General features: G+C 27.1%; 5 protein-coding genes across 7 annotated transcripts; 4 read left to right on the top strand and 1 right to left on the bottom strand.

The window, feature by feature from the left end:
- Positions 1–8438: 8438 nt before the first annotated feature.
- LOC127258678 (transcription factor bHLH80-like) lies at positions 8439–11392 on the top strand. 3 transcript variants are annotated; one of them, XM_051285618.1, is made up of 7 exons: positions 8439–8679; positions 8943–9513; positions 9693–9937; positions 10009–10179; positions 10272–10337; positions 10815–10883; positions 11100–11392. In XM_051285618.1, the coding sequence occupies exons 2-7, from the start codon at positions 9021–9023 to the stop codon at positions 11148–11150; spliced, it is 1095 nt and encodes a 364-aa protein (XP_051141575.1). In that variant the 5' UTR covers positions 8439–8679; positions 8943–9020; the 3' UTR covers positions 11151–11392. The 3 variants fall into 3 exon arrangements, with proteins under 3 accessions (XP_051141575.1, XP_051141574.1, XP_051141573.1); XM_051285617.1 differs by having other exon boundaries at positions 8908–9513; XM_051285616.1 differs by having other exon boundaries at positions 8443–8679; positions 8963–9513.
- Positions 11393–12912: 1520 nt separating this feature from the next.
- Positions 12913–15404, top strand: LOC127258989 (uncharacterized). The gene is made up of 6 exons (XM_051286099.1): positions 12913–13335; positions 13816–13965; positions 14056–14193; positions 14265–14384; positions 14735–14821; positions 14897–15404. The coding sequence occupies exons 1-6, from the start codon at positions 12976–12978 to the stop codon at positions 15266–15268; spliced, it is 1227 nt and encodes a 408-aa protein (XP_051142056.1). The 5' UTR covers positions 12913–12975; the 3' UTR covers positions 15269–15404.
- Positions 15405–17588: 2184 nt separating this feature from the next.
- On the top strand, positions 17589–18356 carry LOC127259145 (histone H3.2). Its single transcript, XM_051286288.1, has one exon. The coding sequence runs from the start codon at positions 17719–17721 to the stop codon at positions 18127–18129; it is 411 nt and encodes a 136-aa protein (XP_051142245.1). The 5' UTR covers positions 17589–17718; the 3' UTR covers positions 18130–18356.
- Positions 18357–19143: 787 nt separating this feature from the next.
- Positions 19144–20320, bottom strand: LOC127259141 (LOB domain-containing protein 4-like). Its single transcript, XM_051286287.1, has 2 exons — positions 20097–20320; positions 19144–19680 (listed from the first exon to the last, which is right to left on the bottom strand). Exons 1-2 carry the CDS (start codon positions 20277–20279, stop codon positions 19363–19365), a joined length of 501 nt encoding a protein of 166 aa, XP_051142244.1. The 5' UTR covers positions 20280–20320; the 3' UTR covers positions 19144–19362.
- Positions 20321–26115: 5795 nt separating this feature from the next.
- Positions 26116–28110, top strand: LOC127258719 (IRK-interacting protein-like). Its single transcript, XM_051285671.1, has 2 exons — positions 26116–26548; positions 26721–28110. The coding sequence occupies exons 1-2, from the start codon at positions 26123–26125 to the stop codon at positions 28062–28064; spliced, it is 1770 nt and encodes a 589-aa protein (XP_051141628.1). The 5' UTR covers positions 26116–26122; the 3' UTR covers positions 28065–28110.
- The last annotated feature ends 32838 nt before the right edge of the window (positions 28111–60948 follow it).

The raw sequence follows: 60948 nt of genomic DNA, 5'->3' as shown, positions 1-60948 counted from the left end.
CATTATAAAACTAACCTTACTTTTTCACTATTATTACACAATCGTCACTAGTTTTTACACTGATATACTTACAAGGACAAAAAAGTCTTTTACTCATACTTTTTATCTACTGTCAATATAATGTCAATATTTCTTAAATCTGGTGTCGAACATAACCCAAATTATAGTTTTGGGACGGATGAAGTATATAATTGTAATTTAAGGTTTGTTTGGTTTGTCTTGATTTGGATTTGTTATTTAAATAATATTTAACAAATTATTCATTTTTTCATTTTAATCCGTCTCATAACAAAATATCCATTTTTTTAGTAATTGTACTATCTATCTAACATCACAAATACCCTTACAACTTACAATATATTACACAAATATCATTATATTTATATCACACAATACTAATAAAGTTATTTTAGTCATTTTTACTTTATTCCTATTAATACAAATATTTCTAAAATTTCATTAAAAAAGCAAACAGATACGTAGATATGAGACGAATAGAGTATATATTTGATCGAAACTTCTAAAAGTTATTCACTAAAAAGTTAAAGGTGCATTTAGTTGGCTTTTCAACTGAATTTGGCATTATGCTCTTATTTTTCCTAAAAAATAAATGATATTTTCGTCCGACTCTAAGTGTTTCATTTATTTTTTTTTTGTGTTGATCTTTAAATATTAATTATTATATGAAACATAGTACAAATTGAAAAAATATATATATATATTTCTATTAATGTCTTATAATACTATTACAATGACATTTGTGCATAAAATTATATAAATATAAAGATATTTTTAATATTAAGTACAATGACGCAAGAAGTAAATAAGACTTTTAGAGCAGACGAGTATTACATTCTATTGGAAATTCATTTAAAATCTATTTAAAATATTTTATTTTTATCTATTATCAATAAACAAATATATTTATATATATTCAAAAGTTTCTATTTATTTACAAAATTAGTCTGTGTTAATTATGAATATTTTTTTATTTTTTTTATTTCTTTGTATATATAAAATTTTATTCTTTATATGTATAAAAATAATTTTGATATTTTTTTATTGTATGTTTAAAAAATCATATATTTTTGTAAAAAAATTAAATATATTTTGGATATATATATTAGTTATTTTCAAATTATTAGAAAATAAATATTTTTTTAATGAAACAAATAAAAATAATAAAAATATTTTATTAAATTGAGATTGAGGAAAATATTTTTATAATAATATTATAAAAAATGCAATATATATGTACACAATATATAATATAAATATATATCCTACTTACTAACAAGAAAGACAATAATTTAATATTATAAATTTTATCGTTTACATTATTGACATACTCGAATAAATTATATTCATCGTAATACTTTTTTCATTCGAGATAATTATGTTATTTTATTTTTTAACGTAATACTATCCGTTATATTTATGTAATCTATTTGTAGTAAATAATTTTATTATACTCACAAGTTCATTATTTTACTTTAATGAATAATAATTAAATTGTCATTAATTTTTTTATTTACTCTATTATTTTTTATTAATTATTAATAAAAAATTCATAATAATCCACTTTATTTTTTATCTACTACTCCCTCCGTCCCATGTATTATGGGCTTATTACCGTAGATACAGGAATTTAGGTAAAGTGTGATTAGTAAGTAATTAAGAAATGTATTAGTAAAAATAATTATCGTATAATAAAAATAATTGTGGATTAAGATTAAATAACTAAATAGTTTAATTAAGATTAAAAAAATTATAAAATTTAAAAATAAATGAGATTAAAGTGTATAATTATATTTCCAAAAAATGAATAAACAAATTATGTAGGACGGACGAAAATAGAAAATAGAGACAAATTATGTGGGACGGAGAGAATATATCTTTACATTAAAATATTATATTATTTCTTAATTTTTGTGGTGAAATATTATGGCACAAATAGTCTAGAATGAAAGGAGTACATCAAAATAAATAAATAATAACGGCTTGTTTACTTGACTTATATATTTTTTTTTTCAAAATTTTTATTTTAAATTTTACAGTCTTTTTAATAAATTATATTATTAACTTAAAAATATATATATATATATATCAAAATTACTATTTAAATAAATAAATAATAAGAATATCCAACCAAACATATTGGGTTTGTTTAGTTTTAATTTAAATTTCAATTTTTTAAAAATTATAAGTTAATGTAATATTTTATAATAAAAATATATTTTTATTAAAAATCAATGTAAAATTTATATGATTTTATTTTATTTATGCATCCCAGATAATGGAAGACAGGCTGGACAACAACGTTTTTAATTAAATAATAAGAAATGGAATTGAATTTTAAAAATCTGCTGTGCAATAATTATTGACTTAATATGATTTTGCCCAATTAATTAGGAAACTAAGCTTATTATAATACGACACGTCAGTGATGTCTGATGCTTACAGCCAAACCTAAGTTGTAATTATCTATCCCCACACATTTTATTTATTTATTTATATATTTTTTTTTATGTGAATTGAATTTAATGCAATGTTAGGTGGAGTTTGACCCATTAAATACTCGTGCTATGTCCACGTTGTCGTTTCTGTCTGTTTCACATTCTATGTCACCTTTTTTTTTGGAAAATGATTACACACATTAATTTCATTTTAAATTTTTTAATTTATTTTTTTTAATTTTAATTAAACTAATTAGTTATCTTAGTCTTAATTTATAATTATTTATATTATAAAATAATTATTTTTACTAATATATTTTTAATTATCTACTAATTACACCCCTCCTAAAATACCGTGTCTACGGTGTAGCAGACACGGTATATGAGACGGAGGGAGTAACACAAATATTGTAGTTCGTTGTTCCATAATTAAATATTCATTTGCTTTTTGCATATAATTTTAGAAATATTTGTATTATATTTGAATGTAGTAGGAATAAAGTAGAAACGACTAAAATAATCTTATTAGTATGTGCGGTATAAAGGTAATGACATTTGTGTAGTATATTGTAAGTTGTAAAGGTATTTGTAATGTTAGATAGATAGTACAGTTACTAAAAAAAATGAATACTTTGTCATGAAACGGACTAAAATGAAAAAATGGATACTTTGTTATGCAACGGAGAAAGTATTTATATATAAATATATATTATGATATATTTTAATACAATATATTCTCTCCATCTACTAAAATTAGCACATTTGAGTCCGACACATAAATTAAAAAAAAAAAAATATTTTATTAAAAATGTGGTAGTTAGTTAAGGATATTTTTAAAAATTTAATTAGAAACTAAAGTAAATGAAAAGATATTATATTTATTGTAAATAAGTGTTGAATAAAGGATAATAATTAACAGTAAGATAAATTTAGCGGACAATTTTTTTTAAAAAAAAATAAAAATAAATTTGGTGAGACGAATGGAATATATATTAATATAATATAAATATATAATATGAATTAAAATTATATGTATATAAAAAATTAATACAAATACATGCTACAATTAATTTTATTATTAAATTGGATTAAATAAAATGGTGATAATTGATCTTACTTATATTTATTACTATCGGTTTGTTTGGACCAACGTTAGATGTTTTTTTTTTAATGTTTTTAAAAATAAAAATGAATATCTATTTTGATATATTTCAATATATAATGTAATAATTTTCTCTTTTTAATCTAGTCTATTATTTTTATTAATTTTGTGTTTGTCCACTTAAAAGTATCAAATTTATATTATAACAAAAATAATTTATATTTATATATATCGAAATAATTTTAATTTTTTTATTAAAATAAATTGTTTTCAATTATAGTAAAGTAATCGCATATAAATATTAAAATATTTTTAATTTTTACAAAAATATTTATACCTTTTATAATTTCAAAAGCAAAATTTTTAAAATAATCTTTTATTGGGACGAAAGAAGTAGTACTCCCTATGTTCGGCTGCAAGGTTGTCTTTGGCTTTTTGCATATTGATTTTTGAATATTAATTATTATATCAAGATCTAGTACAAATCGGAAAAAAAAAACAAGAATATATTTATTAGTCTCTGATAATACCAATACAATGATATTTTTAGAGTAAATTATTCAAATATAAAGATATTTTTAATGTCAAGTGTAATGACGCAAAAATCAAATGACAACCTTACTGCGGACAAAGGAAATAAATAGATTTATATATTACTTTCAAATACAAAAATTATTATTTCTTCATTTTCAACTAAAAGTATTTGTTTATCATTTTTTTTTTCATTCAAAAATATATATTTTAACTTTTTATACAATTACAATTAATTTATATATAAAGTATAAAAAATAAAAATATCAAAATTATTATGCACACCATCAGCAATCAATAAAATATTAATATTATTTATTTATCTACTAGAAAACTCCAAAATACTATTTTTAAGTTGAGACGGGGACTAGTTCATAATAGTAGAGAGGGGATCCTCGGCCCCCTTGCGGCCGAACTCCCGATGCCCCCTCTAATAAAATTGTGTATATATATATATATATATGTGCAGTATTTATATAGGATACTATTTTGGTTCATTGTACTTATCATTAAGAATATATTTATATGTGTATAATTTACTTCAAAAATATTATTGTATTTATATTATAAGAGATTAATAGATGTATTTTTATTTTTTTCTTTTTATTTATACTATATTTTGATATAATAATTAATATTAAAAAATCAACAAATAATAATATATATATTTTGAAGGAAGCCAGGCAGCAAGGGTTGCTCATCCTTTCAGTCTTGGGTCAGATGACTCATTTTGTAGGGATACGGTATTTTAGGTAATATAGATTAATAAATTATGATATTATTTTATTATTTTTTATATGAATATAGTTGTTGATTTTTTAATAATTTTAGCATATATCTCAATAAAATATATATAATATGTATATCATTGTGCACATAATAAATATTTATTTATTTATAATTAGTTTATAAAAAATAAAGAGTTGTAAATATAATTAATGATATTTAGTTATTAGACAGAGAAAAATATAAAAGTTTTAAATAGTTACTGTATGTAAAATATTATAAATTTAATTAAATTTATTTATATTTATTAATTATGTGTAATTATTTTTCCACGCTTTAAAATGAACGGCTTAAAAGAAGTCAACGGAAATCCAAAATGCAGAAAAATGGGGCTAACTGTCAATTTGTTGCATTATTTAATTTAGAGAGAGAGAGAGAGAGAGAGAGAGAGAGATAGAGAGAGAGAGGCCCTTTGCATCAACTTATTAATCAACTCTATTCCTAATTTGTTAGTCATTATGTCCATTTCATTGTCATTTTAAAAATAAAATAAAATACTCCCGTAGTCTCAGAACTATAGTCTTAATTATGTTGAGTATGATATTTAAAAAATATTGATATTATATTAATAGTTGGTAACAAAATATAAATAAAAAACTTTTTTTGCCCTTGTGAGTGTATTAGTGTAAAAAGTAGTGGCAATTGTGTAATAAAAATGAAAAAATAGGGATAGTTTTATGGTGATATGATTGTTTATGGAAATAAGACTATTGTTTTGAGACGGACAAATAAAATAAACAAGACTATTGTATTGGGACAGAGAGAGTATATAAACCATCAATACAATATATATTAATATAGATGATTTTGGTTTTTTATTTTTATGTCTGTTCAGTTATTTCGTTTAGTTAACGTTATATCAAAGTTATAGGTCTCGAGTTCGATTCTCATCGACCCTATTTGATATATTTATGTACAAATTCTGTATATCTCTACTTGCACCTAAGAAGACATATTGGGGACTTCCGTATGTTAGAGAAAAATAAATCATGACGCATATTCCTAATAGCTTAAACTTTTAGGTGGAACGATCATTATGCTCATTTAACACGAGAAAAGATGATCCGTTTTATGTTTGATAAATTTATCAATCTTAACACACTAAACACATAATTTAAATTTATTTTAATCATATATAATACTCAATCCGTACGGCTCTAAGTGTCTCATTTACCTTTTGCACAATTGTAATTAATGTTAAAAAATATTTTTATATTTGTATAATATTTTGTACAAATGTCCTTCTATTAGTATTATAAAACACTAATAGAAGTATTTTTTTTTAATTTATACTACGTTTTGATATAATAATTAATATTCAAACATCAACACGCAAAAAATAAATGAAACCCTTAGTGTCGGACAGAGGTAGTATAATTCTATTACACACAATCATTAAATAACTAATTCATACTATCTAAAAATTTAATCTATAATACTTACATTCTCATACCTAAACAAAAAGTGTCATTTTTAGCGGGATGGAAAAAAATATAATTAATCCTCCCTCCGTTCTGACACAATAGTTTTATTTACCATTTTTGTCTGTCGTAAAACAATAGTCTTATTTCCATAAATAACCATATCACCATAAAACTACCTCCACTTTTTCATTTTTATTACACAATTGCCACAACTTTTTACACTAATACACTCACAATGGCAAAAAAGTATTTTTTACCAACTATTAATATAATATCAATATTCTTTAAATCTCGTGTCTAACCGAATTAAGCCTATAGCTCTGAGACGGAGGAAATATAATTATATGTAATTATTTTCAAAGCATAAGTAATGAATAAAATAAAATATAATAAAAAGCAACACTCTAACTCATTTCATTAATATAATACTATGAATAAATACATAAATTAATAACAAAAGAGAAAAACTTATACATAATATACTACAATTAATTTTGATATATAGGATAAATTAACACATCACATTATAAAATAAAACAGACATCATATATTGCTAATTAATTCAAGCCATATGTTGAGAGGTCATATTTTATCTATTGATTAGTACTAATAAGCACCCCAACTATTCATCCTATTTTTTTTCCTCAAAAATATCAAATCAAACACCTATTTTTTATTTTTTATATTATACTCCCTCCGTCTCGATACAATAGTCTTGTTTACCATTTTTCTCTATCCCAAAACAATAATCTCATTTCCATAAATAATCATATCAGTATAAAACTCCCCTTACTTTTTCATTATTATTACACAATTGTCACTACTTTTTACACGAATACACTCACAAAGGCAAAAAAGTCTTTTACTCGTACTTTTTACATACTACAAATATAATATCAATATTCCTTAAATCTCGTGTCAAATACAACTCAAACTATAGTTTTGAGACGGAGGAAGTATTAAATATATTAGTATTTTTATAGATTTGTAGTATAATAGGGTAGTGTAAATCTACTTTACCCTCGACATTATGTGAAATTTTAAAAATAAAGACAATAAAAAAGAGATATTTAACTAAGATATATTTTTACTTCAAAAAAAAAAAAGAAGGAAACAAATAAATTTGATTAAGACAAACGAAAATGACAAAAATAGATAACCTTGATTCATACGAAAATATTATTGATTAATCGAAGTGTAGAAGATGACTTTTTATTTTTTCCATTTGTCCTTTATGTTAATATTTCATTGTATTTAAATAAAGATAAAAAAATATTTTAGTATTAATTTATAATTATTTTTACTATAAGAAAAAATTAATACTTTTAAGTAAATATACAAAAATAATAAAAATTGTACTAATATAATTAATTTTCTAAGATAAAATGTATACTTGGGGTGTGCTTGTTTGGGGGTTTGGATTTTGAGTTGGGATTTGAATAGTAAAAATTTTGAATTTGGATAGCTGTATGATGTGATATAAATAGACGTTGATGTGATATTTTGAATGTAAAATTGATTTTTAATACTAGTTATTTGTCTTCATAGCATTTTATTATTTATTTAAAATTATTTTATTTGTACTAGTTATTAATTATAAATGTTAATTTTAATATATGTAATTTTTAAACAAAATATAAATTATATGTTTATGGATTATAATGTAAAAATAATTAAAGTTGAGATATAATTTATAAATATAAAAAGTTATATAAAATAATATAAAAAATATATATAGAAAATATACCTTTTGAAGTAAAAATTAAAGTTTATATAGTTGAAATAAAAGTATTATAAATCAACTGTAGCAATTGCAAAAATGGAACGACGGATTAGATATTGACTGAAAAAGTCCCCTCAAAATAAAATTTGACTGTGAGTTACTCAAAACACAGTCCAAAGGTTTCCACGTCATAAATAATAATAATAATAATAATAATAATAATAATAATAATAATAGTCGTGTGGTTGTGTGGAAAAGCAACAACACAGATTCAAAAGCTGATTTATGCACCAGTGTAAATTGAACTTCATCTGTCCCGAACAAACTCATCCCCCAGCAGCTCCCAGGATCTCAAATCCAGAAAACACTACAACCGCAAGCAGTAGAACAAAACATTCCAGATTTCCAACATAGTCCAACTCCGGGACCTTCCACAAATATTCCCCAAAGATAGCCAAGATCCCGGGCAACCCTGAGTTCCTATTGGCTGCCCCATTTCCACCACCACCACCTCTCTCTCTCTCCTACACTTTCTCACTCTAAACCAACCCTCCACAGCCCTCCACCACCACCACCACCACTTCGAACTCAATTCTTGAACACCCTTTTCACCTTTAAGGATAGAGAAACAATGATAAAGTTATTGCACGCAAAAAGGTAACTCTCCTCATATCATATGATCCACTAAAATCTACACTCTTCATTGCACTTTTTCTTCATCTTTCTCCCTGTCCTTAATCGGGTACTTATCTGTACTCCCTTCAATATTCTTGTTTTTTCTTTTTTTTCTTTTTTTAAAAGGGTCTTATCTTATCTTCATCGAACCACTATTAGTGTGTGTGTGTGTGTTTGATTGGTTGATCCATGTGTCTTTTCTTGATTTAGGGTTCTTTTAAAATTAGATTTCTGAAACAATCCAGAATCCAATTTCTGTTCTCAGATCTGAAATTCTGAGAAAGCCCAGAACCCCTTGATATTCGGGCCGGGTTTTGAGTTTGATGAATAACAGCAGCGGCCGTGAAGAAGACCGGAAACAAACGCAGCAGAATATGCAGACCGGGTCCGGTCTGACCCGGTACCGGTCCGCCCCGAGCTCCTACTTCTCCGAGCTGTTGAACAGCCCCGCCGGCGGATTCGGAGCCGACGACTTCGCGCAGCTTTTTAATCCACGCGCCTCCAGCCCCGAGACTCAGAGAATCTTCTCCAGATTCATGAATGGCTCCGACGACGCCGACGACAACAATTTCCCCCCCAATACGACGTCGTCCTCCCAATTCCTCTCGCCGGCCAAGCCCGAGCTCGATCACGCGCCGCCACCGCCGCCGCCGCAGAGTAACGACTATTCTTATCAAACCAAGCCCTGGCCGAGCTCGTTTACCCAATCGCGCGTAGGCCAGATCAAATTAGAAGCCGCCGCCGCCGCCGGCGGCGGCCTGATTCGGCATAGCAGCTTGCCCGTTGGATTCTTGGCCAACGTAAACGTCGAATCTGGTATTTCCTTTTTCGGAGTGCACGATTTTGTTCACGTGTCGATTCTGTTTATAGAAATTTTTATCCTTTTTTTGGTAGTTTGAGAAATTGTAATAATCCGACATTGATTTGCATTCGCCGGAAATAGAAAAACAGGCCATAGCAGCTGTCGTTAAAATTAATTGTTTTGCTCTTCACAGAGTTTGAAACGACGAGAGAAGCATCGTTTTCCACCGCCGCCAGATTCAATTCCCAAATCGACTTCTCCTCTTCTTCCGGCGGCGGCGGCGGCGGCGACAATCCTCGCCCCGACGACGACGGAAGTCGCGGCAACGAGGACAGCTACATTGCGGATTACATCAATTTTTGGGAAGATTCGGACAATTTCCTCGAAACAATTGTCGATACTAAGGAAATTAAACCGTGTCCGAGCTCGAATGATCAGGTCGATTTCTCGATTGTTATGGTGATAACGAAGTTTACGATTCATGGGATTGATCGAATGCGATTAAACAGGGCAATGAAGGTCCGAGGAATCACTCCGGGACGATGTTGTCTCATCATCTAAGCCTCCCTAAAAGGGCATCGGCTGAGCTATCGATGGAAAAGTTTCTTCAGGACAGCGTCCCATGTAAGATTAGGGCAAAACGTGGCTGCGCTACGCATCCACGAAGCATAGCCGAAAGGGTAATAAATCGTCGTTGATTTTAAGATACATCACATGTTATGTCTACGACATTCGGATTGAGTTTTTGTCTCTGTCGCGATTGTTTTTTCAGGTGAGGAGAACAAAAATCAGCGAGCGAATCCGGAAGCTGCAAGAACTCGTGCCTAATATGGAGAAGGCGAGTTTCTAAAGCTCTGATTACTTAAATAATATTTGAATGTGATATTTTATTACATAAAGGCAAAATTGTCCATAACTTTGTTATGGTTTCGAAACTCACGGTGATCTTCGTTTACTTTAAAAATTGGATAGTACTCCCTTATACTTTAAAAAGTATTGAACGAAACACTTCTATGGTTTTGAAACTCAACGTAAATCCCCACTTTACTTTAAAAAATTGTATGATGCCCATTATATTTTAAAAAATATTACATGAAACTCCCGCCGCAATGCAGAACATATAGATAAGAATTATCTTGTTATCACACAAGAGAAGTTACATGGTGGTGGGGTTTCACGCAACGTTTTTTAAAATATAAGGAGATATTACGCTGAATTTCGAAACCACATGAGAGTTATAAGCAATTTGACCTGAAACAAAACAAATCATTTGATCCGATCATTCTAATCCTATGTTGTTGTCACAACTTTGCAGCAAACGAGTACTTCGGATATGCTCGATTTAGCCGTCGACTACATTAAGGATCTGCAGAAACAAGTGAAGGTACGTATATCTTTTGTTGGTTGACTCCTGTATAAATAAAAATAAATAGATAATATATATATTTTAAATTTAAATTTTTAGGTGAAACGAGTAATTAAAATTCTTCAATGGAAGTCTGTTTTGAATTTTTTTTTTCTTTAATTCAAAGTTTATCGAAAGATTTGTCCAAGGGTACACAAACATAATTGTAATCATTTTATTGATTGGATATTTCAGACACTTTCGGACAGCAAAGACAAGTGTTCCTGCCCTGCTAAACACGCATAAGGTTTTTATCTGTAAGTAAGTTACACTAGGCAAATTCTGTATATGATATATTCTATTGAAGGTGGATCGATTGGACATAATTTCACCTTTGACATCAACTTTCTCTATCTTAGTGTGCACTGTCGGGTAGCAGCTGCGAATTCTCATGTTATTAAAAAATTAAAGAAAAAAAATGATTTGATTTGATTTAATGATGTTAACAACCATGGAAATGGAGACAAATTTTTATTGATTATTGGTAATTGGTTTATTGTGGAAAATTAAGGGTTCTTAGAGTTGCTCTTGTTCTACATATATTAATCTAAATATATATTTATGTGGCCTATTTATTCTTTGTGATTGGGAGATTTTTGTGCATTTATTTCTTTTATTATTAAAATGTATGTACGTATTTTAATGAAAATGTTAGTAATTTAATTTTTTATTTTTATAATAAAAAATACTAAAAAAAAATTATGTTTTTGCTAATAAGAGAAACTAAAATATATATTTAGGAGAATTCAAAAAGAAAAATATTCATAAATTTAGAGGGAGTATTTTTTTTCCCAATATTATTAAATTAAATTATTTAATAGTACTACATATTATATTATATTATTATAATATTTCAAATTAAAATAATACTCCGTATATCTTAAATTTAATATTTATAATAAATAATTAAATATATATTCTTTTAAATAAACAACTTTAATGGAACAAATAAATAATTATTTATGAATTTATTGAAGTTGCCTTTTCAGCAAATTAGGAAATAAATTGGTGACTACCTTTTTGAAATATAAAATTGAACGTGAACCGACAGTGCATAATATATACGAGTAAAAACAGATATTATATTTTATGAAGATAAACAAACAAGTCAACAAAAAATATATATATATATATATAAATTATATTAATATTATTTAAATACAATACACGAAAATTAATTACATTTAAATTATATTAATATACCTAAATATTAATATTAACTTTTTTGTTAGTGTTAAACCAAGAAAATAAAAATCTTATTTACATATAAGTAATTTATTAATAATAAATTATGATATCTGTACTTTATTAGTATTTTAAAAATATAAATTAGCATATATGATTCAAAATTTTAAAAAATATACATTTAAATATTTTCACCATTATAACTGAATAAAATATATATTTATCTATTTATAATTCATTTAAATTGATTTTATAAGAAAATACTCCATTTGTCCGATAAGTAAGTATCCATTTGCTTTTTCATGTAGTTTTAGAAACATTAATATTATATTGAGATATAGTAGGAATAAAGTAGAAATGACTAAAATAACGTGTGATATAAATGTAATAACATTTGTGTAATATATTGTAAGTCGTAAAGATATTTGTAATGTTAAACAATTACTAAAAAAATAAAATTGATAATTTGTTATGAGACGGATTAAAATGGAAGAATGAATACTTTGTTTGAGGACGGAAGGAATAAAAAAATTTAAATATCTATAAAAATATTTGTTTACTTAAAAAATAATAGAAATAAAAAGATTTTGAATAAATTATATTTAAGTTATAAATTTAGTTAAATTTATTTATATTTGTTAAATAAATGTATAAATTTATTTGAAATAGGAAAAAAAAAATCATTTATTATGAAATAAAAAAAATAAATAAATAAAAGTTAGGAAGAAGAAACCTATTTTCCAAAAATAAAATACTCCTATAGTAATTAAAGTATTACACATTTTTTCCCTCCCATATATTAAATTTTGAAATTCAATTATGTCTCCCTTTCCAATACAAACATCGCAATACACAAAGTGAACCTTTCTCCCAAAATTCCTCCGCCATGGATTCCGACGGCGACGAATCCGCCTTTCTACCGTCGGCGCTTGTCTCCCTAACGTCAATGGTGTCTCCGTCTCTGCGCCGCCTATCCAGCTGTTTCACACCGCCGAAGAAGCCGACCGTGAGAGCCAAGCCGCAGCTGGCCTGGGTGTCGCTCCAGGGACGGCTGATCGGAGCCGAGGAGGCGACGGCGGTGTCGAGCATTGACGCCAATGGCGTGCTCAGTACGGAGGCGGCGGCGGCGTGGGAGCTGTTTACCCCTATTCAACGCGTCCTGATTGTGGCCGTTGTCGCGGCGGCGGCGGCGAATTCGAAGAAGAATAAACAGATTTTTCAGCTGCAGAAATCTGTAGAAGTTAGGGTTAGTAATTCCTCTTTCGATTTCTGATTTTTTAGCGCAATTTCTTCATTTAATTCTTCTGTTTGCGACATTTTTTTTGCTACACTATCGGAATTAGGGCTTAATTTATGAGACATGAAATTTATATCTACTGCCTGATTTCTGCCATTGATGAACTGTCCAGTGTATTAAATTCGTCGATAATCTTCCATTTCTCTCGAATTCAAAATTTAAATACCAAATCCAACAAAAATCATAAATCAATTTGTTGGAGATTCCAGGCTTGAACACGATCTTCCTATTTTATTGCATACCTAAATTCTTCTGAATATTGTAGCAGTTCATTTCTTAAAAAATTGATGCAATCATGCCAAGACTTCAGTGTTCATTCCAATTAAATAGTTGTTGAATGTAATCTTTTATTCGTTCATCGATTTATTTTTAAAAAATTTGTTGTTTGAAGAACACAGAATCGAAACTAAGATGGCTACTCTGTTTTAGGATCAAGTGCTGTTAGAAATGCAACAAAAATTGGACACCATATGTGATCAGTTGAATCATTCCCGGGATCAACCAGAAGCCGTGCTTCCAAATTTCGAACACGATTGTAAGCCCGGTGTAAATCATCACTTGCAGACTAATGATTTCATGGTAACATACGATTGATTGATCTGATTTTTTTATCCCGGTACAATTGTTCCAAATTTTATTGCATCAACAAATATCTTCGTGTGCATATAGGCGACAAAAGGATCAAACTACGACGAATGCTTAAAGTACAAAACGCCGTCAATCGCCAACGAAGCTGAACCAGAGGAGCGCCGGATGTCTGATTTATCCGATTGGGCGCCGAGCATTGCTTCTTCAATTGACATTCAGGTTTGTCTCTACGACTTCGATCTCTTCCGTAGTTGAATCTTAGGTTACAAAGACTTGTAAGCTTCTTGCAGATGGATAATTCGGTAAACGAGCACGAATACAATGCCCTGATAAAGGAAAACCTCGACAAGGACGTCGCCATTAAAACACTTTCTTCGTATATCCAATCTTCGGATGCTTTAGCTTCTAAGGTAACAATCTTTTTCTAGCTTGTTTTGCTCCGTTTACACTTTGTTTAGCTTTCTTTAGTTTTCGTTTCCACATTATTGAGATATTTTAAATATTTAATTTATGATTTAAATTGGCGAAATTGCCCATAACTCTGCTGTAGTTTCTAGACTCAACGTTTTCTGTACTTTAAAAATTGTATGGCGCTATACTTTAATAAGCTTATTTTTTTTTATGTGACAAGATGATTTTCTGTATTATTTGCATGAAGTAAAGCGAAGGATGATTTACGCTGAATTTCAAAATTATAGGAAAATTATGGTCAATTTTGCCAATTAAATTTCTATTATCTAAGTCGTTATTATTAACACAGAGGATAGTCGAATTGGAAGATCTCATACGGCGCAAGAATATGATCATCAACAAACTACGAAAGGATGCAATAATTCTCGAACAAAAGGTATCGTAAAATTACCGAGCTTTCGAAACAAGTTTCAACTTTTCTATTCTTCGGTGTAACGTAAAACACAATCAGGTGATGAATTTGATGAGACTCCGGCGAAAATCATTCATGGCGTCGAGTTCTAAGTCGCCGCACGTTCCCATGCTAACAGACAACGTTCTATTCGACATGGACAGCACCACCGGCCCTTCGTCTTCCGACTCCGACGACTCCTCCAATAGAAGACAGGCTCTGTCTTCGAATCGAATGATCGAAGAAGGTTTGATAAATGGCCTCGACTTGAGTCGAGTTACGAGCTCTACTTCGATGGATCGGAATCGAAGTTCGACTACAGGTTCTAGAACAAGTCGAGCGACGACAATGTTGGGCGGAAGAGAAAGTTGGAGCGAGAGACGATTTCTGGAGAAGTCGAAGGAAGTGGTTGTGCATAAGAGGTGGGTTTGATTCGATCGTAATCGAAGAATTTGAATTCGGTATTTATCCAAAGAAGAATGTTTCATTTGGCAAGTTTTATGTTTCATCAATTTAATGTTTTGGATATAACCTTGGACAAAATTGAATATGTTAATTTATACTAATCATCGAACTTTTATCCTTAGGCTTTTTTTTTTCCTAATATTTTCTCTATACATATTTAATTCTGTTTTGAGTTTGTTTGATTATGATTTAAAATAAAAATATTGATTTGATTTTTAATTTAAATAGTATTTTAATTTGATATTTTTGTAAAAATATGTATATTATTGAAACCTGTGAAAAAAAAAATAATTAAAATATTAAGATAAAAAACTTAATTGTAGTTAAAAATTATTGAGACTTTTGTTAAATCCATATTGTGAGTTTTGCTATTGAAGTAACTCAATTGGTTGTATACATTCATAACGTGTGTACTTTATATATATATATATATATATATTCTGATTTTGCTATGGGATCAGATTTGTAGTATCAAAAGACTCTCACGTCATTTCGCCTAGTGTGATTTTTTCATCGGACCAGATTTATAAGGTATTAGGTTCGATTGGAGATTTATCGAGTGTACACTTTCGGGTAACAGTTGCGAATTTCTACGTCTAAAAAAAAAAAAAAAACTTTAAATGATACAGAATAAATAGGTGTGAAAGTTGCTGATCAAATATCGATTAGGTTAACATTATCATCAAAATGCTTTCAGTCTCATCTACATCATCACTTATTGAGCGTATAAGTATACAAGCGTGTATTTTATACATACATATGTGTATTTGTATACACACACTATACGACGATATAGATGAAGTGTGTGAGTTTGATTGTATATGTGTATTTGTATATACACAGATGAAGCGTGTGGGTTGGGTCGTTGATATGATCTCGCTTTGGAATCAGATCAACTGAATCAAAACACTTTAGGTCTCATTGGCATAATTACCTATTGGATGTATACAAACACACAAGTGTATGTATACACCCAATATATGATTATGAGGATGGTGTGAGGCTGTTGATCATATCTTGCTTTGGGATCAGATTAACAATATCAAAAGACTCATGGCTTAGTATGCATTATCACCCATTGGATTTATACATATACACATGTGTATGTACAAAATTACTTTATAAAATCATATGGGTGTACTTTTTATATATATATATATATACACAATAAATAATGATGTTGATGGAGCTAGATTCACACGTATGTATGTATATATATACTCAATAAATGATGATATAGATAGGCTAGCATGGAGGTCGGGATGCCGATTTGAGACCAGAGCAGGATAATATTAGTAACATCTAAAGGCTTCCACCTCATCTGCATCATCATCCATTGAATGTATACATCCGAGATCAGATGAACAGAATCAAAAAACTTCAACTCCACTTGCATCATCATATATTGAGTGTATACATACACATGTGTAAGTATACATTCAATAGGTGATGATGCGGATGGGGCTGCATGGGGTGGACCCGATGATTTTATTCTAAAATGGGGTAATTTTTAGAAATTTAATTAAAAATTAAAAAGAATGGAGATATAATATAATAAAATCGAGTAATATTTATTGTAAATAAATGTTGAATGAAAAATAATAATTAAATGAGAAAAAATTAATTTTAGTCCAAATATAATCAAAATTTTGGTTTTAATATAAAAGATTCATCAATCACATAATAAACAATTTCCATCAATTTTTGGTCCAATTATATACCATTTCAATCAATTTTGGTCCAATTATAAAAAAAATTGATTGAAATTCTTTATAATTAGACTAAAATTGAAGAATTTTTTTATATTGTCACGAAAATTGATAAATTTTAGTTATATCGAAACAAAAAATAATTTTTTCCTATTAAATATTATTATTTTTTTACTTTTTCAAATATATTAATTGTGTAAAAATAATATTTTTATTAAGAATTGTATATAATAAATAGTGTTTATATTTCAATTTTAATTAAAAAAAGACAAACACATAAGTTGCGTTTGATTGTAAATTAGAAGACAAAAAAACTGTATACACATATATCACTCGAGGACGTGAAAGGTACAACCAATCTAGACCGTAAATTCTCCCCGCTATCAACGGCCAAGAGTTTCTACAAGCGTAGCTTGATCCTAGTGCTGATTGGCCAATCTATGTAGACTTGGATCAATCCTTCCTCCCCCTTTGGGAAATCTCCACCGTCAGTATCCTTCTTTTGGTTCCAATCTAACGGTTCTTACATATCCTCATTTCCAGGTGAGTCAGAAACTTCCAATTATTCAAACGCTCCCGCTCAGGGAATTCGTACAAGAAACCCTAAATTCCCAAATTCGAAATTCTATATAACTTCCCATCCAAACCACCATCTCCGCCACTGTATTCGTAATCGTCGTCTGATATAGGCAGCAGGTTAAACGATCAATGGCGCGTACGAAGCAGACGGCGAGGAAATCCACCGGCGGAAAAGCACCCAGGAAGCAGCTGGCGACCAAGGCGGCCAGGAAATCCGCACCCGCCACGGGAGGCGTCAAGAAGCCTCATCGATTCAGGCCTGGAACTGTTGCGTTGAGAGAAATCAGGAAGTACCAGAAGAGCACGGAGCTGCTGATTCGGAAGTTGCCTTTCCAGAGGCTTGTACGGGAGATCGCCCAGGATTTTAAGACTGATCTTCGCTTCCAGAGCTCCGCCGTTGCGGCTCTTCAGGAGGCGGCGGAGGCTTATTTGGTCGGTTTGTTTGAGGATACAAATTTATGCGCCATTCATGCCAAGAGGGTAACTATCATGCCCAAGGATATTCAGCTGGCTAGGAGAATTAGGGGTGAGAGAGCTTAAAATTGATCTTAGGTTTTCTGTTTGTCTTGCTCTCTCGTTAATATAAATTGCCAAAATCACTGTAGTTCGGCTTGTATTGGGATGATCGGGTTGTCCATATATCAACCATCTTATGAAATCATTGTTTTGATCATTGGTTGCTATGACGCCATTAATTGTCCAAAGAAGTTATAAAATCCTATGCTGTATTTGCGCTGGTAGTAAAATCTGCTGTAGAACTAATTTTCATGTTAATTAGAATGTAATTATTTTACAGTAGTTTTCTGCCATTATTGAGATCAATACTCTAAGCATGTAGGATCTTGATCATACTTAAGTGTGCAGAAAGAATCTAATGTCACTGTAGTCTTCAGAATTGAGCACATTGCTGTTCTATGATTAGTTTTGTTAACAAGGGAGGGTATGCCAAGAACTTTAGGGAAGCTTCAATCATGAACATGTTAACATTCAATCCCACAAATGAAGTTGAAGAAAGGGTGACCTTTTGAACAGCAAGATGTGGTGTGTGATGATCTTTATTCTTGTTGAAACTCGAAAGCTTGCCACCAGTTCATACCATAAGCTGCTTCTCATTTTTCAGGTATCCGTTATTTATTGCTCCTTTTGTCGCCATTGTCAGTGTTCGATCAAATGTGAACTTTTCTATACCATTGGTTATAATTTATTGCACATCTGCTACTCTGTTGTATTGTAACTCTGCCCAACTGTGCATCTAGCTATTCATGTGCTTGCATAAATTGGCTTTTTGAATCCCCATCGATTGTTATCAGTTCACTTAATCATGATTTAGGCTATTTTCATTAGTTGTATTGATATTCCTACTTCATGAGTGCAATTTTCTATCCTTTAAAACTATGCAAGTAAAAAGTAAATCTGGGTTTTGTTTATTGACCATGTCCTGTTCTTGATTATTTTAAGAAATGCCTTTTGGTTTAGTCAAACTTTGAGCTTACAAACACCATAATTAAGCAGAGAAAAGCATGAAAAGTCGGATTAATCAAACTCTATTCCACTATAGTATAGTCAAATCCGCAAGCATAGCCTATAACGTATAATTATATGTTTTTTTGTTTAACATTTACAATAAGGTTAATCGATTGATCTCTCTCATCAATCAATCCATTGTCAGGTAACACCTCCTGTAAGAAAGCCAAAGAGGACAGAGAAAGAGTGGCAGACAGTAAAGGGGAAGCGGGGAGAGACCCTTAAGAGCAGCAAATAGTTAAAAAGGGACTAAGGCCAGAAGGAATCTTCCATGTTTCCCTGTTCTACAACCATGTCCATGTCGAAAAGGGACCTGGCCGGATGAGATTGCCCGCCTCTGCTGGACGAGGGAGATGCATTATCAGGTGAATTGTTCATCGAGAATTGGCGCATCCTCATGTGCACTACTTCTGCCTGTGCAAGTGCCAGCTGAGTTTGCAGCATTTCTATCTGCTGTTGCAATGACGATATTGCCCCTACGCAGCCGTACACTGGATCCCTTACCCGCGCATTTGCTTCATACACCATGGAACTCACTGCATCCCCTCTCTGATCTTCCGGCAACTCCTGTAAGATCCGAATCTCCCATTATTATATGTTTTTCGTTAATCTAGCAAGTAGAAATCACTAGTGTTAGATTCTAAATTGCGACGAGTGATGATGCCATGCTGACTCAATTTTGACATCAGCATTTTAGAATTCATTACATGTCAGTAGTGTTCGAGCTTCACATCATTTCGTGCTTTGGATTTGCTTTAGCAGTGACAAAAGCATCAAAAGTATATATTGCATTTGAACATGGTCAAGAATCTTTTGATTAAAAGCAGCATTTAATGACATCACATTATCTTTGAAAATTTATTTGGATATTATTTTTTGCATTCACACCACTTTTGTTGTTGTCTGTCTTGATTAGAGATTGCAATAAACTAAAAATCTCGAACATGGTAAGAAACTTGAACTGGATCGATGATGAGGATTACCTGGAGCATCTTGTTGACATTGCTGGCGCCGAAAACCTTATGAACTGTGGCAAACTTGTGGGGCTCTTCTGCGGGGAAATACGGCGCGAACATGCAATCCTCTGCGCATCTCCGCCTGAGGAGCTTACATGCCGCGCAAGGTGAGGCTGCCCCTTGTTTTCGACTACTACTCTCCTTCATCATAATGTGTTTTTATATGTGTGATTGTGTTCTGCTCTCTCTCTCTCTCTCTCTCTTCCTCTCTCTCTCTCTATATATGTTATATATATGTCTTTTTTGTGAGAATTGACACCCAAATATATATAGATGAACCCCAGTCCCACAGTGCTGTTTGCCATTAATAGGGTTTGCTTTTAGGGTTATATCATAACGTACTTGAGCATGCACCATTTTATTTATTTATTTGATAAATAAATAAATAACATGACAAGGACATGTTTGTTTGAAAGAAACAGCGTGGAGAAGAACTTAAAAGGCTTGTAAGAGAAGAGAAAAACATCCATGGATGCTGTAACTGTAATTAAAATCTTTGGATTGGTCCTACATTGGAACAAACTAGATTTTGGTCCTCAAAGTGTTTAGTATTGTCGCCTTTTATATTTCCTCTATTTATATATAGATATAGATATATATATATATATATCTATTTACTGCTCATAATTCAGTTATCCACTTGTGTCTGCAGACTTGGATTTCTTGCAGTAAAGGTTCCATATTTGCGTGTATATGTATCTTACTCTGGCGGCGGCTACAGTCAGCACTGAACAACACATCATGTGCTATTAGACAATACATAATATTATCAGAAACAAAACATTGTATATGTTAATATAATACAAATACACTACTATGAACAACAAACACATGCTATAGTACTGTCTGAGAACACACAATATTATTACAGACAACATATAGTATTACTACAAACAACACATTGTACATGTTAATATAATACAAATATAACACATGAACTAACAGCACAAACATGTGACATATTTGTATATATTACATTTGTTATTTGTGTTATTTGTATATATAATGCGTGCTGATGTTAAAAGTGATAGCAATGCTGATTTTTTAAATTCATTTTGGTAGTTTTGGCAATGAATATTCATATGTTAACGACTGGTCAATTTCAGGAATACGAGAACGGGTGGTTCCATTAAGATTGTGGATTAATTGTACGAACAAACTGTCTTCCTCAGAATTGAAGTCTGCAACTAATTCACTGTAAGAATCATCCCCCCTTTTTATTTCTTCCTCATATAAATCTTTATTATTGAATTAAATTCGAAATTAAATTTAGACAGTGACGGAGATGTGACGCCGTTGCGTTATTATTATTATTATTATTATTATTATTATTAAAGATGCGATTTATTCAAAATCATTAATGATGAAAACGTTTGAATTTCGCACGATAATTGGCGTAAAAAAGAACGTTGGAATCTGCTAACATGAATGAAATTATTATTTTAAATGCAATTGCAAAATTTGATTTGGATTGAATTTATTATTGTAGTACTTCCTCAGTCCATATTTATTTATATATTACTTTTTACATAAAATTTTTAGAAATATTAATATTATATTTGAATAAATTAAAAATAAAAATAAAAAATTAAATTAACTTTAGTATAATATAATATAAAAATAATGACCGTAATATATTACAAATTAAAAAGATATTTGTAATATTAATTGAATAATATAATTACTATAAAAAAAAATATATATATATTTTGTTATGAGAATCAAATAAAAAAATAAATAAATTGCGGCAGTATTAAATTACCAGTAAGTAGATGAAAAAGGAGCGTGAGGGTGTTGACTTAGTTAGTGTAGGCGGGAAGTTGGGCGGTAGTTGTGGAGGTTACATAGTTACGACAATCATTTGTTTTTGACTTTTGACCGTTGTAATAAATGAGCCGGACGGCGCCGGTGGCCACTAATTTAATTTTGTCCCTCAGGCGTGCCCAGGGCTTCCGCACACATTAATTATTATTATTATTTGTTTCCTTTATTATTATTATTATTATTATTATTATTATTATTATTATTTTTTAATTATTTTTCTTTTAAAATTAATTTTTATTTTAATTTACTGCAGTGGAAATGATGCCTTAACTACCAAAACGAAAGACAGTTGAACCATCAGTTCTTCGTATATTTATATATATATATATATGAATATCAGTTTATGTATGTCATATGTGTTGTTGGTTTATAATTATAAGTATATTGTATAACCACATGTGATGTGCTCCAATCAGCTATTATTTATGATGTATAAGACTGTGTTGTTAGTTCATATACTGTATTTGTATTATACGAATACATACGATGTTCTGTCTAAAGTAACACTGTGTGCTGCAATAAATATAGTTCTTTTGTTAGATCTAAAGATAGATAAGGGGGCATCAAACTATGCACAAGGCTAAGTAATGATTAAATTGTTTGACTTGTTGAGTTAATTAGTGATACTATTAATTATATCTTTGAATTATTTTTGTAGAATTCAAATGTTGGTGCAATTTGTGGGACTTCACTGTCCCGTGTTTGTTTGCATGCATGCAGTATATTATATGTATATATAGATATATATGGTATATAAAAAAGTATCCCACATCCAGGGGCATGCCTGGATTTGGGGGCTTGTTTGGGAATCCGTACGAGAATATAAAAAATGGTAGTTTAATTAATTAATTAATTAATTATATTTAAATTTTGATTATTTTTAAATTATTTTATATAATTAAATTAATCATAAATTGTGGTTTATTTTTCTCCCATTAAGTTCATCACATTCAAAATATACCAGAAAAATTGTGATAACCGGTTTTTCTTTTTAATTATAAATACTCTTATATACGGGTTATTAAACATACTGTCAGAAAATTAGAATACACCATCGCTGTTTGAGAGCAAGAGTTTCACAACGTCAACTTAGGTTCCAGGGTCTGACAATATCTTCCTAAGGATTCCAGAGTTCAACAACACTGTCTTCCCATGGTTCCAACCTACTGACTGTTTGCTTGAATAAGAAGATCTAAAGAACAAATTTAATTTTTAGCAATGGCCGGAGATTTGTTTAAATTTCATTATTTGCTTGCGTTAACAATTTCGTAATTATTTCTAACAAAAAAATTAGTCACTAAAATAAATTCTTGATATAATTATGTAAATAAATATTTGAATAACAAATGACAAAAAAATTGGTTTGGATTGGTATGAAAATAATGTTTGATGAGATATTTTGTTAGTAAAATTTTTTCGAAAAACACAGAGTCAAAATAGTTAAATTTGAAGAATCTTTGCTAAAGAAATGTATCCCAAATTTTTTACAATAATAATAATAAAAAAAAGACACCAATTTCCCTCATTTGATTTTGTGTCTTTAAAATTATTTGTTTTACAATCAATTTTTATTTATTTTTATTTTTATTTTTAAAATTCATTATGTTTGAAAATGAGCAAATAAGAACAAAAGGAATGAATTATAAGGAGAGATGGTGGGTGCACCCAATTATCAATTACTATGAATGGTGTACTCGAAGCTAACACACATGCATCTTATCCACTACCATTTTCTTGTTACTTTTCAAGGGCATATTAAGGGTGTGTTTGATTGAAGGATTTTAAAGAATTTTTACTATTCACAAATTATTATTTTTTTAAAAAAATATTAAATTAAATATATATTTTTTATATTATTTTAAAAATTAATTTTACATTCAAATAATCACATTGTACTACTATTTTAATTCAAATTTTTTACTATTCAAATCTCACACTAAATAAATTCTTGAACTGATATAATAGCTTGCAAATCCAGTCGGTTGAAAAAGCCAATAGATAAAAGGGTATAAATCATGTGCTGATGTATGTATTAACAAAGTATTAAATCAGCTGCTGAGATGACGTTCAACACAATGACGAAACTAGCAGTAAATATTCCGAGGGGGGAATTGATTTTTTCTTTTTTTTTTATATCGATTCAATGTTGTTTTTTTTTTTATTCATAATACACTCTGACAAAAAAAAATGAAAAATTAAATATTTTAGAAAAAATTTCAACAAAATTACATAAATTAATACTTTTTTTTATTATAAAAAATAAAATTTAAATACTAAAAATATAAATCCACAAACAGATAAAATTTTTATGACATCAAAAAATATATATATTTTGAGGACTGAGGTGACCTCTAAGCTCCGTGTAGTTCCGTACCTGATCAACAATATTGAATTTAAAAATTCAGCATGCTATCCTAAGTGAGAGATAAAATTCAATCAAGTGATCTTGTAATAAGCATTGTCACCTCTTATCCACTATAAAAATTAATTAAATATAATATATGCATACATGTAGGAAATAATGATGTTGCGAAAAGTGCAGTGTGTGTGCTTAAATGAATTTTTTTATTTTTTTATTTTTTATTTTCTGAAAAAACATAAACATAAAACATGAAAGATGAAGATGAAGGCACAACCAATCATTTCAGGAACCTCATTATTGTTTCTTATACTCCAAGTTTAAGCCATTACATTTAATTTACAAGTAAAGACCATTTTCTATCTTTGTTTATTTTATTTATTTATTAATTAAATATATGTTTGGTCTCATGTGTAACATCCCTTATTGTTTTGGTATTAAATCCATGTCAACATTTAGTAATGAAAATTGTCATATGACTAATCTATGTCAATGCACATAGTAATCGGTTAGATAAAATTCCATTTTTACTGTATATAGTTACAAAACTAAAATGATAACACATTAGAGTCATGAATATAAGAAATTGAAAATATTTATCTTATTATTATCTTTTTAATAGGTTTCATTACACTATTGTTTCTATTATTATTATTATTAAAAAAAAATGGGGTTTAAAAAGAAGGGAAGGCCTTAATTTAGGTGGAAAAGCAAAAGCCCTAAACAAAGATGTGGAATAAAAAGACAAGAATGGGTTTGGTTTGGTCATCACATATCATTTGTAATAATAATAATAATAATAATAATAATAGTTCATTAATCATAATTGTCTTTTTGGTATGAATTGACAAATTTATCATTTATGATAAGATAAAGATTAAAAGTGATAAATAAATAAAAGGTAAAAAATTAAAATTTGTATTTAAAAAAGAAAATAAGACAATAGTTATTAGATGTCCCAAATAAAAAAAACAAAAGACATTAGTTTGTGGAAGGACGTGGGGTATTATATTATTATTAATTCAATAATTCCCCTCCTCCTCCTTACTCCATATAAATAAATACTTAAATAAATAAATAGTACTCCTTCCGTCATGCAAATATGTGCTTTGACCAGATACGAATTTTAATAGCAGTACTTTGGGCAAGGTCCCTACAAAAGAAGATGAAAATGAAAGGCACTAATGAGAAAATTGGGAATTAGAGAGTGGGTTTCTTTTCCTCCTCCACCACACCAATTTTCATTACATCTCACCCTCACAATTCATAAAGAAAGAAACAACTAACTCCACACCAAGCTCGGAAACGAGTAGAGCGAGTTTGAGTATCAATTGTTCGATCTCGACTCAAATTTGTTAACGGTACAGACTCGACTAGTTAAAAATTCGAATCAAAATAGTGGCTGAGTTCAGCTTGTTAGGTTCAAATTCAAACTCAAGCTCGACTTGAATTTTATACATAAATTTTAAAAATTTTGATATAAAAAATTATATATATATATATTATATTAATAAATAAATAATATAAATATATTATTACAAAAGAATTCAATTGAATTACTCAGTGAGTCGAATTTGGCTCGTTTGTAAAAATAATAATTTTTTAGCTCGAACTCGCCTAATTTATTTCTACAAACTAATCGAGTCAAACTATTAATGAGGCGAACCGCGCTTGGCTCGCGAACTATTCAATTAGTCAAACTTTCTATCTATCTATGTGATCGATCAAACAAATCTCAATTATTTATTTATTTAATTAATTAGGTTAATTATTAAGCAGCAGCACTGTTCTGGTAATGCACCACTTTCTCATGCCCACCCCACTAACAGTAAAGTTAATTACTACTGCTTGTCTTCCCTCATTCGTACCGTACGTCATCTGTCTGCCTCTTCACATGTATTTTTCTTCCTTCCTTTTCACACCCGAAACCAAAACCAAACCCTCACATGCCTCCATTCTATTTATTTTAATTTTAATTTTAATTTTAATTCAATTTAATGCTCAGGCTCTCCCCTCCCCTTTAATGGCGGCGGCTGAGGAGATTAACGGTAATCGCGAGATCTGGCGGGAAGCAATCCAAGCAGCTCTCACCAAATCCGTCGAGCTTAGGGCAATCCACAACGCCTTCTTCATGAACACCAATTCCAATTCCAATTCCAGATTACCCTTACCCAGTTTAGCTTCATCTTCCTCCCCTACCGCTGCTTCTGCACACGATTATCCTATTTTCAATCCAGTAAGTTCCCGTTCCTTACATACCCTAAATTAATTAATTAATTAATTTCGAATTTCTTGCTTGTTTGTTTGGTGGGTTGTTAGGTCCAATTAAATATTATTTATTATTATCCCTGCTCGATTCCTTCTTAATTATATATATATATATATATATGTTGCCTGTAAATTAACAGAGTTACGAAGACAAGCCATCGCCAGCGGGCTATCGGAGATACGCTGAAAGTTGGGGTGGATTAGAAGAAACCCTCTTCAAGTTAGCTGATGATCGCCACTCCTTGTCGGGTTTCCGACCGCCGGCGCTGGCGGCGTCCGACGACTGCTCCAAGTGTCGGAGAAATAGTCTAGGGGATGTTAGGTCGGTATCTTCTTACAACAAATGCAGACCGGCTGCATCGGACTACAATTCCGACGGCGGCGGCGCGACGGGGATTGCTCCGGCGGCGTCGAGGAATAAAGGGCTGAGCTTTTCTTGGTTGTTGCCGAAACTGAAGAAAAAAATTAAAAGTGAGAGTTCGCCTCTCTGTCCGCAGACAGTCAATACGGCCGAATTCGAATTAATCGAGTCGTTGAAAAAAAAATTAATCGAAGCGCAACGCTGTCGCGACGATGCATTGATCGAATCCTCCGAGATGAAGTCATCTGTCGAGGAACTTCGTCGAAAATTGGGGATTTTGGAGTTGCATTGCGAAGAGCTGAAGACAGCATTGCGACAAGCCGTCCGGATGAAAGTCTCACCGCGGAGAGACAACTTTTCGATCGTTAAGACAAGAGGGAAATCCATTGATGGAAATCCGGACTATTCGATCCCCGTGAGCGACGAGGCCACAATCGAAGACTTCTTGCATATAGTGTCCGAATCGAGGTTATCCGCGAAGCAATTCTGCAAAGCATTGATCGCTAATATACAAGCAACGGACGAGACTCTAGTCGGCAACTTAAATTCGATCCTCGAGCCGTACAAGCTTTCGATGCATTGCAAGCATTCGAAAGCCGTGTTGTACCATTTGGAAGCCGTCGTAAACCGTTTGCTCTACGAGGACTTCGAGAACGGCGCATTCGAAAGAAACGGCGCTGCGAAGTTCCTCGACCCGGATCAAGAACGACGCAGCAAGCTCCGGGCTTTCGCCGCAACGAGAAACATGAGTCGGAACGACGCGCAGCGGAAAGGGGCTAAGAATTGTGACGGCGGGGGCGACGAATTCGGCAAGTTTTGCGATCGGAAAATGCACAGCGTTGCGGCGGCGTTGGGGTGGACGAGGCCGTGGCTGGAGGAGACACTCGAGGCATTTTTTGCGGCGGTGAAAGGCGTCTGGTTGTTGCATTTGTTGGCGTTTTCTTTCGATCCGCCTTTGCGGATCCTAAGAGTCGGGGAAAACCGCATTTTCGAGAGTCATTACATGGACGACATATTTGCTGATAAGCTAAAGCCGATGGTTCGGTCGAGAACGAAGATTATGGTGATGCCGGGGTTTTTTGTTCATGACAAGGTGCTAAGATGTAAGGTTATTTGTAAATAGAAATCTGTTGTATGAATATGAAGTTTTGGAAGACAAAATATTACTACCTCTGTCCAGCCATAAATTAACAGTGATTTTTTTTTTTTTTTTGTATTTAATCTTTAAATGTTAATTATTATATCAAAAATTTGATACAAATAAAAAAAAAATGACAAAAAGTATATCTATTCGTATCTTATAATACAAATATAATCATATTTTTGGAATAAACTATTCAAATATAAAAATATTTTTAATGTTAAATAGAATGTCTTAAAAACATATGTTTACTTCCTCGCTGGTCGCGGGAAGGAAAAGAAAGTAGTATATTTTTATAAAAGAGAGTGAAATAAGAAAAATATCTTTGGTTTATTACAATGGCCATTTCCCTTATAGTTATCACATTTTTATTTAATACTATGGTATTAAGTGGGCTAATATTATTGTTTAAACCGGCCCAATTTGTAAAGCCCAATAATATCTGATATGGGCTGTCAAAACCAGCTGGAGCATACCTGAGCCCAGCACGCTGATTAGGTTGTAGATAAAGGCTCCTTTACACATATTCTTTAAAGTTATGATATAATACATAATCTATATTATAATACTTCCTCCAACCGCTTTAAGATATTTTTTATATTATTGTATTTAATATTAAAAATATTTTTATATTTGTATAATTATTTTGTACAAATATCCTTCTATTAATATTATAATACACTAATTAAAATATTTTTGTAATTTTTTATTAATTTATACTATATTTTGATATAATAATTAATATTCAAAATCAATATACAAAAAGTAAATAAAACCCTTGAAATCGGACGAATGTAGTATTATATTAATAAATTCTCATTAATTTTATAAAAAATTTAAAATTCTAAATTTTTTATTTAAATAAAAGTTTTGAAATTTTTTATTTTAAAAAATAATATCTCTTCAATTTCAATTCAATATATATATATATTATTATTATAGAAAAAATAATTCATTTATTAATATCAAAATATCTTTAATTTTTATAAAATATATTCATTTATTTGTACTTGAGATGAAAGAAATATTAAAATATATGGCATTCTTCAAATTAAATATCTATTTAGATTGAGATTTTTTGAATGGAGCATTTAATGTTATGTTTTGTAAAAAATTATATTTGATGTATTTTATTTCATTTAATTTTTTTAAAGTTTAGCATTAAAAACTTTAAGAAACATATATTTAATATAGAGCATGAATTTTTCTAAATATATGAATGTCTTTAACATCAAATTAGCCGACAAATTTATTTATCTTTTAAAGAAATATGTGAACGATAATATTTCAATTTGACCCACTCTTAATATCGCCTACATAATTAGATAATACTCTCCATCCGTCCCATGACAAAGTATCTATTTTTCCATTTTAGTTCGTCCCATAACAAACTATTCATTTCTTTTTTTAATAACTGTGCTATGTACCTAACATTACAAATACCCTTACAACTTACAATATATTACACAAATGTCATTACCTTTATATCACACATACTAATAAGGTTATTTTAGTCATTTCTACTTTATTCATACTATATCCCAATATAATACTAATATTTCTAAAACTACGTGCAAAAAGCAAATGGATACTTACTTTGGGACGGAGGGTATATATATATATCTTTTGGTTGTTCTAAGAGCATCTCCAATTAATAGCGCCGGGTTGGTTTATTTGGCGTCGATTGTCTGTAATCGACGCCGAATCTTGCGCCACTTTTTAGCGTTGCTTTATTATTTATTTTTTTATTTTTAATATTTTTAAAATTATAAATTTGATTTTTAAATTTAATTTTTATTTTTTAAAATTTTTAAAAATTTTGTTTTAAATTATAAAAATAAAAAGTTGTTTAAAATAATAGGAAAAATTGAATATTTGAAGGATAATAGTGAAAAATGGAGTTATGGTTGAAGTAAAATTACTGTAGCAATAACATATTTGGAGTTAAAACTGGATAAATGGTATTGATGAGTTGGAGATGACCTAAAGGATCACGAAGGATATATATATATACTCCCTCCGTCCCATATCTATATATCAATTTGCTTTTTGCACGGAGTTTTAGAAATATTAGTATTATATTATGATAAAGTAGAAATAAAGCTAAAAAGATTAAATTAACTCTATTAGTATTGTATGATATAAATGTAATGACATTTGTGTAATATATTGTAAATTGGAAGAGTATTTGTAATGTTAGGTAGATAATTATGGGACGGATCAAAATGGAAAAATGAATAGATTGTTAAGGGACGGAGAAAGTATTATTTATTTTCGAAATGTTATAAGTAACCAGTCATGTTTTTAAATTATATGAATAAAATGAATTGTATAAATGTAAAAGACCAACTCCTATCTATGGATGAGCTGATGTTAGGTTATTCAATTGATTAAATAAAAATTAAATGAATTTATTAAACTATTTTTGTCAATAATATACACATTTTATTTTGAAATTTTACTAAAAGAACATCTACAAGGACAAAACGTATTTAAAAAATTTGTACTCACATGTGAGATCAGTCTATAATTTCAACATGTCCGACTTACAACGCAACGTGCTGAGGTGTTATAATAAATGATTGAATTTATGCAACAATAATTTAATTTATATTTATGATATAAAAATAATATATATATATTTATATATATATATATATATTTAAATTTATAGGTAAAAGTAGCTATTTCAAAATATTTAAAACTCAAATCAGTTTTTACTGTTAAGTAAAAAAAAATTAGCATTTGATAGTTATTTGAATTATGATGTGTTATATTTAATTCAAAATAAAAATAAATTATGTTTTAAATATTATATAAATTATATTTCAATTAAATTATATTCAATATAATTGCGATTTTGCTAATAAAACTTTAGAAAGAGATATATGTAACTTTAATATAGTATGTAACACCATTTATTATTTTGACTCTCGAATTGAAACACATATTGAAATGTTTTATATCCTTAGTTTATTGAACATTTTTTAACTATTTAACCAATCAAACAGCTAATTTAGGTGTTTGGTAAATCAGTTTTTTTTGAATAGTTTTTTGGACCCAAAAACTTAACTTACCTAGCCGTTTTGAAATAGTTTTTTCAGTATAATTTTTTTTATTTGCCCTTAAAAGTTTATTATGTATTTTACACAAATAAATATATTTTGATTATTTATTAATTATATTAGAATATTTTATTATATTATATTTTTTCTTTTATAAATTTAAAATAAGTAATTTATATATATAAATTTAATAAAATGAACACAAAATAGAAAATATAAAAATTAATAATTTATTTCTATATTAAAATTACATTATATAAATTTTATACTAAAAACAAATTAAATAAATTAAATTTATTGAAAATTATAAATATAATGAACTAATCGATAATTAATATAATAAATATATATACAAAAAATTTATTATTTTATATTTTACATCACTGAGATTCCCAATAAAAAAATCTATTTATATTTTTTGATAAAAATATATTATTTTTTAAATTTAACTATAATAAAAATAACTACTACTTCATAATACTTTTACAAATTTCAATAACTAATAACAAAAAATTTCAAACATTCTAAACTCAAAAGAACACAATTGAATATGTTAGAAAAAAATAAAATATAAATATCCTCAATTATCATTTTACGTATAAAAACAACTAATACCAAACAGTTGTTGTACCAAACATTTTAATACAAATAACTAATTGAATCAGTTAGTCAAACCGGCTAACTGAATCAGCTAACGGCTATCGATTAACTGAATCAGCTATCAACTAATTGCCAAATACGCCCATAATCCTTAATCATTAAAAGGATCATTGTACCATAATATTATCACGTGCACTAACATGGGATAATCATATGCTATCTTTTACACTAAATATTAATGTAAATTTTAAGTTCTAAATAAATATAAATAAATATCTTTTAATAAATAAACATAAATATCTTCTAATAAATATAAAAAATTAATTTCTTATTAACATTTAGCTCCAATAATACCTGATGACATTTCAACTACTACGGATTAAGTATAAAATACTTAATATATATGCTTCACATAAATACAAGATATTTATCACTTTGATACAATATATAAAAAAATAATAAATTAGTTAATAAAAAATTATATATATATATATATAATTTTTGAAGAGTAGAATTTAGAAACAAGATATTATTAGTGGGCCTTACTTTAAAGAAGATTTGAGAAATAATTGACATAAAAAATAAAAAAAAATACTATATCCATCCGACTCTATTAGTGTCATATAATACTATTATAATGATATTTGCACAAAAAATTATACAAATATAAAAATATTTTGAATGTTAAATACAATGACGTAAAAGGTAAATGAGACCCTTAGAGCCGGACCGAGAGAGTATTATTGTTAAAATTAAAAACATAATACCAACTTTGAGTTAATTTGTGACCAAACATAGCCAGAATAATTTATCATTAATACTCCATCCTTCTCGGCCCAAAATAACTTTTGAATTTTTATAGTTGATTAAGATATAATATTTTTTTTATTGATTAATGTTAGCATGTAAAATAATTTTGATTTTTATGTATAAATTAATTAGATGTATAATGATATATTTGCAATTGATGAAAAATCATAATTTTTATTAAAATAAAAAATAAATACTTTTGAGTTGAATAAATAGAAATAATGTTTCATTTGTCCTACAAAAATTGTCATTTTCTTCAATTTCTGTCGGTCTTATATAATTTTTATAAAAATCAGATAACAATTTGTCTAAAAAAAAACTATTAAATGAAGGATTAATCAATTATTTATTTATTTATTTTATTCAAAAAAATTATTTAAGATATTTTACATTTTTTATTTGTATAAAAATTACGTAATTTAAGTCTTTATATAGAACCAAACATCAGTTTTGGACAAATAGGGAATTTCGTGCAAACTTACATAAATACAAGAGGATTTCATACCATAAATAAAATATAAGGTGTTTTGTGCATTTTTACTAAAATACAATAGGGTGTTATATAATTTACTCTACAATTTTTTTAGTGAATTATTTCTTGCGCTTGAATATAATATGGTATCAGAGTCACATTTCTCCCAATACGTTCAATTTAGAATGTATATAGAGGTTTTCCGATTTTAAGATTGGCTACAGTTATTCGTCTATCAAATATGCTTTTCAATTTCAATAAATCATATGTTCGATCCTTGATTATTTGCCGTGATTCTAGTGAGAGACATGTTTTTTTTTTACTGCATTGATTTTTTTTTTTTTTTTTTAAATTCTAATTACGAATGAATTTCGTATATGACTTTAGCTCCATTATAAATTAGTCTCATTTTCGACTCTAATTTTGTTTAGAGCGAATTCTGTTTTCGACATTCTATTGTGAGCGTATCATATTTTTTACTTTAATTCAGTTTAGAGCGTTGCTACATCATATTTAATTTCTTTTGCAAACTTAAGTTGTTTATGCGACTATTTGAATTGAAGATGAAATATTGAGATATTTTAAATATTTAACTTTTTGTTTAGATTATATTTCTACTATTCATAGTAATTTGTTATAATCTAGTTATATTATTATATTAAATTGGTATTATTGAAGTTAATCAAATTTATATCGTGCTTATATATTGTTCTTGATTTTATGATTAATAATATCTATTCCTAAAATTTTATAGGGTAAACTGTTTTTTTAATCCCGTAATTGTAACTGGACCTCCTTATCATTATAATTCCGTAGGTGGAGTCTATCGCAAACTAGTCCCATAAGTGAAAAAATTTCGTTGTTTTAGTCCTCCGGCACCGAAGACGCCCGCGTGGCTCGCCGGAGGCCACGTGTCCGCCACGTCAGCGACACTTGGCGGACACGTGGATTTTATTTAATTTTTTTAAAAAATTTATTTTTAATTTTATTTGCCTTTTTTAATTTTTTTATTTGGTCCAATTGAAAAAAAAAATTAAAAAAATTAAATTAAAAAATTAAAAAAAATAAAATCCATGTGTCCGCCGGGTGTCGCCAACCTGGCGGACATGTGGCTTCCGGCGAGCCACGCGGACTTCTCCCGCTCCGGAGGACTAAAACAACGAAATTTTTTCACTTATAGGATTAGTTTGCGACATGCTCCACTTACGAAACTAAAATGATAAGATAGTCCAATTACGGGACTAAAAAAACAGTTTATCCAATTTTATATTATGTAACAATCATTATCAAGATGACATTAATTAAATTGTTTTGTTCGCTTGCTTAAATGGTCCAGATATATTATATTGACATTTTTGTATTTTCTATATTAAATAATAATAATAATAATAATATAACATATATTTTATAATTATTTTTGGTTTGAGTTATTTTAATACTTTATATATATTTTTTTTATTTACTATTTTATTATTTTATATACGATTTTTGACCAATTCTAAAAATATTGACAATTAGAGGGGTTTTTTTTTTTTTTTTTGATTTAAAATTTTATTTAAATAATATTTTGTAAAAAAAAATTTATTAGAGGATAATATCTACTAACTTTAGATTTGAAATGTAAGTATAAAACAAACAAACCCAAAATAAAATATCTTTACATTTTATGTACTTAAAAATAGCAGTATAATGATATCTTTATTATTTATAAAAAAAATGTTGAAATAGGTTAAGTTTGTCGGGTTGGTCTATCCTGTCACATTTTTAAGATGAGTTTTGTTATAATTTTTTAAATATGTTAAAATACGAGTGAGGCAATTAATGCACGTCACAAGTTGAAAATGAGCTAATCCACTGATCAAAAATTTATTTGATTGTAATTTAAAATTATTTTGAAATGAGGTATTAATTTTAATTTTTGTTTAGATAATATTTATATGTAATATTTTGTAAAAATCATGATAATAATATGAAAATCATACAAATTGAATAATGGTGCTTTTTATTTGAAATAAAAAAACAAATATACCATATGTGAATATAGTAATAATTATTCTTTATATTATAGTTATAGGATATTTTTAAGATTATATTTTGTAAGTATTTTAAAAAAATAAATTATATTAAATTAAAGTAATCAATTAATTTATTAAAAATTTCATATTAAGATAAAAGAATTAACCAAATACTTTGCTTAGTTGCTCTTCTTCTTTAACTATCTCTTCAATATCATCCTTTTTTTGTTACGATTTTCCTTTCGTGTGTTTTGTTGTCTTTCATATTTTGTTGTTTTATAATTTTTTCCTTCTACAATTAATTGACAAATTTGTATAATTAATTTTAATTTAATTTTTAAATATTTTATATTTAATTTGTTCACTAAGAATTTTTGAATAGATTTATTTTTAATATTAAATAAGAAAAATTACATCGATAATCTAAAAAAATAATATTTTTTAATTAAAAATTTAATTTTTGTGAATAAATAAAAAAATATTATATATATCATATTAATCAGTATATATATGAAGAAACCCATTATTACATCGCCTATAAGGGGTGCAAAAATTTGGGGGGGTCCAACCCACCCCCAAATTCCCCCCTTCCCTCCAATTTTGCAGCCCGCTACAGTGTTAATATGGAATTTGTGTTCGTGTTTTGTGAGTTTGTGTTGTATTTTGTGGTATTTGTGTATTTTTATTATTTTTTTTCGATATATTGTGTTATTTAATTTTTTTAAAAATTATGTATAGTTTTATTTTTTGAAAAGTGATATAATTTTATTTTTTAAAAATTATGTATAATTTTATTTTTTTTAAAAGTGATATATAATTTTACCTTTCGAAAAGTGATATATAATTATATAGTTTTTTAAAAAATAATGTGTAATTATATGTATTTGGGTTATATTGTAAAAATAAATTAAAGTTGGAGTGTAATTTATAAATATAAAAAGTTATGTAAAATAATATAAAAGAGGAATATATATGGAATTTTTAGAATGAAAAATTGAAGTTTATGGTTGATAAAATTACTGTAGATCAACTGCATTTTTACTATAGCTACTGCAAAAATGAAAGAATAGGTTGAAGATGATCTAAGCACCACTCTATAACTATTGAATGCTTGACAAAATCCGTTGGTCACATAAAATATAAATTAATAATATATTTTTATTAAAAATTGTAAAAATTATATAGTGACCATTTTAATTTTAAATCAAAATCAAACACCCCCTAATAAATTGATTATTGTATTAAATTTTTGTATTATAGATATACATTTTAGAATTTGAGTAATGAATTTAAAGTTTTAATAATAGATCGTTCATGTTGACTTATTCATAAAAAAAAAATATTTCTGTAAATATTTAATTTAACGGTCCAAATATACTTATAATTTCTAAATTTATAAAACTAAAAATTTGAATGCCTGTAAATTATTATAATTTTAATCATGTTATATCCTTTTATAATTGTTATCTATTGAGCGAGTTTGTTTAATGTTTTAAATTTGAGGAAACGTTTTGATAATATAAAAAAAAAATAGTATTAATTTTGTATCGAATCATTGATTTTCTGTGAGTAAATAAAGTATATATATATTATATAAGTATTTGTATATATTATATTTTTAATAATATTAATCGAAAAATATATCAAAATTCTTACTATCTCTATGTTTTATAATATGGCTGGAATTAATATAAATAAAATAGGGTAAACTGTTTTTCTTTAGTTCCGTAACTGGACCCCTTTATCATTTTAGTCCTGTAAGTGGAGCATGTCGCAAACTAGTCCCATAAGTGAAATTTTTTTGTTGTTTTAGTCCTCCGGCGCCGGAGACGCTTGCATGGCTCGCCGAAGATGACGTGTCCACCAGGTCAGCGACACCTGGCGGACACGTGGATTTTTTTATTTTTTTTAATTATAACAAATAAAAAAATAAAAAAATACAAATAAAATTTAAAATAAATTAAAAATAAGTTTTAAAAAAGATTAAAAAAAAAATAAAAATCCACGTGTCCGCCAGGTCAGCGACACCTGGCGGACACGTCACCTCCGGCGAGCTACGCGGGCATCTCCGGCGCCGGAGGACTAAAACAACGAAAATTCTTCATTTATGGGACTAGTTTGCGACAGGCTCCACTTATGGGACTAAAATGATAAGGGGGTCCAGTTACGGAACTTAAAAAAAAAAAAAAAAAAAAAAAAAAAAAAAAAAATTTACCCAGTAAAATAAGATGGAAGAATTTCACAAAGAAAACGGTACATGTTTACTGTGAAATAAAATTAAAATAAAAAACACTTTAATCAAAAGAAGAATAAAAACAAATTTAAGAAATGAAAAAAGATCAAATTAGAAATATTTTTTAAAAGATAATAAATAACAGATATGGCTGTTGAAAGATATCTACATGCCCATACTCTTATTTTGTCCAATTTATTTTTATCATTATTATAATAGAGATTTTTCACGAATTATTGCACACATGTGAAAATTGTATTCACACACATATATATATACATAATTATATATATACATATACAGTGATAGAGCCAGAATTATTCCCCAGCTGAAGATTCTGTTTAAGTTGAAAATTAAAATATTTTATTATTTTGAGCATAATTGCCGCAAAAATATATATTTTGACATATTCAATCAATATAAAAATATTAACTTGTTAAAAATTGATCAAATTCAAACAGACCGATGTCTATATAATCAATAATGTAATCGACACTGTAACGGGAACGACGGCTGGAGGGCTCAGGACCCTAAGCCCCTATGTGGCTCTGCCATTATATTATCCGATGTATTTTCATGTATTGTCTAATATAATCATTCCTTTTATGAATATATCAATTTTTATTGCATTCAATAATTATTTTTTTTATCTAAAAATACAATCACAAACACAAGAAGAAAAAATAGCAAATTTGGTTGTGTTTTGGTTTGCAAAATCTGTTCAAACGAAGAAATCTCAAGCGATTTAAGTGAGACAAACTTTGAATAAAACTTACGTGAGCTTGAGTATATGGTAAAAAATGTTGGTTATCGTAATAAAATAAATATCAACAAATTAGTGGACTATCCAAGTGAAAATGATAAATGTTCAATGGTTTAAAGTTTAAAGGAAATTGTTGCTGATATTGTGGAAGATCTTACCAATGCTGAAGCTGAAAATAATTTAATACCGTTGGCAATGGTCACGAGAAATGAGGTTTTAAGCATGATAATAACACTTCATAATTTTTTGTTGCACTTAGAGACTTCGACACCGGAACTATTGGCGGCAATTAAAAAAATTAGGGATAAAATCCAATTAAATTTAAAATTTAAGAACAATAGATTCATATTTTTATCAAATTACCTTAATATTTATAATTATAATATTTATGAATTATTAATTTAGAGTTTTAATGAGACTTTAAGGGGTGTATCCAATTGTGATTTTAATGAATTTTTTTGAAATTTAAAAAGTATGGATTTATATGAATTTCTAAATCCACAGAGTTCGATGAATTTTTACAAATTTGATTAAATTGTTTATGGATTTATATGAATTTAGTAGGATTGAAGAATAATTTTTTTTAATAATATATAATTATATCAATTTATATTAAAGACAAGTTTTATAAATATAATATATTTATAATTAAAGTTATTATATATTTTTATAAAATAAAATAAATAATAAGTAATATATAATTACTAATAATATAAAAAATATTATAATATATATAACACATACTATATTGTATATTAATATTTTTAATTTTATAATTTTTAGTATTATATTACCATTTAATATATCAATTATTTTTATATATTTTTATTAGCTATTATTATTATTAGATAATAAAGTAAAAAACATAACATATGATTTTTGAAAAAAAAAATATTAAAATTAAAAAGTAAATAAATATAAAATAACGGGTCAACAAAAAAATATATAAATATATATTTCAGTGTCATGTAGCTGACACGTGTTCGCCACGTAAATTATTTTTATTTTTTTAAATATAAAAAATTGCAAATATAAAAATAAAATAGAAAATATAAAAAATAAATAAAAAAATTTATTCATATGTCCGCCAAGTCAGCGCCACATAACTTTAATAATTTATATATTAGTATATTTTTAATTATATTTTTAATATTTATATTTTAATATTTATAATTTTTTATATTTTTAATTTTAATTTTTTTATATTTTATATTTTTAAAATATAAAAATAATCCATTTAGCGAACACGTGTCCGTCAGCCTACCATACAGATACCACATAGGGACTAAGGACTAAATTGAAATTTGTTTTTCACTTACGAGACTATTTTAAGACAACATCAAGCTACGAGACTAAAATGATAAAGAAGTACAATCATGAGACTAAAAGTAATATTTTATCATAATCATAAAAATATACTCCCTCCGTCCAATTGGAAGGGTATCATTTGCTTTTTGCACGTAGATTTTTGAATATTAGTGTTATATTGAATTATAGTGAAAAAGACAAAAATATCCCTATTAGTATGGTGTAATATAAAAGTAATGACATTTGTGTAATATATTGTAAGTTGAAAGAGTATTTATTATATGAAGTGGGTAATACAATTACTAAATTAGGAAATGGTAACCTTGTTTTGGGATGGACGAAAATGAAAAATGATAACCTTTCAATGGGACGGAGGAAGTAGTATTATTTAAATTTGATAACATATAGTATTTTAAAAATTTAATTTAAACATAATATATAAATTAGAAATAAATTTACAACTTAACTTTAATTAATTATAATCTACAATTTATTTTTTAATTTTATAAATATATTTAATAATTTTAATTATCTAGTATAATTAAATATCTACATTTTTTTAGAATTTAATATTTCAATTATAATTTTAATTAATTACTCCCTCCGTCCCAAAAGATTTGTCTTTGTTTTTTCATTTTCGTCCGTCCCAAAACAATTGTCTTGTTTCCTTATTTAGTAACCGTGGTCTCCACTTTATAACAAAATTATTCATATTTTCCATACTACCCCTAATTATTACTTTAACATACTCTTTAAAATCCTTCAAAAAGAAAGGACATTTTAGTCATTTACATTCTACTTTATATCCACTTTCAATTAAATACTATTATTTCTTAATTCTCGTGCCAACTGTCAATAAGATATTTCTTTTGGGGCGGAGGAAGTATAACATATAAATTTAAAATAAATTATTATTATTATTATTATTATTATTATTATTAATTTTGTTATTGTTAGTGAAAAATCAATAATTTTAAATTAAAAATACTTTTGCAAGCTACTTTAGGATACTTCTAAAAGAACAACTTTTTTTGGTTTTAAAATTTGTTTATGTTTCAAACTAAATCTAATTCAAATAAATATAAATGCTCTTTTTAAAATTAAAAGTCCAAAATTTATTTTAGAAGCCAATCCAGATAGGGTTTAGGCGTTTTATTTATTTATTTCTATAAAATACCACATTAGAGGTTATTTAAATAAAAAATCAAATATCCAAACTCAATTCAATCTAGAAGTATTCTCATTAAAAACTTATTAGACTAAAAAATGTCTTTAGAGGTGGCAATTTAAGACCGATCCAACCCGATTATTCCATAGGCCCAACCTGGTTCAAACCATGTCGGGACAAGTGTAAGAATTGAACTAACGATCTAATGTTGGTAAGACAAGAATTTTTAAATATATTTAATTTATTAAACTGAGCCAGGCTAGAAATGGCCCAACCTTTAAAGGCCCAATCCGACCCATTTCATGGTTGTGTGCAGTGTGTGTCATCCTGATGCGAATTAAGCTCAACAGGCAAGTCACACTAGACGAACCATGTGTGGCAGGTGACCTGAGGCGTCGGGGGTTTGAATCCATTACCTCACGGTCACACGTCCAACCTCCACACCACCAGACCATCCCCTTACGGGACGAGTTTTATATATATTAGTATTATATTGATATGTAGTAAGAATAAAGTAGAAATGACTAAAATAACCTTATTAGTATTGTATGATATAAAGATAATGACATTTGTGTAATATATTGTCGTAGACAAAATATTGTGTTTTTTTAATAAACACAAAATTTGTACAAATTATATTTGATTTGAATTTAATGCGGGTCCTATTATCTAATTGGGTCTTTTGATTCTCTTTTCGGGTCGATTTGTTTTTCAACTTGGTTTTCGATGGCTTCTTTGATTCGAAGAGATTTGGTCTTCGGTTTGACTTTTCCGGACCTTGAAAGGCTTTGGTCTCCGTGTAGGAAATTTGATTGTCGGCTTGGGATTTGATGTCCTTTTTGGACGATCCGAAGCTTTGATCTTTGGTTTGACTTTGCTGTTTTGGAGGACTTTGGTCTCCATATGGGCAATTTGATCATCGCCTTTGAATTTGATGTCTTCTTTAGACGATCCGTGGCTTTGATCTTTGGTTTCGCTTTGCCGCCTTTTGGAAAGCTTCGGTCTCCGTGTTAGTGATTTGATCATCGAATTTGGATTTGATGTCTTTTTTGGACGATCCAAGGTTTTGATTTTTTATATGACTTTTTCGCCTTTTGGAGGGCTTTGGTATCTGTGTGAGCGATTTAATCATCAACTTTGGATTTGATATCTTCTTTAGACGATCCGAGGCTTTAATCTTTGCTTTGGCTTTGCCGCCTTTTGGAGAGCTTTGGTCTCCGTGTGGGCGATTTGATCGTCGGCTTTGGATTTGATGTCTTCTTTGGACAATCTGCGGCCTTGATCTTTGTTTTGTCTTTTTCGCTTTTGGAGGGCTTTGGTCTCCATGCAGACAATTTGATCATCAGCTTTGGATTTAATATCTTTTTTGGATGATCCGCGGCTTTAATCTTTAAGGAAGTGGATTTGGTGCTCCATGACACTTTTGGCGGCATGTCCCTTTGACTTTTGAATCGAAAAGGGCTGAGTTGATACTTTGGTGAAGAACGCGATGAACACCTCGAAGCTTTGGGATGAACTTTGGATACTCTTCCTTTGCTTTGATGGATTCTTCAACGGCTTTTAAAGCTTTAATCTTTGAAGAGGCGGATTTAGTACTCCATAACACTTTTGGCGGCGTGTCCCTTTGACTTTTGGATCAAAAAGGGCCTATTTGATGCTTTGTTGAAGAGCGCGATGAACATCTTGAAGCTTTGGGGATAAACTTGAGAGACTCTTCCCTGGCTTTGACAAATTCCTCAGTGGCTTTGGGAGCTTTGATCCTTCCTCCGGCTCAGAAATACGACGAAGAACGTTAACTCCATCGATCCATCAACTAATATTGGATCATTTGTCCAAATCAGTGACTTTCGACGAAGAACGCTTCGAAGGACACGAAGAACAATATAGAGAGAGTCTAGAGATTTACCCATTTGCTTGAATAATCGATGTAACTTCGGTGTTTCAAATGAATTGGCCATGACTCCTATTTATAGGAGAGGGGTGGCCTCAGCTTCCTTTTAGAATGATGCCACGTGACGCGTCCTGATTGACCAATAGGAATATTTTATAATATTTCTTTTTCCATCAGATGTCATTTTCTATTCTTGACGGATTTGATTGTACATCTTTCTTTTTCGCCAAAATTTTTATATCATTGTCTTTTTCGGGAAGATATTAATTTATATACTTCCTTTGTTGACAAGATTAATTTATTTTGCTGCCAAAGTTATTATAACTCTATTTATACACGTAATATTTGTATGATATCTTCCATTTTAAACAGATTTTTGCATATTAATGGTTGATATTTATTGTACAGAAATTAACATATGTGCACAATTAAATACCATATATTTATTTTATTGAAATTTTATTTTCTTCCAAAATACATGATATTTAATTTAATTTAGGTATTTAATTTTCAATGTCTACAATTGTAAATTGTAACGGTATTTGTAATTTTAGGTAGATAGTACAAATACTATATAAAAAAAATGAAATAGATACTTTATTATGAAACAAATAAAAATAAAATATCAATAGTTTATTAAGAGACGGAGGGAGTATAAAAATATTTTTTTTTTGGCTAAAAAATTAAAAAAATTCCTCTTTTTACAATCTGAAAATATGAACATAGCTTTTGGACAACAAAGTGAGTATAAAATTTCTAAATACAAATTTCAAAATATCAATCGTAGAACTAAAATATATGTTCAATTATGGTGACAAGAAAGATATAGTCCAAAAGATATTTTTATTTTTATTATTGTTTATATTTTTTTACTATAAAAAGTCAAAAATATCATAAATAAAAAATAAAAAATTTAATCAAAACTTCACACCCTCATATCGATTTAGAAATTTAAATATTGAATTAGAAATTTAAATAGTATGTATAATTTTGGATTTAAAATGCAAAATAAACACACCCTCATAATTTCAATATTTATATTATGCACCGACGATATAGCTGTCATAAATTTTCATTTCTTTTAATAGAAAAAAATAGTATTAAATTTTTCGATATGAAATTAAATGGGACTTGTATATATTGATTTTGGGAAAAAATCAATTTTGGTCCCAATATAATCAAAATTAATTAATTTTGGTCTCAATATAACTAAAATTTATCGATTTAAAAAATTCATCAATTTTGGTCTAAATATAAACAATTTCAATTAATTTTAGTCCCATTATAAATAATTTTTTTTTATCAATTTTGGTCCCACCGTTAAAAAACTAACAGAAATTGCTCATGTGGAGATGACGGAGGTGACGTGGCAGTTGACCTGGAAAGTACACGGCCATGTACAATTATACACGGCCATGTTGTTACATGGCCATGTATATTTCAGTGTATAATTATACATTACCATGTTGTTACACAGCCATGTATAATTCTACACGGCCGTGTATCTTTCTGTTTCGATTTAAAATTTTAATTTTTTGTTATATTTTTAATTTTTTTTTTTGAATTTAGAATAGTTGATATAGTTAAAATGTAAAATAATAATAATAATAATAATATAATTAAAATATATCAATTTTAGTTCAAATATAAGTATTTATCGAATATGCTCTTTTGGAAAATTTTGTCTAAAATACTATTTCAATACATTAATTGGATGTTTGTAAGAGAAATTTTTTTGCTAAATAGTAGAATTTTAGACAAAATCTTCCAAAAGAACATACTCGATAAATACTTATATTTGAACTAAAATTGATATATTTTAATTATATTATTATTATTATTATTTTCCATTTCAACTATATCAACTATTCTAAATTAAAAAAAAATTAAAAATATAATAAAAAATTAAAATTTTAGACCGAAACAGAAAGATACACGGCCGTGTAGAATTATACATGACCGTGTAACAACATGGTCATGTATAATTATACACTGAAATATACATGGTCATGTAACAACATGGCCGTGTATAATTGTATATGACCGTGTAACAACATGGCCGTGTATAATTGTATATGACCGTGTAACAACATGGCCGTGTATAATTGTACATGGCCGTGTAACAACATGGCCATGTAATAACATGGCCGTGTATAATTGTACATGGCCGTGTACTTTCCAGGTCAACTGCCACGTCACATCTGTTCATGTCCACGTCAGCAATTTCCGTTAGTTTTTTAACGGTGAGACCAAAATTGATAAAAATTGTTTATAATGGGACCAAAATTGATTGAAATTATTTATATTGGGACTAAAATTGATGAGTTTTTTATATTTGGACTAAAATTGATAAATTTTAGTTATATTGGGACCAAAATTGATGAATTTTTTATATTGGGACCAAAATTAATTAATTTTGATTATATTGAGACTAAAATTGATTTTTTTTCCATTGATTTTTGTACCAAACATTGGACTTTGCTCTTTTATTGTTTAAAATTAATTTAAAATAAATTATTGATTTGATATTTTATTTAAATAGCATTTTGACTTGATATTTTATAAGATAAAATATTGTATTTTTATTAAAAAATGTGTCAAATAAATAATGTTGATATTGGCTTAAAATAGTAATAAAAAAATAAACGTTTAAAAATTGTGTCACTTTTATATGCTATAAATAAATTTTTTCATCTAAATATTATATAAAATATTTATTTCATTCATTTTTTAAAAAATTAAAATTAAGAAAATACGTTAAGCCTAAATAAGGGATCGTCCAAACACATTCTTTGGTTGTGTTTTTATTTTATTTTTGTTTTGATTTTTTTACCAAAATACAAATAATTTAATATAATATTTTATAAAATAATTATACAATATATTTTTACCTAAAATTATCTAAAGAGTTGATAGAAAAAAATAGTAATATTCTTTCCAAGATAATTATGGTGTGTTCTTTTTGTATTTTTTTTCTTTTAAATGAATTTACTAGACAAATTCATTCGGTTTAAACAATTCTCCATAAATATTATTAAAAATATACAAATATACACACATTAATATAATATATATATTATAAACTAGTAAAAAATCAATCATTCAACACAGAATATTATTTTTTATATTAACAACACAGTTTCCCATACTATAAACAAAAATCAATTCATCTAAAAATGTAAGTAAACAGACTAATTATTTTATATTATTTACATAATTTTCTATATCTCACCTAAAAAAGTATTATCTCTTCAAAATATTTCACAAAACTAACACACCATTCTTATTGACTCACAATTTTATTATTTATACTTTAATAAACAATATTTTTTCATCACAAATATAATGCAATATTTGTTTATTGAAACCGAAATTTAAATGAGTAGTATTATATAGGATAATTTGAAAATTATTTAAAAATTTATTTTTTTTATTGAAGTGATATAATGAGATAAAATATGATGTATATTTATTATGGATTAAGTTTAGTTAATTATTTTTTATTTCATAAATATTTTAGGATGTTTGAAACGGAATAAATAATTAATGCTACAGTATTACTGTTATTTACTAATAATTTTTTTATTAACATTTTAATAAATTTTTATAATCATCTCATTTTACTTATTTAATTTTCATACTCTTTCTATTCTATAATTAGATATTTATTTGTTTTTTACACGTAATTTTAAAAATATTAGTATTATATTGAGATGTAGTAAGAATAAATTAGAAATGATTAAAATAACCTTATTAGTATAGTGCACTACAAGAAATTATCAATTTTGTAACGAAGTTTTTTCGTTACTAAATTCATTTTTTCCGTTACTAATGATATTAGAGACGGAATTAGAGATGAAATTACGTTAGCTACGTGAACTTAGTAACAGAATTCCGTTACAAATATACTATTTTCTTGTAGTGGTGTGATATAAAGGTAATGACATTTGTGTAATATATTGTAAATTGTAAGGGTATTTGTAATGTTAGGTATATAGTATAATTATTAAAAAAAAAAAAAGAAATAGATACTTTGTTATGAACAGACTAAAATGAAAAAAATAGATATGGGACAGGGGATAACTAAAATACTATTCTCTCAATCACAAGTTAATTTATTTTTTTATCATTTTTTTGTCTCATTTTAAAATATTTATTTTTCACTTTGTTACGTATGAAATTTAGAATTAGGTTAAAAAGCCAAGTTAAAAATAAAAAATGGGCCTAACAATTGAGGTGATCGAACTGGTCGAGGGGCATTGCGGGGAACTCAGGTAAAGTAGACGTATTTCTAAGGAAATAGCGGGTCGGAAGGTCCGTAGATCGGAAAGTCCACAGGTTGGAGGGTCTACAGGTCGGAAAGTCCATAAGTCGGATGGTCTGTAAATCGGGAGGTTTGCGGCTGGACCAACAAGTCGGATAGTATGTAAGTTGGGAGGTTTGCGGCTGGACCAACAAGCCGGATGGTCCGTAAGTCGAGAGGTTTGCAGCTTGACCAACAAGTCGGGTGGTCTGTAAGTCGAAAAGTTTGCGGCTGAACCAATAAGCTAGGTGATTTGTAAGCCGGAAGGTTAGCGGTCGGACCAACAAGGCGGAAGGACTGCGGTCGGTCCAAAAAGGACGGAAGGATTGCGGTCGGTCTAAAAAGGATGGAAGGTTTGCGGTCGAACCAATAGGGCGGAAGAGCTGCGTTCGGGCCAAAAAGGCGGAAGGTCTGTGGTCGGTCCAAAGAGTCGGCAGGTATGTGGTTGGACAGGCAGATCGGTTGGTATGGAGGTCGTATACTGTTGAGAGTGAATGAGAGTGATAATTCGGTCGGATGAGGGCACAAGTCAGCAGGAAAAGGGTTACCAGACGGTTGAAAAACAGTCGTTGTAATCGTTTGGGCGACGGTTTCCAGTACCGTTTCTGAAGAGTATTTAAGGATTAAAATTTGCAACTGACAGAGGATCTTCAATCATCTTCAAGCGACATCGAAGTCAAGAGATTCGGATCATCATTTAGATTTACAGTATTTTAATTTCCAATTAATTTTCTGTACCGTACAATGTTTAAAGATTTCTAATCTCAAATGCTAAGTATATCAAATTAGAAGATAATTTTTTATTTTCGAATTTTACTTTTTATTATTGAAAAAAATACATCAACACACTTATAATAAAAGTAATTATATCTAAATATCAAAATATTTTATTTTTTTATTAAAACATTTATTTCTTTTGTACTTTAAAAATTAAAAATATCCAAATATCTTAAATACCTTAATTAATTAATAAAATATTACTATTATTTTCTAACATATTGATATTAAATTGGAACGAAAGAGTATCATTTTATAACTTTTGTAAAAATAAAATAAATAAATAAAATGACAAAATGTCCCAAACAAATTGACAAAGAATACGTCTTTCTACATATGTGATTGTCTTCCCAAAATTGTTGATGGGTCCATTACATAACATAACATCACATCACATCACCCCACTCTATTGTTCATTAAAAAAATAAAAATCCAATAAAAAAAAATAATAAAAAAAATAGAAAAAAAAATTGTACTTCATTCTACTACACTTGACACATTTGAGTTGGACACGGTATTTAAAATAATTGTATTTAAAGAGTTAATAATATTGAATTATAATATTAATTTATTACTTTTTTTATTTAAGTGGTGATGTCATAAGTTGATTATTTGCTAAATTTATTTATAAAAAATCCTTTTATCTTCTTATTTTTAATAAGTAATAATTATTTTATCATTATAAATTATACCATCACTCACAATTTAAAATATTTTATAGTAGTTTCTATATAATACTTTCATTTTATTTTCTTTATCGAGCTTATTTTTATATTAAAATATTATTATTTATTAATTTTTGTATCCATCATATAATTTTGAAATATGAATAAAATATTATTTATGGCTAATTAATAATCCGAAATTTCTTAAAATATAGTCATATTTATTAAACTCATTTAATATAATTCAAATGTCACATTACTAACCTCTCGTTAAAATTTTAGGGTGTTCTTTTTGTTTTTTTTGGATGAATAAATTTATTTGAGTTTGATATTGAAATAATATTTAATGAGATGTATTATTAAAAAAATATATTTTTGAGAAACTTAAAAATCTTTTAAATAGCAAAATTAAAAAAAAAAAAAATTGACAAAAGAAACACATTCATAATTTTACCCTTATTAAAAGTATTGAAAATATATTTTTTTCAATTTTATAAAAAAATTTTATCATACTTTTTGCATAAAAGTATTTTTATTATTTTACCTTTATTTTTTCACCTGGAATATACATAATTAGACCTAAATTTTGAATCAAATTTGATAATATAACTCTTAAAAATTTAGCTCAAAATTTAATGTATTCTATTTAAAAGATTAATATAAAACCATAAATAAATAAATCAATCAAACTAAAAAAACATATTTTCAATATAATTTTTATTTTTAAAAAAAATATGATTGATATATTATTAGTATATAAATCGGGTCTATTGTCCGGATCGAATTATGATATATAATACCATACTCATATATCGATCATTGATATCCGAACAATTAGATCTCGCTCCAAATAAATGAGTTTGGATCTATAATGGATTCCGAGTCCATCCGAATTCATTAGGTGTATTCTTTTTGTGTTTTTTCTTTTATCAATATATTTTTTTTAAAATATTAATATATTACACAAATTTATTATTTTTATATTACATATATAATATTTTATGTGAAAAAATATTTATTAAAATTATTTCACAAAACAAATAGACCATTCTCATTTCTATTTTTAATTTTTAATTTTGACTTTTAAATTTAAATAATATTTTTAATACTAATATTTTATAAAAACACATTTTATTAGAAACATATAAGTGGCATACTCTTTTATATTAAATTACTATATAAAACAATAATTAACAAACAATAATTTAAATCATAAACTCAATTACATTCTATTAAATTACTCTACATATATATATATATGTATTGTCTTTAAAGTTTGTTTGGGAATACATTTGAGAGTTTGAGTTTAAATTTTTGAAAAATAAAATTCTAAATTAAAATAATTATTTGATATGATATTTTTAAATATTTTTAATATAATATAAAAAATAAAAGTGTATTTGTTTGCACTTATAGTTTAAAATTTTTGTTTATGTTAAATATGAGAAATGTGTTGATAATACAAACATAATTTTTTTTATTAAATTATTAAATTTTTATAAACAGAAAATCGAGGGGAAAATTGCAAAAAAAATTATTATTATTTTTAGGGTAAATTGTTTTTTTAGTCCCGTAACTGGACCCTTATCATTTTAGTCTCATAAGTGAAAAATTTTCGCTGTTTTAGTCCTCCGGCGCCGGAGACACCCGCGCGGCTCGCCGGAGGTGACGTGTCCGCCAGGTGTCCCACCAGGTAGGCGACGCTGGCGGACACTTGGATTTTTTATTTTTTTAATTTTTTTAATTAGACCAAATAAAAAAAATAAAAAATACAAATAAATTAAAAATAAGTTTTAAAAAAATTAAAAAAAATTAAAAATCCACATGTCTGCCAGATGTCGCTGACCTGGCGGACACGTCACCTCCGGCAAGCCACACGGGCGTCTCCGGCGTTGGAGGACTAAAACAGCGAAAATTTTTCACTTATGAAACTAGTTTGCGACAGGTTCCACTTACAGGACTAAAATAATAAGATAGTCCAGTTACGAGACTGAAAAAATAATTTACCCTTATTTTTTATATATTTAATTATTATTTTTATCTTATATTTATTTTACTAGAAAAATATATCTATACATATTTCAAATATTGCATTTTCGTTTTCAAGTCGCGTTTGGTATTCACATCTTATACAATTTTACCAGTAAGATAAATAAATATAATTATATAATTTTATAAATTTTTTTAATATACAAACACAATTATATAAATTTATAAATCTTATAATAAATTTATTAAATCCATTTTTTATTTTTAATTTATATCTTCTATAATTATAAAAAAATATGATAATTTATTTTAAATATTTTATATATTTTTAAAAAATATTAATCATAATTAAATTAATAAATTTTATTATACTAAATTTGAATTTTTTTAATATTAAGGTAAATAATAGTATATGTATCACACATATATATATATATATATATTTATTGGAATTAATAATAAAAATTTCAAAAAGTTAAATTCAAATTTATGTTTTCCGTAATTGAGACGTCCGTGATCTTCGTAATTTTCGTACTTCTATACTAAATCTCGTTTATCAGTATTGCCATAATTGTTTTATAACTACTTAAAAAAATATATATATATATACTCTATATAATAATTTAATAAAAACATAAAATATATAAAATTATTACTAATTTTTAACATAAATTTAATTTTTAAATATTAAAAAGTTATTTTAGGATTTTTTAATTAATTTAAATAATAAAATTCTAATTTTTTTTTACACATATTAGAATTATTAAAAATATATTTAAAAGGTTATGCAATTTATTTTTAATTGGTAAACAAGATAATTTTTTAACAATGAATAAAAAATTAATATAAATAATTACATCTATAAACACTGATATAAAATAATATTATCTTCGTCCCACTTAAATTGTGTAATTTTTCTTAGGCATAAAGATTTAGGTATTGTGTAATTAGTAAGTAATTAAAAAATTAGTAAAAATAATTATAGATTAAGATGATTAAATAGTTTAATTAAAATAAAAATTATAAAGTATGAATTTTAAAATGTGACTAAAGTGTATAATTATATTTTCAAAAAATGAAATATAAAATTATGTAGGGCGGACGAAAATAGGAAGAATGGACAAATTAAGTTGGCCAGATAGAGTATGTAGTATAACATATATAAAAAAATATTCACTCCGTCCCATGGAAGATGTCCACTTTGGTTAGAGATACGGTATTAAAATAATGTAATTTAATAATTTAATAATAGTAATTATTATATTATTTTATTATTTTTTACATAAATAATGTTGGTATTTTAATATATGAATTAATATATATTATTAAAAAAAAATTAAAATGTGTTTAAATATTATAAACAGTATATCTATAATTTAAAATATGTGTGTAACCATAATATATACTTATTTATCTATAATTTATATATATAAATTTTATAAAAAAATGAGAGAATTTAAATTCGATAAAAATATAAGAAAATTTAAATATAAATAAAAATATGTATTCATTGAAGAGATAAAAATAAATGAGTTTTGAATAAGTTTAATGTGTAAGAAATTTTAAAGTGAGTTAAATTAATTTATATTTGTGAAGTACCTTTAAGACTGTTGAATTTTATGAGAAATATAAATGAATTATTTTACCTGAGATGAACTAAAAAAAACATGAGGTATTTGTTCAGGACAGAGAGAATATAAAATAAAAAATAGAAAAAATAATTTAAAAGTTATAAATATAAATAATTCAATGAAAATCTTAAATTTAAAATTATTGAAGAAAGTTTAAACAAGGTAATTAATTGCGGTAGAAAAAATATATATAAAAAAATAATATAAAAAATACAAAACATAGAAAAAAAATAGTATATAGTATAGAAAATGCAAATATTAAAATTACCATTTAAATAATGTCACTTGAACTTAGAACGCTGAAAATATAACAATTGACTTTCATGCGCCAATTATAGGAGTCGATAAAAAACTTGAACCGAATTGTCGAACTGTTGAACTGAATCGTCGAACTGTTGTTCGGTCGATTTGGTTTTGATTTTTTATAATTTTTTTGTTTTTAACCGAACCGAATATATTTATATTACTCCCTCCATCCGCTTACAATGTTGACGTTTATTTTTGGCGCAGTATTTAAGAAATAATAGTATTTTAATTATAGTGAGTAGTTAAAAATAGTGTAATGACATTTTTGCTCTTATTTTTTTGTGTAAAAGTAATGATGTGATGTAAAGTAAGAGTATTTGTGGAAAAAAGTAGGGTATTTAATAAAATGTTAACTTTGTAATTGGACGTCCCAAAATAAAAATATGTAAACATTGTAAGTGGACGGAGGGAATATTATATTTTAAAATTTATATTAATAATCATATTCGGTTCGACGGTTTGAAATATTTTCAAAAAATTTTCTTTAATTGAAATTTTAATTTTTTTTAATGTATTTTTTTTCTAAATTTCAGTTCGATTCGAATTATTTACAAATATTGAAAATATTTTCAGTAACCAAAATTTTCAGTTCGAATATGGTTTGTGATTTTAGGTATCTGTTATGTTCGGTTCGATTCAAATACCAAATACCTGTATATTTTGCAAATACCCAAACCGTGTCCACCCCTAGCCACTCATGTGTGACGAGCAATGAAAAACGTATTTTTTTGGAATGTACAAGATACTCCCCCGTCCACTAAAAATAGTTTATTTGGGTCCGGAACAGAATTTAAGAAAAGTAAATATTTTATTGAAAAGTGGAAGGTAGTTGGAGGTGTTTTTTTAGAAATTTAGTTAGAAATAAAAATAAATAAAGAGAAAAATATAATAAAATTAGTGATATTTTTTATCCCTCGCACTTATAGGTGGATGAAATCGAATTGGATTCAAATATTTCTTATCCTCGTAATAAGCTCAACTTGAACAAGTAGAAAGGAGTTCCAAAATAAGTGATGAATAAAGAGTAATAATTAAATGTTGACTTTGCCAAAATAAAAAATGTAATAAATTTAGCAGACGAACAAAAAAGAAAAGTGAGAATAAATTTAGGGGACCGAGGAACTATATTTTACCACGTAAATAAACAAAAGACAAAAATAATAATTTAATTTATATGAAATTGTGGCGTTTTCTTTTTGCACGTAGATTTTTTAATATTAGTATTATATTGGATTGTAGTAAAAAAGACAAAAATACCCCTATTAATATGGTGTAATATAAAAGTAATGACATTTGTTTAATATATTGTAAGTTGAAAGGGTATTTATTATGTGAAGTAAATAGTACAAACTAAATTAGGAAATGATAACTTTGTTTTGGGACGGACGAAAATGAAAAATAGTAACCTTTCAATGGGACGGAGGGAGTATTACAATTTCTTTATTAAAAGTTATATAAACATACACTCTCTTCGTCTGTATATAATTTAATCGTTTGTTTGGAGGATTGGATTTGATTTAATTTAATCGTTTGTTTGGAGGATTGGATTTGATTTACACTATTTATTTCATTTTTTCCCCCAAAAATATCAAATCAAACAGCTATTTTTCATTTTTTTATATTATACTAAATATCAATTTTACATTCAAAATATCACATTGACACCTATTTATATCACATCATACAACTACTCAAATTAAAAATTTTTACTATTTAAATCCCAACTTAAAATCCAAACCCCGAACAAACACACCCTAATTAAACTATAAATATATATATATATATTAAATAATTTGAATAAAAAAATAAAATGAACTAGAATATGACAATGAATATAGTTCTTATAGTGACCATATTTGAATACAATTATATTGGATTCAATAGGGTTGTATTCAAATATAACAATGTTCAAGTATGATCATATTGATTGTCTGTAAAATTTAATTAATTAACCTTTTGAATTATTTAATACTGTCATGTTCAACTCAATAAAAATGTATTAAGCCCGTATCAATTACTATAGAATAAATTTTAATTTGAATAAAATCAAAGTTGATTAATTTTTTATGTAGGATAAAATTAATTATTGTAATTTACAATGAGATCGGAAATATATTTTTTTTTCCTTAATATCTTGCTGCTAATGTTTTATACATATTTGACACTGATATTTGTTCAATAAATGCATGCCGAATGTTTGAATAAAGAGAAAACAACATTTGGTAATGAACATTCATTCTCAACATAAAATTGTCATATCGATCATTACTTAGATTAGAATATCCACAATTAATTTTAAAATTCTTTTTAGCGAACTTTTGAAAAGAAATATACATTTCTATGTATATTTTTTCGATTAACAACCTAAAAAATGGCATAAATTTATATGACAAAAATAATATAAAATACCCTGTTCGGATGAGGTATTTCTATGTCGAAAAATTGTTTGTTTGGTTATACACTACAAGAAAAAATCATTTTTGTAACAAAATTTTTTGTATCTTTAAATCTACTTTTTCCGTTACTAATGACATTAGAGACGGAATTAGGAATGAAAATATGTTAGCTACGTGAACTTTAGGGACGAAATTCCGTTACAAATATATTATTTTTTTTGTAGTGGTTGTTTATCATTTTAGTATCTTGATGTGTTTTATAATAGTATAAATTTTAAATTGCATATATATGATTTAAATTTTTTGAAGAAAAAAATTTTAAATTATCGTAATTAAATAATAAAAAAATTTAAAAAAAGAAAAAAGAAAAAAAAAACGAGGACTTAGCAAACCCGAAACACTTGAGCAACCTTTCATTATGATTTTTTGGCCTACCACAAAAAGTTAAGTCTGCTAATTAATTTTTATTAAACGTGCGTCTAGTGCATTGATGTGATTATATTTTATAACGACAGTGACACTATAAAAAAAAAAATATTATATTTGTAATAAAATTTCGTTCTTAAAGTTCACATAGTTAATGTAATTTTATTTTTAATTTCGTCTCTAATATTATTAGTAACGGAAACAATGAATTTAAGAACAAAAAAATCTTATTACAAAATTAATAATTTTTTATAGTTTAATAAAAATATAATAAAAATAAAAAGTACTTTTCGATCCACGTTTAAAAAAAAAAAAAAAAATCTTTCGAACAATAATGATGCAATGGGACAAAAAGCCCGTGAGATATATATAACTTTAATGTAAATACAAAAAGAAAATTGCAATTTCTAAATATAAGAATTTTGCGTAAACTGTTTTTTTAGTCCCGTAACTGGATCCCTTATTATTTTAGTCCTGTACGTAGATCCTGTCGCAAACTAGTCTCATAAGTAAAATTTTTTCGCTATTTTAGTCCTCCGGTGCCGGAGATGCCCGCGTGGCTCGCCGGAGGTGACGTGTCCGCCAGGTGTCGCTGACCTGGCGGACATGCGAATTTTTTTTTTCATTTTTTAAATTTTTTTTTAAAACTTATTTTTAATTTATTTTAAATTTTATTTGTATTTTTTGAATTTTTTTATTTGTTCAAATTTAAAAAAATAAATAAAAAAATAATAAATCCATGTGTCCGCCATGTGTCGCTGACCTGGCGGGACACTTGGCGGACACGTCACCTCTGGCGAGCCACGCGGGCGTCTCCGGCGTCGGAAGACTAAAACAACGAAAATTTTTCACTTATGGAACTAGTTTGTAACAGGTTCTACTTACATGACTAAAATGATAAAGGGTCCAATTACGGGACTAAAAAAATAATTTACCCAAGAATTTTTATATAGAAATTCAAGTTACTACATATTCGCATGACAAACAATCAATTCTAAAAAGAAAAAAAAAAAAACATAACAAAACAAAAAAAAAAGTTGGAAGAAAAAAAATATCAATACATTTTTTAATATTATATGGAGTATAATTTATTGTGATTAATTTTTTTTTTTTTGATCGGATTATTGTGATTAATTTTGAAATACTTATATGTGTATGAAACAAATGTCAAGAGAAACTCCTTAATTATGGGAGTGTTTTATATAATTTTAATTAATATAAAATAATTATTTTTATATAAAAAAAATTAAAAGTATGATTATTTATATATATATAAATATATGTATTTTAATTTACTGCACACAGTGACGAAACTATCGTCTAAATTTCAGATGAGACAAAATGTTATAATTTATTTAATATTTAACTAATAAATTTAAATAAATAATAATTACACAATTATATATGAATTCAGATAGTTTTATGAGGGGAGGGAGTGGGGGAAAATTGTATATAATTACATAAAAATTAATATATTTAACACTAAAAAAATCACTAAAAAATTAGGTTTGTGGTTGATTGCCCCCAAGCCCTAGTGTCGTTCAGTCCCTGCACACACATGTTGTATGAACTATGAAGGATTATTTATTTATTTATTTACTTTTTTATTATTGTTAAAACCGGATTCCGAATTGATCAATCTTATATTGCACAATAGATGAAAATAAAATTATTTTTACTGTAAGGCTGTAAAAAATTTATGTTAATGCACACTGGTTTGTCGATCCAATTTGGACCGTCAAGTTTTACTTTTGACTATTGGGATACCGATCGAAACTTATATTTACATTAAAGATATTTCAAAATACACGGAATATAGACTAGGTATCTATCTTTTTATCCGCCAAACCCTCAAATAAAAAGCTCACAAATAATTCAATATCGTCACCAATTTTGTGATTATGACTAATCAAAATTATTCTCCGCAAAGTAAAAATTTAAAGCCGCAACATGTGAAATTTCACTCATTTTGGATAGTCTTTGATCACTTTTTGGGAATGTATACCAATAACTTGATCACATCTTGAATCTTGATCGAATATCACTCAAGAAATTAATAGAAAATTCATCGTATAATCACAATTTAATTGAAGTATTTTCCTTCTCGAAGTAGATTATTTGAATAACGTGACTTCTCTTTCTTATCTAACATATAGAGCTAACATCTTGTTATACCTTTAGAGTTGAGTTTAACCGGTTGAGTTTAAAAAATATCGATTGGATTATTTATTTTAATATGTATATTTCTTTTCAAAAGTCCGCTTAAAAGAATTCTAAAATTAATTGTGGATATTCTAATCTAAGTAATGATCGACATGACAATTTTATTTTGAGAATGAATGTTCATTACCAAATGTTGTTTATCTCTTTATTCAAACAGTCGACATGCATTTATTGAACAAATATCAGTGTCAAATATATATGAAACATTAGCAGCAAGATATTAAGGGAAAAAAAAATATTTTTTCGATCTCATTGTAAATTACAGTAGTTAATTTTGTCTTATGTAAAAAATTAATCAACTTTGATTTTATTCAAATTAAAATTTATTCTATAGTAATTGATACGGACTTAATACATTTTTATTGAGTTGAATATGACCGTATTGAATAATTCAAAAAGTTAATTAATTAAATTTTACAGATAATCAACATGATTATACTTGAACATTGTTATATTTGAATACAACCGTATTGAATCCAATTACATTGGATTCAAATATGGTCACGAACAGAACTATATTCATTGTCATATTCTAGATCATTTTATTTTTCTATTCAAATTATTTAATATATATATTTATAGTTTAATTAAAATATTTTTATAATTATTTAAAAAAAAATCATTAGATGTTATTTAAAAAATATATAGTAAAGTGATATCAATAATATACAATTTTTATTAAATTTCTATATTTTTAAATTTATAAATTATGAGTTATTTTTTAAAAATTTCACTAAAAATTCTGAAATATATAAAATTAAGATTATTAAAAATATATACATATATATTTTAATTATCATTGTTAGTTTTATTTTGCAATTATCTTGAAATATTTAAAATTTGATGAATTTTTTTTTAAATAATTGTAAAAAAATATTTTACTTGAATTATACATATATATTAAACAATTTGAACATGGTGGTAAACATTACTTAGAACAAGACCCTAAATTTGGTCATATTTGAAAACAACCATATTCAAATATAGTAAGTGGCAGAACTAGGATCGAATTAAAGGGGGGCTAATTTTTTGAAGTAACAAAATAATACTCCCTCGATCCCGAAATAATAAAAACATTTGAGTTTTACACAAGAAATAATGGTATTATATTGAAAGTGAACATAAGAAAAATAGTAAAAGACAAACATTCTTTTGATCGTATTTGTGTAAAAAGTAATGGTATTTGCGTAATAATAATAATAAAATAGAAATAATTTTATAATGATAAGATTATATATGGAAATAAAACTATTATTTTGGGACCAATGAAAAAAATAGAAGGGTAAACTGTTTTTTTAGTTCCGTAACTGGACCCTCTTATCATTTTAGTCTCGTAAGTGGAGTCTGTCGCAAACTAGTCCTATAAGTAAAAAAATTTCGCTGTTTTAGTCCTCCGGCACCGGAGACGCCCGCGTGGCTCGTCAAAGACGATGTGTCTTCCAGGTCAGCGACACCTGGCAGACATGTGTATTTTATTATTTTTTTCATTTTTTTTCATTTTTTGTTAAATTTTATTTGTCTTTTTTGATTTTTTTTTTATTTGGCCCAATTGAAAAAAAAATTTAAAAATAAAATAAAAAATAAAACAAAATCCACGTGTCCGTCAGGTGTCGCTGACCTGACGGGACACATGGCGGACACGTGGCTTCCGGCGAGCCACGCGGGCATCTCCGGTGCCGGAGGACTAAAACAACAAAAAAATTTCACTTATGGGACTAGTTTACGACAGGCTCTACTTACCGGACTAAAATGAGGGGAAAAAATAGTTTACCCAAAAATAGAATTATTGTTTTGAGAAGAAAAAAGTATATTTGATGTTTTTTTATTGTCCAAATAATTTTATTTTATTTTTTAATAATTATATTTTGAGAATATTACAAAATAAAAATTACAATAGCATTAGAATATTCAATTTTGTATATTTTTAAATTAAAAAAAATAGTACTCCCTCCGTCCACACACAAAGTAAATATTTACTTTTGGTGCGATATTTAAGAAATAATAGTATTTTAATTATAGTGGGTAGTTAAAAGTAGTAAAATGACATTTTTGCTCTTATTTTTTTGGTATAAAAGTAATAATATGATGTAAAGTAAATGTATTTGTGGAAAAAAAATAAGGTATTCAATGAAATATTTATTTTGTAATTAGACGTCCTAAAATAGAAATATGTATATTTTATAACTGAACGGAGAGAGTAATAAATTTTTATTAGAAGAAAATCGACACTTAAAGTTATTACTATTCATATTATTATATATTTCAATCATTTTTCTCTATGCTATATATACATATAGTTTTAAAATATATAAAAATAACTAAATAAGTTGCAATCCGGTTATCTCTTAATAGATCCGTCTCTGAATACAGTCATATTCAAACACGATCCAACACGGCCTGTTAATTGTCTGTAAAACTTAGTAAGCTTTTTGAGTAATTCAATACATCTTCAAGTTAGCAAGGCCATGTTCGCTCCATATCACCTATTATGAGGCGAAAATTAATTAATTACAATTTGAATGAGACCAAAATTGATTAAAAAAAATAAAAAAAAATTCAGTGAGACTAAAGTTGATTATTACAATATACAATGAAATTAATATATTTTTTCCGAATAAATTATTTTTTTAACAATTATTTGATTTTTCAAAATTTTCTTAAAAATGCAATGCATTTAATAATAAATTTTTCATTAAAAAAATCTCTTTGAACAATTATTTAATCTAAAAAGTTGATATAAACACACATACAAATAATTATATAGAATATATTTTTAGATGCAAAACCGAGTTGATACAATGTTTTAATTGAGAATAGATTTTGAATATAAGTTATGTACAAAAATATTTAATTATATAAAGTTGAAAGTATTATATGATATATTTAAATAAATTTAACTTTAAAATGTGTACATGAAAGTATATTTAAAATTATAGAGGAAAAATATATCAAGATATACGTTTTATTTTGTAATAATAAAATATTAGTTGATACAAAAAAATAATAATAAAATAAAATGAAATATTAATTAATGCAACAATAAGAAGATAATACATTTATATTATCAATCCGATTTTTTATATCTAATATAAAAATATATATATATTTATCTGAAAGTACAAATTCAACATGCCAAAAGTTTTGGTCACATCCTAGGTTTCCGAGCTATAACCAACATTGTGAGCACTGATGTTTGTTTGTTTAGTGTTTTGATTTGAGTATTTATTTTTATTTGAGGTATCAAAAATTGTGTCAATAATATAAAAATAATATTTTACATTGAATATTTTAATTTTTTTTTTTTTAAAAAAGATAGAATATACTCCCTCTGTCTTGTAATAAAGTATCAATTTTTTTATTTTAGTTCGTTTTATAACAAAATATCAAATTTTTTTTTTTTAGTAACTGTACTATCTACCTAACATTACAAGTACCCTTACAACTTACAATATATTACACAAATGCTATTACCTTTATATCACACGTACTAATAAGGTTATTTTAGTCATTTCAATTTTATTCCTACCATATCCTAATATAATACTAATATTTCTAAAACTACGTGCAAAAAACAAATGAATATTTAGTTTCGAGACGGTGGGAGTATATTATATATTAGGAATTGTGTCGGAAAAAAAAAAAAACAAATTGGGTAATTAACACAATTTATATAATATATATTCAATCAACTTGCAAAAAAATCAATAATTTAATACTCCCTCCATTTCATCCAAGTAATATATAACTATATATTCATTTTCCTATTTTTTTTAGTACAACTATTTTTTAGTTTAATAAAAAAAAAAAAAAAAAAACTCATGTATT

The sequence above is a fragment of the Andrographis paniculata genome, unplaced genomic scaffold, assembly GCF_009805555.1.
Source record: "Andrographis paniculata isolate CXL003 unplaced genomic scaffold, ASM980555v1 Contig5END, whole genome shotgun sequence".
Classification (NCBI taxonomy): Eukaryota; Viridiplantae; Streptophyta; class Magnoliopsida; order Lamiales; family Acanthaceae; genus Andrographis; species Andrographis paniculata.
The sequence above is the reverse complement of the archived record's forward strand: the minus strand, read 5'-3'. Positions and strand labels throughout refer to the sequence as shown.

What these genes read in the sequence shown, in the direction of transcription:
- LOC127258719 (XM_051285671.1), top strand. Translation starts at nt 26,123, where the DNA reads ATGCCCACCCCACTAACAGTAAAGTTAATTACTACTGCTTGTCTTCCC. An exon ending in ATTATCCTATTTTCAATCCA is followed by an intron (nt 26,549 to 26,720) that starts GTAAGTTCCCGT and finishes GTAAATTAACAG; the next exon opens with AGTTACGAAGACAAGCCATC.
- LOC127258678 (XM_051285618.1), top strand. Translation starts at nt 9,021, where the DNA reads ATGAATAACAGCAGCGGCCGTGAAGAAGACCGGAAACAAACGCAGCAG. An exon ending in CACGAAGCATAGCCGAAAGG is followed by an intron (nt 10,180 to 10,271) that starts GTAATAAATCGT and finishes TTGTTTTTTCAG; the next exon opens with GTGAGGAGAACAAAAATCAG. An exon ending in TCGTGCCTAATATGGAGAAG is followed by an intron (nt 10,338 to 10,814) that starts GCGAGTTTCTAA and finishes ACAACTTTGCAG; the next exon opens with CAAACGAGTACTTCGGATAT.
- LOC127259141 (XM_051286287.1), bottom strand. Translation starts at nt 20,279, where the DNA reads ATGATGAAGGAGAGTAGTAGTCGAAAACAAGGGGCAGCCTCACCTTGC. An exon ending in ATGTCAACAAGATGCTCCAG is followed by an intron (nt 19,681 to 20,096) that starts GTAATCCTCATC and finishes CGGATCTTACAG; the next exon opens with GAGTTGCCGGAAGATCAGAG.
- LOC127258989 (XM_051286099.1), top strand. Translation starts at nt 12,976, where the DNA reads ATGGATTCCGACGGCGACGAATCCGCCTTTCTACCGTCGGCGCTTGTC. An exon ending in CTTCTTCAATTGACATTCAG is followed by an intron (nt 14,194 to 14,264) that starts GTTTGTCTCTAC and finishes AGCTTCTTGCAG; the next exon opens with ATGGATAATTCGGTAAACGA. An exon ending in CAATAATTCTCGAACAAAAG is followed by an intron (nt 14,822 to 14,896) that starts GTATCGTAAAAT and finishes AAACACAATCAG; the next exon opens with GTGATGAATTTGATGAGACT.
- LOC127259145 (XM_051286288.1), top strand. Translation starts at nt 17,719, where the DNA reads ATGGCGCGTACGAAGCAGACGGCGAGGAAATCCACCGGCGGAAAAGCA.